The sequence below is a fragment of the Olea europaea genome, unplaced genomic scaffold (assembly GCF_002742605.1).
Source record: "Olea europaea var. sylvestris unplaced genomic scaffold, O_europaea_v1 scaffold1527, whole genome shotgun sequence".
In the NCBI taxonomy this organism is placed as follows: Eukaryota; Viridiplantae; Streptophyta; class Magnoliopsida; order Lamiales; family Oleaceae; genus Olea; species Olea europaea.
This window is the reverse complement of record NW_019232857.1, coordinates 14,580-86,668: the sequence shown is the minus strand read 5'-3', so window position 1 is coordinate 86,668 and position 72,089 is coordinate 14,580. Positions and strand designations below refer to the sequence as shown.

Below are 72,089 nucleotides of genomic sequence, written 5' to 3'. Positions count from 1 at the left end.
CATTGTTGCGTTTCCAATCAATTTGACTAAAATTGCACCGGGGTTTAGTTCATTAGTGTGTTACTAATCAAATTTGACTAAATTTTACCAGAATTTTGTTCGTTCGTGCGTTTCAAATCTAATTTGACTAAAATTTCATCTAAATTTTGTTCATGGCGCATTTCCAATCAAATTTGAATAAAATTTCAACTGACTTTAGTTCATTGGCGCATTTCGAATCAAATTTGACCAAAATTTCATGCGGCTTTTCATTGGTACAATTCCAATCAAATTTGACTAAAATTTCACCAGGGTTTCGTTCATTGGCATGTATCAAATCAAATTTGATTAAAATTTCATCTGAATTTGATTCGTTGGCGCATTTCTCATCAAATTTGACTAAAATTTCACATGGGTTTGGTTCATTAGCGCATTTTCAATCAAATTTGACTAAAATTTCACCGGGATTTACTTCAATGGTGTGTTTCTAATCAAATTTGACTAAAATTTCAATGACTTTGGTTCATTGGTTCGATTCCAATCAAATTTGACTAAAATTTTACTAGGATTTTGTTAATTGGTGTGTTTCTAATCAAATTTGACTAAAATTTCACCAGGATTTTATTCGTTAGTGCGTTTCCAATCAAATTTGACTAGAATTTCATCTGAATTTTGTTCATTGGCGTGTTTTCAATCAGATTTGACTAAATTTCACCGAGTTTGGTTCATTGGTACGTTTACATTTGAAGTTGACTAAAATTTCACATGACTTTGGTTGATTGGCATATTTCGAATCAAATTTGACTAAATTTCACGCCGATTTCTTAGTTGGCATGTTTCCAATCAAATTTGACTAAAATTGGTTCATTGGTGCGTTTCCAATCAAATTTGACTAAAATTTCCCAAGGGATTGGTTCATTAGTGCGTTTCCAATCAAATTTGACTAAAATTTCACCAAGATTTTGTTCGTTCGTGCGTTTCAAATCGAATTTGACTAAAATTTCATCTAAATTTTGTTCATTGGCACGTTTTCAATCAAATTTGACTAAAATTTTACATGACTTTAGTTCATTGGCGCATTTCGAATCAAATTTGACAAAATATCATGCAGCTTTTCATTGGCACAATTCCAATCAAATTTAACTAAAATTTCACTTGGGTTTCGTTCATAAGCATGTATCAAAACAAAGTTGACTAAAATTTCGCCAGGGTTTCATTCATTGGCGTGTATCAAATCAAATTTGACTAAAATTTCATCTAAATTTTGTTTGTTGGCGTGTTTTCCAACAAATCTGACTAAAAATTCACATGGGTTAGGTTCATTGGCACATTTTCTATCAAATTTGACTAAAATTTCACAGGAATTTAGTTCATTGGCATGTTTCTAATAAAATTTGACTAAAATTTGACCAAAATTTTGTTCGTTGGTGCGTTTTCAATCAAATTTGACTAAAATTTCACCTAAATATTGTTCATTGGCGCGTTTTCAATAAAATTTGACTAAAATTTCCCGTGACTTTGGTTCATTAGCACATTTCAAATCACATTTAACTGAAATTTCAAGCGAAATTTTTGGTTGGCACGTTTCAATCAAATTTGACTAAAATTTCACAGGAATTTTGTTCATTCGCGCGTTTTCAATATAATTTGACTAGAATATTTCACCTGAATTTTTTTCATTGGCGTGTTTTTAATCAAATTTGACTAAAATTTCATAAGGATTTTGTTCGTTCATGCGTTTTAAATCGAATTTGACTAAAATTTCATCTGAATTTTGTTCATTGGTGCGTTTTCAATCAAATTTGACTAGAATTTCACACGACTTTTGGTTCATTGGTACATTTCGAATCAAATTTGACTAAACTTTCAAGAGAATTATTTCGTCAGCGCGTTTTCATTCAAATTCAACTAAAATTACAAATGAGATTTGTTCACTAGAGCGTTTCCAATCAAATATGACTAAAATTTCATCTGAATTTCGTTTATTGGCTTGTATCAAATCAAAATTGACTAAAATTTCACCTGAATTTTGTTTGTTAGCGCATTTCCCATCAAATTTGACTAAAATTTCACATAGTTTTGGTTCATTGGCACGATTCCAATCAAATTTGATTAAAATTTCATCGAGATTTTGTTCGTTGGCATTTTTCAATCAAATTTGACCCAAATTTCACTAGAATTTGTTGCTTACAGCATTTGCAATCAAATTCGGCTAAAATTTCATCGAAATTTTGTTCATTAGTGCGTTTCAAATCAAATTTGACTAGAATTACATCTTAATTTTGCTCATTGGCGTGTTTTCAGTTAAATTTGACTAAAATTTCACATGACTTTGGTTCATTAGCACATTTCGAATCAAATTCAACTAAAATTTCATGCGGGTTTTTTCGTTGGTACGTTTCCAATCAAATTTGACTAAAATTTCACACGGATTTAGTTCATTGGCGCGTTTCTAATCAAATTTAATTAAATTTAACCGGGATTTAGTTCATTAGCATATTTCTAATCAAATTTGACTCAAATTTCACCAGAATTTTGTTCGTCAGAGTATTTGCAATCAAATTTGGCTAAAATTTCATCTGAATTGGTGCATTTCCAATCAGATTTGACTAAAATTTCACCTGACTTTAGTTCATTGGCACATTTCGAATAAAATTTAACTAAAATTTTAAGCGGGTTTTTTCGTTGGCACATTTCCAATCAAATTTGACTAAAATTTCACATGACTTTTGTTCATTGACGTGTTTCCAATCAAATTTGACTAAACTTTAACCTAGATTTCGTTAATTGGCATGTTTGTAATCAAATTTGACCAAAATTTCACTAAGATTTTGTTCGTTCCTGTGTTTCAAATCAAATTTGACTAAAATTTAATCTGGATTTTGTTCTTTGGCACTTTTCCAATCAAATTTGGCAAAAATTTCATATTAATTTGGTTCATTGGCACATGTTGAATCAAATTTAACTAAAATTTAATGCTGATTTTTTCGTTTGCGCTTTTCAAATCAAATTTGACTAAATTTTCGCTTGGATTTCATTCATTGACGTTTATCAAATAAAATTTGGCTAAATTTTCATCTGACTTTTGTTCGTTGCCGAGTCTCCAATCAAATTTTACTAAAATTTTCCATGGGTTTGGTTCATTGGCACGACCAAAATTTCTCCAGTATTTAGTTTATTGGCGTGTTTTCAATCAAATTCGGCTAAAATTTCACTGAAATTTAGTTCATTAGCTTGTTTCTATTCAAATTTGACAAAAATTTCATCAAGATTTTATTCGTTACTGTTTTTACATCAAATTTAACTAATATTTCAACTTGATTTTGTTCATTGGCGCGTTTTCAGTCAAATTTGACTAAAATTTCACTTGACTTTGGTTTATGAGCACATTTCGAATCAAATTTGACTAAACTTCCAAGCAGATTTTGTCGTTGCCTCGTTTCCTTTCAAATTTGACTTAAATTTCACATGAGTTTTGTTCATTGAAGCATTTCATATCAAATTTTACTAAAATTTCACCTAGGTTTCGTTCATGGGCTTGTATCAAATCAAATTTGACTGAAATTTCATCTGAATTTTGTTCGTTGGTGCGATTTCAATCAAATTTGGGTAAAATTTCACATGGGTTTGGTTTATTGGCGTGATTCCAATCAAATTTGACTAAAATAATTGGCATGTTTCTAACTAAATTTGACTAAAATTTCACCATAATTTTATTCGTTAGTGCATTTCCAATCAAATTTGATTAGAATTTCACATGACTTTGGTTCATTGGCACATTTCAAATCAAATTTGACTAAAATATCATGCCGATTTTTTCGTTGGCACTTTTCAAATCAAATTTGACTAAATTTTCGCCTGGAGTTCTTTCTTTGATGTTTATCAAATAAAATTTGGCAAAATTTTCATCTGACCTTTGTTCATTTTCTAGTCTCCAATCAAATTTTACTAAAATTTTCCACGGGTTTGGTTCTTTGTCGCATTTCCAATAAAATTTAACTAAAATTTCACAAGGATTTAGTTCATTAGCGTGTTTTCAAACAAATTTGACCAAAATTTCATCGGCATTTAGTTCATTGGTGTGTTTCTAATCAAATTTGACTAAAATTTCATAAGGATTTTGTTCGTTACTATTTTTCAAATAAAATTTGACTAAGATTTCAACTGAATTTTGTTCATTAGCACGTTTTCAGTCAAATTTGACTAAAATTTCACGTGATTTGTTCATTGGAGCATTTCTAATCAAATTTTACTAAAATTTCACCCAAGTTTCGTTGATGGGCTTGTATCAAATCAAATTTGACTAAAATTTCGTATGAATTTTGTTCGTTGGCGCGTTTCCAATCAAACTTGACTAAAATTTCACATGGGTTTTGTTCATTGGCGCGGTTCCAATCAAATTTGACTAAAATTTCACTGAGATTTTGTTAATTGGAGTGTTTCCAATCAAATTTGACTATAAATTTACCAGAATTTTGTTTGTCAGTGCGTTTCCAATCAAATTTGACTAAAATTTCATCTGAATTTTGTTCATTGGCACGTTTTCATTTAGATTTGACTAAAATTTCACCCGAGTTTGGTTCATCGGTGCGTTTACATTCAAACTTGACTAAAATTTCACATGACTTTGGTTGATTGGCATATTTCGAATCAAATGTGACTACAATTTCAAGCAAGTTATTTTGTTGACACATTTCTAATCAAATTTGACTAAAATTTGTCAAGGGTTTGGTTCATTAGTGCGTTTCTAATCAAATTTGACAAAAATTTCACCGAGATTTAGTTCGTTGGCATGTTACTATTCAAATTTGACTAAAATTTCATCAGGATTTTGTTCGTTCATGTGTTTCAATTCAAATTTGACTAAAATTTCATTTGAATATTGTTCATTGGCGTGTTTCCAATCAAATTTGACTAAAATTTCTTGTTACTTTAGTTCATTGGTTCATTTCGAATCAAATTTGACCAAAATTTCATGCGACTTTTTATTGGCGCAATTCCAATCAAATTTGACTAAAATTTCACTTAGGGTTTGTTCATTAGCGTGTATCAAATGAAAATTGACTAAAATTTCACCAAGATTTCATTCATTGGTGTGTATCAAATCAAATTTGACTAAAATTTCATCTGAATTTTGGTCGTTGGCTCGTTTTCCATCAAATTTGACTGAAATTTCCCATGGGTTTGGTTCATTGGCACATTTCCAATCAAATTTGACTAAAATGTCATCGGGATTTAGTTCATTGGCATGTTTCTAATCAAATTTGACTAAAATTTCACCAGAATTTTGTTCGTTTGTGCATTTGAAATCAAGCTCGACTAAAATTTCATCTGCATTTTGTGCATTGGCGCATTGTCAATTAAATTTGAATAAAATTTCACATAGGTTTGGTTCATTGGTACGTTTCTAATCAAATTTGATTAAAATTTCACCGAAATTTAGTTCATTGACGCATTTCTAATCAAATTTGACTAAAATTTCACAAGGATTTTGTTCGTTAGAGCATTTCCAATCAAATTTGAGTAAAATTTCACCTGAATTTTGTTCATTGGCACGTTCTCAATCAAATTTGCCTAAAATTTCACCTGAACTAAAATTTCACCTGAGTTTGGTTCATTGGCGCGTTTTCAATCAAATTTGACAAAAATTTCCCCTGACTTTGGTTCATTGGCACATTTCGAATCAAATTTAACTAAAATTTCAAGCGAGCTTTTTCCTTGCCTCGTTTCCAGTCATATTTGACTAAAATTGAGTTTTGTAAATTGGCGTGATTTCAAAAAAAAAAAAAATTGACTAAAATTTCACAAGAATTTTGTTCGTTGGCGCTTTTCAAATCAAATTTGACTAAAATTTCACAAGAATTTTGTTCGTTGGCGCTTTTCAAATCAAATTTGACTAAAATTTCACATGAGTTTGGTTCGTTGGCGCGTTTCCTATCAAATTTGACTAAAATTTCATCGAGATTTAGTTCATTGATGTGTTTCTAATCAAATTTGATAAACATTTCACCAGGATTTTGTCCCTTAGTGCTTTTCAAATCAAACTCGACCAAAATTTTATCTGCATTTTGTTCATTGGCGTATTTTCAATAAAATTTGACTAAAATTTCACATGGGTCTGGTTCATTGGCGCATTTCCAATCAAATTTGATTAAAATTTCATCGAAATTTAGTTCATTGATGCGTTTCTAATCAAATTTGACTAAAATTTCACAATAATTTTGTTTGTTAGAGCATTTCCAATCAAATTTGACTAAAAATTCTCTAGGATTCTGTTCATTGGCACGTTTCCAATCAAATTTGACTGAAATTTCACCTAAGTTTGGTTCATTAGTGTGTTTCCAATCAAATTTGATTAAAATTTCCCGTGACTTTGGTTTATTGGCATATTTCGAATCAAATTTAATTAAAATTTCGAGCGAGTTTTTTCGTTGGTGCATTTCCAATCAAATTTGACTGAAATTTCACCTGAGTTTGGTTCATTAGCGTGTTTTTAATCAAATTTTATTAAAATTTCCCGTAACTTTGGTTCATTGACTCATTTCGAATCAAATTTAATTAAAATTTCGAGTGAGTTTTTTCGTTGGCGCGTTTCCAATCAAACTTGACTAAAATTTCACCTGAATTTCATTCATTTGCGTGTTTCTAATCAAATTTGACTAAAATTCTACCAGGATTTTGTTTGTTAGTGTGTTTCAAATCGAATTTGACTAAAATTTCATCTGAACTTTGTTCATTGGCGCGTTTTCAATCAAATTTGACAAGAATTTTCACACGACTTCGATTCTTTGGCCTACTTCGAATCAATTTTGACTAAACTTTCAAGTGGATTTTTTTGTTGGCAAGTTTCCATTCAAATTTGGCTAAAATTTCACATGAGTTTTGTTCATTGGAGCGTTTTCGATCAGACTTGACTAAAATTTCACTACACTATCTTTCATTAACATGTATCAAATCAAATTTGACTAAAATTTCATCTGAATTTTGTTTGTTGGAACGTTTCCTATCAAATTTGACTAAAATTTCATCTGAATTTTGTTTGTTGGAACGTTTCCTATCAAATTTGACTAAAATTTCACACAATTTTGGCTAATTGGCACATTTCCAGTAAAATTTCACTAAAATTTCCCATGACTTTGGTTCATTGGTTCATTTCGAATCAAATTTGACCAAAATTTCATGCGGGTTTTTTCGTTGGCGCATTTTCAATCAAATTGGACTAAAATTTCATATGAATCGTATTCTTTGGCACGTTTCCAATCAAATTTGATTAAAATTTCATCAAGATTTAGTTCATTAGCATGTTTCTTCACTAGGATTTTGTTCGTTAGAGTATTTGCAACCAAATTTGACTAAAATTTTACCTGCATTTTGTTCATTGACGCATTTTCAATCAAATTTGACTAAAATTTCACATGACTTTGGCTTATTGGCACATTTCAAATCAAATTTAACTACAATTTCAAACAAGTTTTTTCATTTGCACGTTTCCAATAAATTTTGATTCAAATTTCACAAGGGTTTGGTTCATTGGCGCATTTTTAATCAAATTTGACTATAACTTCATCGAGATTTCGTTCATTGTCGTGTTTCTAATCAAATTTGACTAAATTTTCGTCTGTATTTTGCTCATTGGCACCTTTCCAGTCAAATTTGACTAAAATTTCATATGACTTCAGTTCCTTGGCACATTCCGAATCAAATTTGACTGAAATTTCATGCGAATTTTTATTGGCACAATTCCAATCAAATTTGACTAAAATTTTTATTGGCGTGTATCAAATCAAAGTTGACTAAAATTTCACTAGTGTTTCGTTCATTGGCGTGTATCAATTCAAATTTCACAAAAATTTCATCTGAATTTTGTTCGTTGCCGTGTTTCCCATTAAATTTGACTAAAATTTCACACGGGTTTGGTTCATTGGAACGTTTCCAATCAAATTTGAATAAAATTTCACCAGATTTTAGTTCATTGGCGTGTTTCTAATCAAATTGGACAAAAATTTCACTAAGTTTTTGTTCATTTGTGCGTTTCAAATCAAACTAGACTAAAATTTCATCTGCATTTTGTTCATTGGCACGTTTTTAATCAAATTTGACTAAAATAGGTTTGGTTCATTAGCGTCCAATCAAATTTGATTAAAATTTCACCAGGATTTAGTTTATTGCCGCGTTTCTAATCAAATTTGACTAAAATAATACAAGGATTTTGCTCTTTAGAGCATTTTCAATCAAATTTGACTAAAATTTCGCATGAGTTTGGTTCGTTGGCGCGTTTCCAACCAAATTTGATGACAATTTCCCGTGACTTTGTTTCATTGGCACTTTTCGAATCAAATTTAACTAAAAATTCAAGCAGGTTTTTTCGTTGGCGTGTTTTCAATCAAATTTGACTAAAATTTCGCATGAGTTTTGTTCATTGGCTTGTTTTCAATCAAATTTGACTAAAATTTCACCTGAATTTCATTCATTGGCATGTTTCTAATCAAATTTGACTAAAATTTTACTGGAGTTTGGTTCATTGGTGCATTTCTAATAAAATTTTACTAAAATTTCACATGACTTTGGTTTATTGGCATATTTCGAATCAAATTTGACTAAAATTTCACGCAGATTTTTTCGTTGGCACGTTTTCAATCAAATTTGATTAAAATTTAACAAATATTTAGTTAATTGGCGTGTTTCTAATCAAATTTGAATAAAATTTCGCCAGTACTTTGTTCGTTAGAGCATATGCAATCAAATTTTACTAAAATTTCATCTGAATTTTATTCATTGGTGTGTTTTCAATCAAATTTGGCTAAAATTTCACCAGAGTTTGGTTCATTGGCGTTTTCAATCAAATTTGACAAAAATTTCACATGACTTTGATTGATTGGCACATTTCGAATCAAATTTGACCACAATTTCAAGCGAGTTTTTTCGTTTGCACGTTTCCAATCAAATTTGACTAAAATATCACAAAGGTTTGGTTCATTGGCGCGTTTCCAATCAAACTTGACTAAAATATCATCGAGATTTAGTTCATTAGCATGTTTTTAATCATATTTGACTAAAATTTTACTAGAATTTTGTTCGTTAGTGCGTTTCAAATCAAACTCGACTAAAATTTCATCTGCATTTCGTTCATTGGCGCGTTTTTAATCAAATTTGGCTAAAATTTCACATGAGTTTGGTTCATTGGAACATTTCCAATCAAATTTGATTAAAATTTTATTGGGATTTAGTTCATTAGCGCATTTCTAATCAAATTTGACTAAAATTTTACTAGGATTTTGTTCGTTAGAGCATTTCCAATCAAATTTAACTAAAATTTCACTAGAATTTTGTTCATTGGCGTGTTTTTGATTGACTGAAAGTGCACCAAAGTTGGATTCATTGGCACATTTCCAATCAAATTTGATTAAAATTTCTCGTGACTTTGGTTCCTTGGCACATTTCGAATCAAATTTAACTAAAATTTCAAGCGGGTTTTTTCGTTGGCGTGTTTCCAATCAAATTTAACTAAAATTTCTCATAAGTTTTGTTCATTAGTGCGTCTTCAATCAAATTTGACTAAATTTTCACCTGGATTTCATTCATTGGCGTGTTTCTAATCAAATTTGCCTAAAATTTTACCAGGATTTTTGTCGTTCGTGCGTTTCAAATTGAATTTGACTAAACTTTCATTTGAATTTTGTTCATTGGCACATTTTCAATCAAATTTGACTAGAATTTCAAATGACTTTGGTTCATTGGTACATTTCAAATCAATTTTGACTAAACTTTCCAGGGGATTTTTCTTGGCTCGTTTCCATTCAAATTTCACTAAAATTTCACATGAGTTTTTTGATTGAAGCGTTTACAATCAAACTTGACCAAAATTTCACTGGGGTATCATTTATTGGCGTGTATCAAATCAAATTTGACTAAAATTTTATCTGAATTTTGTTCGTTGGCACGTTTCCCATCAAATTTGACTAAAATTTCACGTGGTTTTGGTTCATTTGCACACTTCGAATCAAATTTAACCAAAATTTCATGCAGGTTTTTTCGTTGGCGCGTTTTCAATCAAATTTGACTAAAATTTCACATGATTTATGTTCTTTGACATGTTTCCAATCAAATTTGATCAGAATTTAGTTCATTAGCATGTTTCTTCACAAGGATTTTCTTCATTAGAGCATTTGCAATCAAATTTGACAAAAATTTCACCTGAATTTTGTTCATTAGCGCGTTTTCAATCAAATTTAACAAAAAATTCACCTAAATTTAGTTCATTGGCACATTTTCAATCTAATTTGACAAAAATTTCACATGACTTTGGTTCATTGGCACATTTCGAATCAAATTTGACTACAGTTTCAAGCAAGTTTTTTCATTTGCACGTTTTCAATCAAATTTGACTAAAGTTTTACAAGGGTTTGGTTCATTGGCGCGTTTCCAATCAAATTTGACTAAATTTTTACTGAAATTTAGTTCATTGGTGTGTTTCTAATCAAATTTGACTAAAATTTCACCAAGATTGGATTTTGTTCGTTCGCGCTTTTCAAATCAAATTTGACTTAAATTTCATCTGTATTTTGTTCATTGGCTCTTTTCCAATAAAATTTGACTAAAATGTCACATGACTTTGGTTCATTGGCACATTTCGAATCAAATTTGACCAAAATTTCATGCCGATTTTTATTGGCACAATTACAATCAAATTTGACTAAAATTTCACTTGGTTTTGTTCATTGGCGTGTATCAAATCAAAGTTGACTAAAATTTCACTAGGGTTTCATTCATTGGCACGTTTTTATTAAAATTTAACTAAAATTTCACCGAAATTTAGTTCATTTGCATTTTTCTACTCCAATTTAACTAAAATTTCATCAGGATTTTGTTCTTTAGTGTGTTTCACAACAAATTTGACAAAGATTTCATCTAAATTTTGCTCATTGGCGCTTTTTCAATCAAATTTGACTAAAATTTCACCTGAGTTTGGTTCATTGGCCCATATCCAATCAAATTTGACTAAAATTTCACCTGAGTTTGGTTCATTGGCACGTTTCTAATGAAATTTGACTAAAATTTCAAAAAGGGTTTGGTTCATTGGCACGTTTTCAAATCAAATTTGACTAAAATTTCATTTGTAATTTGGTCATTAGCACGTTTCCAATCAAATTTGACTAGAATTTCACACGACTTTGGTTCATTGGCACATTTCGAATCTAATTTGACTAAAACATCAAGCGAATTTTTTCGTTGCCGCGTTTCCATTCAAATTTGACTAAAATTTCGCTTAGCTTTCATTCATTAGCCTGTATCAAATCAAAGATGACTAAAATTTCACAAGGATTTTGTTCATTCGTGCGTTTCCAATCAAATTTGACTAAAATTTCACCTGAGTTTGGTTCATTAACACGTTTCTAATCAAATTTGACTAAAATTTCCTGTGACTTTGGTTCATTGGCAAATTTCAAATCAAATTGAACTAAAATTTCAATAGGGTTTTTTCGTTGGCACGTTTCCAATCAAATTCGACTAAAATTTCACATGAGTTTTGTTCATTAGCGCGTTTTCAATCAAATTTGATAAAAATTTCACCTGGATTTCATTCATTGGCATTTTTCTAATCAAATTTGACTAAAATTTCGCCAGGATTTTTTTTTCATTCATGAATTTCAAATCGAATTTCACTAAAATTTCATCTGGATTTTGTTCATTGGCGCATTTCCAATCAAATTTGACTAGAATTTCACACGACTTTGGCTCGTTGGCACATTTCGATTCAAATTTTACTAAACTTTCACACGACTTTTTTTGTCGGGGCTTTTTCATTCAAGTTTAACTAAAATTTCACATGAATTTCCTTCATTGGAGCGTTTCCAATCAAATTTGACTAAAATTTCAAGCAAATTTTTTCGTTGGTGTATTTCCATTCAAATTAGACTAAAATTTCATTGGGTTTTGTTTATTGGCTCGTATCAAATCAAATTAGATTGAAATTTCATCTGAATATTGTTCGTTGGCACATTTTCCGTCAAACTTGACTAAAATTTCACATGGTTTTGGTTCATTGATGTGATTCCAATCAAATTTGACTAAATTTTCGTCGGGATTTTGTTCATTTGTGTGTTTCTAATCAAAGTTGACTAAAATTTCACCAGAATTTTGTTCGTTAGAGAATTTACAATCAAATTTGACTAAAATTTCATCTGAATTTTGTTCATTGGTGTCTTTTCAATCAGATTTGAATAGAATTCACCTATGTTTGTGGTTTATTGGCGCGTTTGCATTCAAATTTGAATAAAATTTCCCAAGACTTTGATTCATTGGCACATTTCGAATCAAATTTGACTACAATTTCATGCGGGTTTTTTCATTGGCATGTTTTCGATCAAATTCGACTAAAATTTCAAAAGGATTTGGTTCTTTGGTGTCCTTTCAATCAAATTTGATAAAAATTTCACCGAAATTAAGTTCATTGGCAATTTTTTGATCAAATTTGACAAAAGTTTCTCCAAGATTTTGTTCATTTGTGATTACAAATCAAACTCGACTAAAATTTTGTCTGCATTTTGTTCATTGACGCGTTTTCAATCAAATTTGACTAAAATTTCACATGGATTTGGTTCATTGTTAAAAGTTCACCGGAATTTAGTTCATTGATGTATTTCTAATCAAATTTGACTAAAATTTCACAAGGATTGTGCTCGTTAGAGCATTTTCAATCAAATTTGACTAAAATTTCACTAGAATTTAGTTCGATGGCGCGTGTCCAATCAAATTTGATGAAAATTTCACCTGAGTTTGGTTCATTAGCACATTACCAATCAAAGTTGACTAAAATTTCTGGTGACTTTAGTTTATTAGGACATTTCACCAGGATTTTGTTTGTTCATGGGTTTCAAGTCGAATTTAACTAAAATTTCATCTGAATTTTGTTCCTTGGCTTGATTCCAATCAAATATGACTAGAATTTCACACGACTTTGGTTCATTGGCACATTTCGAATCAAATTTGACTAAATTTTCAAGCCTATTTTTTCGTTGGAGCATTTCCATTCAAATTTGACTAAAATTTCACATGAGTTTTATTCATTGGAGCGTTTCCAATCAAATTTAACTAAAATTTCACCTGGGCTTGTATCAAATCAAAATTGACTAAGATTTCATGCAGATTTTCTCTTTGGCGCGTTTTAAATCAAATTTGACTAAAATTTCGCCTGGATTTCGTTCATTGACTTGTATCAAATACAATTTGACTAAAATTTCATCTGAATTTTGTTCATTTGCGAGTCTCCAATCAAATTTTACTAAAATTTCTTGTGGATTTGGTTAATTGGCGCGTTTCATTAAAATTTAACAAAAATTTCACCGGGATTTAGTTCATTAGCGTGTTTCTAATCAAATTTGACTAAAATTTCACCAGGATTTTGTTTGTTCGGGCATTTCAAATCAAATTTGACTAAAATTTCATCTGACTTTTGTTCATTGGCGTATTTCCAATCAAATTTGACCAAAATTTCACTCGACTTTGGAGCATTGGCACATTTTGAATCAAATTTGACTAAACTTTCAAACGGATTTTTTCATTGGCGCGTTTCCATTCAAATTTATCTAAAATTTCACATGAGTTTTGTTCATTGGAGCGTTTAAAATAAATTTGACTAAAATTAGTTTCGTTCATGGGCTTGTATCAAATCAAATTTAACTAAAATTTTATACTGATTTTTTTTGGGCCCATTTCATATCAAGTTAGACTAAAATTTCGCTTGAATTTCGTTCATCCACATGTATCAAATAAAATTTGACTAAAACTTTATCTGAATTTTGTTCGTTGGCAAGTCTCCAATCAAATTTTGCTAAAATTTCATTGGCATGTTTCCATTAAAATTTAACTAAAATTTCATCAAGATTTAGTTCCTTGGCATTTTTTAATCAAATTTGACTAAAATTTAGTCAGAATTTTGTTCGTTAGTGTGTTTCACAACAAATTTGACTAAGATTTCATCTGAATTTTGTTCATTAGTGAGTTTTCAGTTAGATTTGACTAAAATTTCATCTGAATTTGGTTCATTGGCCAGTATCCAATCAAATTTGACTAAAATTTCGCACGACTTTGGTTCATTGACACATTTCGAATCAAATTTGACTAAACTTTCAAGAGGATTTTTTCGTTGGCACGTCACCATTCAAACTTGACTAAAATTTCACATGAGTTTTGTTCATTGGAGCGTTTTCAATCAAAGTTGACCAAAATTTTACCAGGATTTCATTAATTGGCGTGCATCAAATTAAATTTGACTCAAATTTCATTTGAATTTTGTTCATTGGTGCGTTTTCAATCAAATTTGACTAAAATTTCATCTATGTTCGATTCATTAGCGAGTTTACATTCACATTTGACCAAAATTTCACGTGACTTTGGTGCATTGGCACATTTTGAATCAAATTTAACTACAATTTCATGCGGGGTTTTTCATTGGTACATTTCCAATCAAATTTGACTAAAATTTCGAAAGGATTTGGTTCATTGGCGCGTTTTCAATCAAATTTAACTAAAATTTCATCGAAATTTAGTTCATTAGCGAGTTTCTAATCAAATTTGATTAAAATATCATCGAGATTTTGTTCAGTGCGTTTCAAGTCAAACTCGACTAAAATTTCATCTGCATTTTGTTCATTGGCACGTTTTCAATCAAATTTGACTAAAATTTTACCGGAATTTAGTTCATTGGCATGTTTCTAATCAAACTTGACTAAAATTTCACAAGGATTTTTTTCGTTCGTGCGTTTCAGATCGAATATGACTAAAATTTCATCTGGATTTTGTTCATCGGTATGTTTCCAATCAAATTTGACTAGAATTTTACTTGAATTTGTTGCATTGGCACATTTCGAATCAAATTTGACTAAACTTTCAAATAGATTTTTACATTGACGCATTTCCATTCAAATTTGTCTAAAATTTCACATGAGCCTTTTTCATTGGAGCGTTTCCAATCAAGTTTGTCTAAAATTTCTTTCGGTCATGGGCCTGTATCAAATCAAATTTGGGTGAAATTTCGTGTTGATGTTTTCGTTGGCGCGTTTCAAATCAAATTTGACTAAAATTTCGCCTGAATTTCGTTCATTGACATGTATCAAATAAAATTCGACAAAAATTTCATCTGAATTTTGTTCGTTGGCAAGTCTCCAATCAAATTTTACTAAAATTTTCCATGGGTTTGGTTCATTGGCGCATTTCCATTAAACTTTAAATAAAATTTCACCAAAATTTAGTTCATTGGCCTGTTTCTAATCAATTTTGACTAAAATTTCACTACGATTTTGTTCGTTCGTTTATTTCAAATCAAATTTGACTAAAATTTCATTTGAATTTTGTTCATTGGCGCGTTTGCAATCAAATTTGACTGGAATTTCACTCGACTTTGGAGCATTGGCACATTTCGAATCAAATTTGACTAAACTTTCAAACGGATTTTTTCATTGGCGCGTTTCCATTCAAATTTGTCTAAAATTTCACATGAGTTTTGTTCTTTGGAGTGTTTCCAATCAAATTTGACTAAAATTTCACCTGGGTTTCGTTCATAGGCTTGTATCAAGTCAAATTTAATTAAAATTTCATGCTAATTTTTTTGTTGGTGTGTTTCAAAATCAAATTTGACTAAAATTTCGCCTGAATTTTGGGCATTGACGTGTATCGAATAAAATTCGACTAAAATTTCATTTGAATTTTGTTCGTTAGCGAGTCTTCAATCAAATTTTACTAAAATTACCCATGGGGTTAGTTCATTGGCGCGTTTCGGGATTTTGTTCATTGGCATTTTTTTAATCAAATTTGACTAAAATTTCACCAGAATTTTGTTCGTTAGTGTGTTTCACAACAAATTTGACTAACAGCTTGTTTGGGAGTGATTTTTTGCCCCAAAAAATTGATTTTTGACTGTTATTTTACTATTTCAGTCGTCATATTTGACTTCTTCTCTCACAAGTGGACCCCAATTTTCTCCTAACGGTCAAAAAATCAATTCTCAAAATCACTCCCAAACAGGCTCTAAGATTTCATCTAGATTTTGTTCATTGACGCTTTTTCAGTCAAATTTGACTAAAATTTCACCTGAGTTTGGTTCATTGGCCCGTTTCCAATCAAATTTGACTAAAATTTCACACGACCTTGGTTCATTGGCACATTTTGAATCAAATTTGATTAAACTTTCAAGCGGATTTTTTCGTTGGCGCGTTTCGATTCAAATTTAACTAAAATTTCACATGAGTTTTGTTCATTGGAGCATTTTCAATCAAAGTTAACTAAAATTTCACTAGGGTTTCATTCATTGACGTGTATCAAATCAAATTTGACTAAAATTTTATTTGGATTTTTGTTCATTGGTGCGTTTTCAATCAGATTTGACTAAAATTTCACCTATGTTTGGTTCATTGGCGCGTTTACATTCAAGTTTGACTAAAATTTCACATGACTTTGGTTCATTGGGACATTTCGAATCAAATTTGACTACAATTTCTTGCGAATTTTTTCATTAGCAGGTTTCCAATCAAATTTGACTAAAATTTCACATGGGCTTGGTTCGTTAGCGCGTTTCCAATCAATTTCAATTAAAATTTCACCGGGGTTCACTTCATTGGTGCATTTCTAATCAAATTTGACTAAAATGTAACAAGGATTTTCTTTGTTAGAGCATTTTCAATCAAATTTGACTAAAATTTCACCTAGATTTAGTTCATTGGCATGTTTCCAATCAAATTTAACGAAAATCTCACCTGAGTTTGGTTTATTGGCACGTTTCCAATCAAATTTGACTAAAATTTCCCGTGATCTTGGTTCACTGGCACATTTCAGAATCAAATTTAAATAAAATTTCATTGGCGCATTTTCGATAAATTTTGACTAAAATTTCACTTGAATTTTGTTTGTTGGTGCATTTTCAATCAAATTTGACTAAAATTTCACTTGGATTTTCTTCGTTGAGGTGTTTCAAATCAAATTTTACTAAAATTTCACCATGATTTTGTTCGTTCGTTAATTTCAAATCGAATTTGACTAAAATTTCGTCTGGATTTTGATCATTGGCATGTTTCCAATCAAATTTGACTAGAATTTCACACGACTTTGGTTCATTGACACATTTCAAATCTAATTTGACTAAACTTTCAAGCGAATTTTTTCGTTGGCACGTTTTCATTCAAATTTGACTAAAAATTCACCAGGATCTTGTTCCTTAGTGTATTTCACAACAAATTTGACTAAGATTTCATTTGGACTTTGTTCATTGGCGCTTTTTCAATCAAATTTGACTAAAACTTCACCTGAGTTTGGTTCATTAGCCAGTATCCAATCAAATTTGACTAAAATTTCACGCGACTTTGGTTCATTGGCACGTTTCGAATTAAATTTGACGAAACTTTGAAGCGGATTTTTTCGTTGGTGCATTTCTATTCAAATTTGACTAAATTTCACATGAATTTTGTTCAGTGGAGCGTTTCCAATCAAAGTTGACTAAAATTTCACCAGGATTTCATTCATTGGCGTGCATCAAATCAAATTTGACTAAAATTTCATCTGGATTTCGTTCATTGGTGCGTTTTCAATCAGATTTGGCTAAAATTTCACCTACGTTAGTTTCATTAGCACGTTTATATTCAAATTTGACTAAAATTTCACATGACTTTGATTCATTAGCACATTTCGAATCAAATTTGACTAAACTTTCAAGCGAATTTTTTCGTTGGCACGTTTCTATTCTAATTTGACTAAAATTTCTCATGAGTTTTGTTAATTGGCGTGTTTCTAATCAAATTTGACTAAAATTTCACCTAGATTTCATTCACGGGCTTGTATCAAATCAAATTTGACTAAAAGTTCATGCTGATTTTTTTGTTGGCACGTTTCAAATCAAATTTGACTAAAAATTTGCATGGATCTCATTCATTAACATGTATCAAATAAAATTTGACCAAAATTTCATCTGAATTTTGTTCGTTTTACTAAAATTTTCCATGGATTTGGTTCATTGGCCCATTTCCATTAAAATTTAACTAAAATTTCACCGGAATTTTGTTCATTGGCGTGTTTGTAATCAAATTTTACTAAAATTTCAACTGAATTTTGTTCATTGGCGCATTTTCAATCATATTTGACTAGAATTTTACTCGACTTTCTTGTATTGGCATATTTTGAATCAAATTTGACTAAACTTTCAAACAGATTTTTTCATTGGCACGTTTCCATTTAAATTTGTCTAAAATTTCACATGAGATTTGTTCATTGGAGCGTTTCCAGTCAAATTTAACTAAAATATCTTTTGGTCGTGGGCTTGTATCAAATGAAATTTGACTAAAATTTCATGCTGATTTTTCGTTGGCGAGTTTCAAATCAAATTTGATTAAAATTTTGCCTGGATTTCGTTCATTGACCTGTATCAAATAAAATTTGACTCAAATTTCATCTGAATTTTGATCGTTTGCGAGTCTTCAATCAAATTTTACTAAAATTTCCCATGGGTTTGGTTTATTGGCGCGTTTTCATTAAAATTTAACTAAAATTTCACCGAAATTTAGTTCATTGTTGTGTTTCTAACCAAATTTGACTAAAATTTCACCGAAATTTTGGTCGTTAGTGTGTTTCACATCAAATTTGACTAAGATTTCCTCTAAATTTTTTTCATTGGCACTTTTTCGATCAAATTTAACCTAAATTTGGTTCATTGGCCCATTTCCAAACAAATTGGACTAAACTTTCAAGCAAATTTTTTTGATAGCACGTTTCCATTCAAATTTGATTAAAATTGCACATGGGTTTGTTCATTGGAGCGTTTCCAATCAAATTTGACTAAAATTTCACCTGGGTTCATGAATGGGCTGGTATCAAATAAAATTTGACTAAACTTTCATCTGAATTTTGTTCGTTGGCACGTTTTCCATCAAATTTGACTAAAATTTCACACGGGTTTGGTTCATTCAAGCGTTTCCAAACAAATTTGACTAAAATTTCACCTGGTTTTGTGAATGGGCTTGTATCAAATCAAATTTGACTAAAATTGGCACGTTCTCCATCAAATTTGACTAAATTTCACATGAGTTTGGTTCATTAGCGCGATTCCAATCAAATTTGATTAAAATTTCTTGGGGATTTTGTTAATTACCATATTTCTAATCAAATTTGATCGAAATTTCATTGGGATTTTGCTTGTTAGTGCGTTTCCAATCGAATTGAACTAAAATTTCATCTGAATTTTGTTCATTGGCGCGTTTCCAATCAAATTTGGCTAGAATTTCACACGACTTTGGTTCATTTGCACATTTCGAATTAAAGTTGACTAAACTTTTAGGCAAATTTTTTCGTTGGTGCGCTTCCATTCTAATTTGATCAAAATTTCTCATGAGTTTTGTTAATTGGCCTGTTTCCAATCAAATTTCACTTGGGTTTCATTCATGGGCTTGTATCAAATCAGATTTGACTAATATTTCATGCTGATTTTTTCGATGGCACGTTTCAAATCAAATTTGACTAAAATTTTGCCTGGATTTCGTTCATTGACGTGTATCAAATAAAAATTGAGTAAAATTTCATTTGAATTTTGTTCGTTGGTGAGTCTCCAATCAAATTTTACTAAAATCTCCCATGGACTTGGTTCATTGGCGCGTTCCCATGAAAATTTAACTAAAATTTCATTGGTATTTAGTTCATTGGCGTGTTTTTAATCAAATTTGACTAAAATTTCACCAGGATTTTGTTTGTTAGTGTGTTTCACAACAAATTTGACTAAGATTTTATCTGAATTTTTTCATTGACGATTTTTTAGTCAAATTTGACTAAAATTTCACCTAAATTTGGTTCATTGGCCCGATTTCAATCAAATTTGACTAAAATTTCACACGAATTTGGTTCATTGGCACATTTCGAATCAAATTTGACAAAACTTTCAAGCGAATTTTTACGTTGGCGCGTTTTCATTCAAATTTGACTAAAATTTCACATGAGTTTTGTTCATTGGAGCATTTTCCAAACGAAAAAGTTGACTAAAATCTCACTAGGGTTTCATTCATTGGTTGTATCAAATCAAATTTGACTAAAATTTCATCTGAATTTTGCTCATTGGAGTCTTTTCAATCAAATTTGACTAAAATTTCACCTATGTTTAGTTCATTGGCGCGTTTACACTCAAATTTGACTAAAATTTCATATGACTTTGATTCATTGGCACATTTCGAATCAAATTTGACTACAATTTCTTGCGGGTTTTTTCATTGGCACGTTTCCAATCAAATTTGACCAAAATTTTAAAAGGGTTTGGTTCATTGGCACGTTTTCAATTAGATTTGACTAAAATTTCACCGAAATTTAGTTCATTGGGGAGTTTCTAGTCAAATTTGACTAAAATTTTGCCAAGATTTTGTTCGTTAGTACGTTTCAAATCAAACTCGACTAAAATGTTGTCTTCATTTTGTTCATTGGCGTGTTTTCAATCAAATTTGACTAAAATTTCATATGGGTTTGGTTCATTGGTGCGTTTCCAATAAAATTTGACTAAAATTTCACTTGAATTTAGTTCATTGGGGGAGTTTCTAATCAAATTTGACTAAAATTTCGTCAAGATTTAGTTCGTTAGTGTGTTTCAAATCAAACTCGACAAAAATTTTGTCTTCATTTTTTCATTTGTGTGTTTTCAATCAAATCTGACCAAAATTTCACATGAATTTGGTGCATTGGCCCATTTCCAATCAAATTTGATTAAAATTTCATTGAGATTTAGTTCATTGGTGCGTTTCTAATCAAATTTGACTAAAACGTCACAAGGATTTTGTTTGTTAGAGCATTTTCAATCAAATTTAACTAAAATTTCACTTGGATTTAGTTCATTGGCGCGTTTACAATGAAATTTGACGATAATTTCACCTGAGTTTGGTTCAGTGGTTGGTTTCCAATCAAATTTGACTAAAAATTCCCGCGACATTGGTTCATTAGCACATTTCAGAATCAAATTTAAATAAAATTCCATTGGCGCATTTTCGATCAAATTTGACTAAAACTTAACATGAGCCTTGGCTTTTGGTGCGTTTTTAATCAAATTTGACTAAAATTTCAGCTGAATTTCTTTCATTGGGGTGTTTCCAATCAAATTTTACTAAAATTTCACCAAGATTTTATTCGTTCGTTCGTGCGTTTCAAGTCAAATTTGACTAAAATTTCATCTGGATTTTGTTCACTGGCGTGTTTCTAATCAAATTGGACTAAAATTTCACACGACTTTGGTTCATTGGCACATTTCAAACCAAATTTGACTAAACGTTCAAGTGTATTTTTTCGTTGGTGCGTTTCCATTCAAATTTGACTAAAATTTCACATGAGTTTTGTTTATTGGAGCTTTTCCAATCAAATTTGACTTAAATTTCATCTGGGTTTTGTTCGTGGGCTTGTATCGAATTAAAGTTGGCTAGAATTTCGCGTTGATTTTTTCATTAGTGCATTTGAAATCAAATTTGACTAAAATTTTGCTTGGATTTCGTTCATTGACGTGTATCAAATAAAATTTGACTAAAATTTCATCTGAATTTTGTTCGTTGGCAAGTCTCTAATCAATTTTTTCTAAAATCTCCCATGGGTTTGCTTCATTGGCACGTTTTTATTAAAATTTAACTAAAATTTCACCGAAATTTAGTTCATTTGCATTTTTCTACTCCAATTTAACTAAAATTTCATCAGGATTTTGTTCTTTAGTGTGTTTCACAACAAATTTGACAAAGATTTCATCTGAATTTTGCTCATTGGCGCTTTTTCAATCAAATTTGACTAAAATTTCACCTGAGTTTGGTTCATTGGCCCATATCCAATCAAATTTGACTACAATTTCATGGGAGTTTTTTCATTGGCACGTTTCTAATGAAATTTGACTAAAATTTCAAAAAGGGTTTGGTTCATTGGCACGTTTTCAATCAGATTTGACGAAAATTTCACTGAAATTTAGGTCATTGGGGTGTTTCTAATCAAATTTAACCAAGATTTTGTTCGTTAGTGCCTTTCAAATCAAACTTGACTAAAATTTCGTCTGCATTTTGTTATTTGGAGCGTTTTCAATCAAATTCGACTAAAATGTCATATGGTTTTGGTTCATTAGTGTGTTTCCAATCAAATTTGATTAAAATTTCACTTGGATTTAGTTCATTGACGTGTTTCCAATCAAAATTTACTAAAATTTCGCCAGGATTTTGTTGTTCATGCGTGTCAAATTGAATTTCACTAAAATTTCTTCTGAATTTTTTTCATTGGCTTATTTCCAATCAAATTTGACTAGAATTTCACACGATTTTGGTTCATTCGTACATTTGGAATCAAATCTGACTAAACTTTCTAGCGTATTTTTTCGTTGGACCGTTTTCATTCAAATTTGTCTAAAATTTCACATGAGTTTTGTTCATTGGAGTGTTTCCAAACAAATTTGACTAAAATTTCTTTCGATCATGGGCTTGTATCAAATTAGATTTGACAAAAATTTCATGCTGATTTTTTCGTTGGCGCGTTAATCAAATTTGACTAAAATTTCACATGGATTCATTCATTAACGTGTATCAAATAAAATTTGACTAAAATTTCATTTGATTTGTTCGTTAGCGAGTCTCCAATCAAATTTTACTAATATTTCCCATGGATTTTGTTCATTGGCACGTTTCCATTAAAATTTAACTAAAATTTCTACGGGATTCAGTTCATTGGCGTGTTTCTAATCAAATTTGACTAAAATTTCACCAGGATTTTGTTCTTTAGTACTTTTCAAATCGAATTTGACTAAAATTTTATCTGAATTTTGTTCATTGGCGCGTTTCCAATTGAATTTGACCAGAATTTTACTCGACTTTGTTGCATTGGCACGTTTCGAATTAAATTTGACTAAACTTTCAAATGGAATTTTTCATTGGCGCGTTTCCATTCAAATTTGTCTAAAATTTCAAATTAGTTTTGCTCATTGGAGCGTTTCCAATCAAATTTGACTAAAATTTCTTTTGGTCAAGGGCTTGTATCAAGTCAAATTTGAATAAAATTTCATGCTGATTTTTTCGTTCGCGCGTTTCAAAATAAATTTGAGTAAAATTTCACCTGAATTTCGTTCATTGATGCGTATCAAATAAAATTTGACTAAAATTTCATCTGAATTTTGTTTCGTTGTCGAGTCTCCAATCAAGTTTTACTAAAATTTCCTATGAATTTGGTTTATTGGCGCATTTTCATTAAAATTTAACTAAAATTTCATCGGGAGTTAGTTCATTGGCATGTTTCTAATCAAATTTGACTAAAATTTTATCAGGATTTTGTTTGTTAGTGCGTTATACATCAAATTTAACTAAGATTTCCTCTAAATTTTGTTCATTGACGCTTTTTCAATCAAATTTGACTAAAATTGAACCTGAATTTGGTTCATTGGCCCGTTTCCAATCAAATTTGACTAAAATTTCACATGAATTTGGCTCATTGGCACGTTTCAAACTAAATTTGACTATCAAGCGGATTTTTTCGTTGGCACGTTTCCATTCAAATTTGACTAAAATTTCATATGAGTTTTGTTCATTGGGGTGTTTCCAATCAAATTTGACCAAAATTTCACCTGGGTTCGTGAATGAGCTTGTAGAAAATTAAATTTGATTAAAACTTCATCTGAATTTTTTTCGTTGGCGCATTTCCCATCAAATTTGACTAAAATTTCACATGGGTTTGGTTCATTGACGTAATTCCAATCAAAGTTGACTAAAATTTCATGGGAATTTTTTTAATTGGTGTGTTTCTAATCAAATTTGATCAAAATTTCACAAGGATTTTGTTCGTTAATGCGTTTCCAATCGAATTAGACTAAAATTTCGTCTGAATTTTGTTTGTTAGCTCATTTCCAATCAAATTTATCTAGAATTTCACATGACTTTAGTTCGCTAGCATATTTCGAATCAAATTTGACTAAACTTTGAAGCGAATTTTTTTATTGGCGCATTTCCATTCTAATTTGACTAAAATTTCTCATGAGTTTTGTTAATTGGCATTTTTTCAATCAAATTTGACTAAAATTTCACCTGGGTTTCATTCATGGGCTTGTATCAAATCAAATTCGACTAAAATTTCGCCTGAATTTCATTCATTGACGTGTATCAAATAACATTTGGCTGTAATTTCATCTGAATTTTGTTTGTTGGTGAGTCTCCAATCATATTTTACTAAAATTTCCCATGGGTTTGGTTCATTGATTCATTTCCATTAAAATTTAACTAAAATTTCACCGGGATTTAGTTCATTGGCGTGTCTCAAATCAAATTTGACTAAAATTTCACTAGAATTTTGTTCGCTCGTGCATTTCAAATCGAATTTGACAAAAATTTCGTCTGAATTTTTTTCATTGGCGTGTTTCCAATCAAATTTGATTTGAATTTCACTCGACTTTGGAGCATTGGCACATTCGAATCAAATTTGACTGAACTTTCATACGGATTTTTCATAAGCGCGTTTACATTCAAATTTGTCTAAAATTTCACATAAGTTTTGTTCATTGGAGCGTTTCGAATCAAATTTGACTAAAATTTCACCTAGGTTTCGTTCATGAACTTCTATCAAATCAAATTTGACTAAATTTCATGCTGATTTTTTTGTTGACCCGTTTCAAATCAAATTTCACTAATATTTTGCCTGGATTTCATTTATTGACATGTATCAAATAAAATTTGACTAAAATTTCATCTGAATTTTGTTCGTTGGCAAGTCACCATTCAAATTTTACTAAAATTTTCCATGGGTTTGGTTTATTGGTGCATTTCCATTAAAATTTAACTAAGATTTTACCGAGATTTAGCTCATTGACGTTTTTCTAATCAAATTTGACTAAAATGTCATGAGGATTTTGTTCGTTAATGTGTTTCACAACAAATCTGACTAAGATTTCATCTGAATTTTGTTCATTGGCGCTTTTTCAGTCAAATTTGGCTAAAATTTCACATGAGTTTGGATCATTGGCTCGTTTCCAATCAAATTTGACTAAAATTTCACACGACATTGATTCATTGGCACATTTCCAATCAAATTTGACTAAACTTTCACGCTGATTTTTTTGTTGGCACGTTGCCATTCAAATTTTACTAAAATCTCACATGATTTTTGTTCATTGGAGCGTTTCCAATCAAAAAGTTGACTAAAATTTCATTAGAGTTTCATTCATTGGCGTGTATCAAATCAAATTTGACTAAATTTTCATCTAAATTTTGTTCGTTGGCACTTTTTCAATCAGATTTGACTAAAATTTCACTAATATTTGGTTCATTGGCGCGTTTACATTCAAATTTGACTAAAATTTAACATAACTTTGGTAAATTGGCACATTTCGAATTAAATTTGACTATAATTTCAAAAGGGTTTGATTCACTGGCGCGTTTTCAATCAGATTTGACTAAAATTTCATCGAAATTTAGTTCATTGGCAAGTTTCTAATCAAAATTGACTAAAATTTTGCAAGATTTTGTTCGTCAGTGCATTTCAAATCAAACGCGACTAAAATTTTGTTTGCATTTTGTTCATTAGCGTGTCTTCAATCAAATTTGACAAAAATTTCAAATGGGTTTGGTTCATTTGCGTGCTTCCAATCAAATTTGATTAAAATTTCACTGGGATTTAGTTCATTGGCGTGTGTCTAATCAAATTTGACTAAAATGTCAAAAAGATTTTGTTTATTAGAGCATTTTCAATCAAATTTGATGAAAATTTCACCCGAATTTGGTTCATTGGCAAGTTTCCAATCAAAATTTACTAAAATTTCTCATGACCTTGGTTCATTGGCACATTTCGGAATCAAATTTAAATAAAATTTCATTGGCGTGTTTCCGATCAAATTTGACTAAAATTTCACATAAGTTTTGTTCGTTTGTGCGTTTTCAATCAAATTTGACTAAAATTTCACCAGGATTTCGTTCATTGGGGGTGTTTGCAAACAAACTTTACTAAAATTTCACTAGAATTTTGTTCGTTCGTGTGTTTCAAGTCAAATTTGACTAAAATTTCATCTGAGTTTTGTTCATTGGCCTGTTTCCAATCAAATATGACTAGAATTTCACACGACTTTAGTTCATTGGCACATTTCGAATCAAATTTGACTAAACTTTCAAGTGTATTTTTTCATTGGCACGTTTCCATTCAAATTTGACTAAAATTTCACGTGAGTTTTGTTCGTTGGAGCGTTTCCAATCAAATTTGACTAAAATTTCACCTGGGTTTCGTTCATGGGCTTGTATCAAATCAAATTTGACTAAAACTTCATGCTGATTTTTTCGATGGCGCGTTTCAAATCAAATTTGACTAAAATTTCGCTTCAATTTCGTTCATTGAAGTGTATCAAATAAAATTTGACTAAGTTTTCATCTGAATTTTCTTCGTTAGCGGGTATCCAATCAAATTTTACTTAAATTTCTCATGGATTTGGTTCATTGGCGCGTTTCTATTAAAATTTAACTAAAATTTCACCGGGATTTAGTTCATTGGTGTGTTTCTAATCAAATTTGACTAAAATTTCACCAGAATTTTATTCGTTCGGGCATTTCAAATCGAATTTGACTAAAATTTCATCTCACTTTTGTTCATTGGTACGTTTTCGTTCAAATTTGACCAAAATTTCACTCGACTTTGGTGCATTGGCACATTTTGAATCAAATTTGACTAAACTTTCAAATGAATTTTTTCATTGGCGCGTTTCCATTCAAATTTGTCTAAAATTTTATATGAATTTTGTCCATTGGAGCGTTTTCAATGAAGTTTGACTAAAGTTGGTTTCATTCATGGGCTTGTATCAAATCCAATTTGACTAAAATTTCATGCTGATTTTTTTGTTGGCGCGTTTCAAATCAAATTTGAATCAAATTTTGCTTGAATTTCGTTCATTGATGTGTATCAAATAAAATTTGACTAAAATTTCATCTGAATTTGGTTCATTGGCGAGTCTCCAACCAAATTTTGCTAAAATTTCTCATGGGTTTGGTTCATTGGCGCGTTTCTATTAAAATTTAACTAAAATTTCATCGGGATTTATTTCATTGACGTTTTTCTAATCAAATTTAACTAGGTTTTGTTCGTTAGTGTATTTAACAAAAAATTCATCTGGATTTTTTTCATTGGCACTTTTTCAGTCAAATTTGACTAAAATTTAACCAATCAAATTTGACTAAAATTTCACACGACTTTGGTTCATTGACACATTTCGAATCAAATTTGACTAAACTTTCAAGCTAATTTTTTCTTTAGCGCATTTCTGTTCAGATTTGACTAAAATTTCACATGAGTTTTGTTCATTGGAGCGTTTCCAATCAAAGTTGACTAAAATTTCATTTGGGTTTCATTCATTGACGTGTATCAAATAAAATAAGACTAAAATTTCATCTAAATTTTGTTCATTAGTACGTTTTCAATCAGATTTGACTAAAATTTCACCTATGTTTAGTTAATTAGCGCGTTTACATTCAAATTTGACAAAAATTTCGCATGACTTTGGTTTATTGGCACATTTCGAATCGAATTTGACTACAATTTCAAGTGTGTTTTTTCATTGGCACGTTTTCAATCAAATTTGACTAAAATTTCAAAAGGGTTTGGTTCATTGGCGTGTTTTCAATTAGAATTGACTAAAATAACACCGAAATTTAGTTCATTGGCGAGTTTCTAATCAAACTCGTGTGAAATTTTAGTCAAATTTGAATGAAAGCGTGCCAAGGAAAAATTCTCTTGAAAGTTTAGTCAAATTTGATTCGAAATGTTCCAATGAACCAAAGTCGTGTGAAATTTTAGTCAAATTTGACTGAAAACGCGCCAATTAACAAAATCTAGTTGAAATCTTAGTCAAATTTGACGTGAAATACACTAACGAACTAAATCTTGGTAAAATTTTAGTCCAATTTGATTAGAAACACGCCAATGAACTAAATCTCAGTGAAATTTTAGTCAAATATGATTAGAAATACGCCAATGAACTAACTTCTGGTGAAATTTTAGTTAAATTTTATTGAAAACGCGCTAATGAACCAAACCCATGGAAAATTTTAGAAAATTTTAATTGGAGACTCGCCAACGAACAAAATTCAGATGAAATTTTAGCTAAATTTTATTTCATACACGTCAACGAATGAAATTTTAGTAAATTTGAATTGAAACACCCAACGAAAATATCTGCAGGCAATTTTAGTCAAATTCTATTTGAAATGTGCCAATGAACCAAGTCATGTAAAATTTTAATCAAATTTTATTGGAAACGCGCCAAAGAACGAAATCCTGATGAAATTTTAGTCAAATTTGATTTGAAATGCTCAAATGAACAAAACTGATGTGAAATTTTAGTCAAATTTGATGGGAAACACGCCAACAAAAAAATCCACTTGAAAGTTTAGTCAAATTTGATTCAAAATGTGCCAATGAACCAAAGTCGTGTGAAATTCTAGTCAAATTTGATTGGAAAAGCGCCATTGAACAAAATCCAAATGAAATTTTAGTTAAATTCGATTTGAAATGCACAAACGAACAAAATCCTGGTGAAATTTTAGTCAAATTTGATTAGAAACACGCTAATGACAGAAATCCTAGTGATCCTAGTGAAATTTTAGTCAAGTTTGAATGAAAATGCGTCTATGAACAAAATTCATGTGAAATATTAGTTCAAATTTGGTTTGAAATGTGCCAACGAAAAGACCCACTTGAAATTTTAGTGAAATTTGATTTGAAATGTGCCAATAAACCAAAGTCACGGGAAATTTTAGTCAAATTTGATTGAAAATGCGCCAATGAACCTAACTAAGGTGAAATTTTTGTCAAATTTGATTGAAAACGCGCCAATGATCAAAATCCACGTGAAATTTTTAGTCAAATTTGATTGAAAATGCTCTAGCGAACAAAATCCTTGTGAAATTTCAGCCAAATTTGATTAGAAACGCGCCAATGAACTAAACCCGTTGAAATTTAAATCAAATTTGATTGGAAATGCGCCAAAATGCAGACGAAATTGATTGAAAACATGCTAATGAACAAAATGCAGACGAAATTTTAGTCGAGTTTGATTTGTAACGCATTAACGAATAAAATCCTGGTGAAATTTTAGTCAAATTTGATTACACGCCAATGAACTAAATCTTGATGAAATTTTAGTAAAATTTGATTGGAAATTCACCAATGAACCAAACCCTTGTGAAATTTTAGTCAAATTTGATTCGAAATGTGCAAATGAACCAAAATCAAGTGAAATTTTAGTCAAATTTGAATGTAAACATGCCAATGAACCAAATTTAGGTGAAATTTTAGTCAAATCTGATTGAAAATGGGCCAATGAACAAAATCCAGATGAAATTTTAATCAAATTTGATTTGATACATGCGAATGAATGAAACCCTGGTGAGATTTTAGTCAACTTCGATTGGAAACGCTCCAATGACCAAAACTCATGTGAAATTTTAGTCAAATTTGAATGGAAAAGCACCAACAAAAAAATTTTGCTTGAGAGTTTAGTCAAATTTGATTCGAAATGTGCCATTGAACTAAAGTCATGTGAAATTCTAGTCAAATATGATTGGAAACATGCCAATGAACAAAATTCAGAAGAAATTTTAGTCAAATTCGATTGGAAATGCACTAAGGAACAAAATCCTAGTGAAATTTTAATCAAATTTGATTAGAAACACGCCAATTAACAAAATTCGATGAAATTTTAGTCAAATTTCAATCGAAATGCGCCAACAAAAAAATTAGCTTGAAGTTTAGTCAGATTTGATTCAAAATGTGCCAATGAATCAAAGTCGTGTGAAATTCTAGGCAAATTTGATTGGAAACGCGTCAAAGAACAAAATTCAAATGAAATTTTAATGTTTCGGGTTTCGAGAATTCAGGGCGTTACAGTTTTGTTCTAGTTGTTCGAAAAAAGACATCCTCAAGCTACTGACATTCAATTCTCGGGCAGAAGGATCACTAGGAGTCAGTCACATGATACCTCATCACATTCTCTATCCCTATGAGTGCAATCATTTGGAATGTGACAGGCGCTTGAAGAAACTTATTCAGCTTCATCATGTTTATCTTCTAATTTTACTAGAGCCTTTTGTTCTTCACCACAGTTTTGCATACATTCGATGATATCTGTACTTTGACATGGGAACTCAGAATGAATCAAATAAGATTTGGTTTTTCCAGAATTCGGGGACTAATGTGACTGTTATTGTTGATCATCCCCAGTTCCTCCAGTCCATACATCATGCAATGCTGCTATCAGGAGGGATTTGTAGGAGGGGGTCTTCACCACATCTCCATCGATATGGACGATCTTTGGCTAGTTAGGGGAGACTTTAATGTTGTTACACATGATGGAAAGCGCATTGGTCGTAATACTCATGATTGAGGTACTACTGATTTTTCTGATATGATGTTAGACTGAGGTTTAGAGGATGTGGGTTTCCTTGGAAATAGATATACTGAGACCAATGGTTGGGCGAAAAAGAGACTGGATAGGGTATTTATTAATTCTACAGCTACAGCCTTTTGTCAATAGCTTATAGTGACCCACTTGAATTGAACCTCTTCTGATCACTCTCCTTTACTGCTTCAGTGGGTTTCTGATGATGATTTAGGGCCTATACCATTCAGATTCCTCAATTTTTGGACCAAGTATCATGATTTTTTAGCCTTTGTCTCCTAGAATTGGTCGCTCTCTACTTATCTCAGAAGGATGACCGCTCTTTGGGAGAAGTTTTTAAGGTTAAAACAAGGATTGCGTTGGTGGAATCGACATGTATTTGGAGATATTTTCCAACTGGTGCGAGATTCTGAGGTAGGGATTGATGAGGCTGAGATATTATATATAGAGACTCTATACCAAAGCATCGCGACTTACTATATCATGCTCAGGTAGTTTTAAATCAGACCTTATCTATTGAGGAGGGTTTTAGGAAGCAAAAGGCTAGTTCACGTTGGGTATGTAAAGGAGATCACAATACTCGATATTTCCATGCGATGGTTCAGGGTCACAGGATCAAATCACGTATTAGGTCTATCAAAACATAGACGGGAGAAGTTCTACCTACTTCGACTGATATTCAAACTTCAACTATAGCATTCTACCAAAACCTTCTATCTGTTCCACCACAGTCTTTGGACCCCATTCGTTCAGATATCATTCTCAGACTTTTGACGGCGAATGATAATATGGAACTAAATTGCCCCCTTTAGATTCATGAGGTACGGGAGCCGGTCTATAGAATGGATGCTGACATTGTAGCGGACCCAAATGGCTTCTCAGCCTTATTTTTCCAACTTTCTTGGGATATTATTCAGGAGGATGTTTACAGGGCAGTATTGGATTTCTTTGATAGTGGTCATTTTCTTCGGGGTTTTTCTACTAGTACTATTGTCTTGCTCCCAAAGAAGGATGATGCTTGTAGATGGACCAATTTCAGACCCATCAGTTTATGTACGGTGTTCAACAAGCCTATTACTAAGCTTTTGAACACTCGATTAAGTACATTTCTCACCCAGAGATTTCAGGAGTATCCCAGTATGTGTTATAGGCATAGAGGTAGCACTCTTATCTTTCATTTGCTGACGATATTATCATATTTGCCAATGGCCAAAAACAATCTATTAAGAGAGTCCTTGATTGTCTGGAGCATTATGATCAGGTATTTGATCAGTTGGTGAATCGGGACAAAAGCGGACTTATCTTACCTAGACGAGCATCTACTAGTCAAATCAGACGATTGGAGATTTTGACTATATTTTGACACTAGTGACAGCATTTTACTTACCTGGGGGTCCTCTTATTTAAGCGGATCAAGAGGAGCTTCATTTATGATGATCTTATTCAGAAGGGTAGGGATAGAATCTCAAGTTAGGCCTTAGGATTACTATCACATGGGGGTCGCATTACCTTGCTGAGGTCAGTGCTTTCTTCAATATCACTACATCTTCTCCAGATCATGCAGCCCCCTAAGGCTGTCTCAAATAAACTTGAGAGCATCTTTGCGAGATTCTTGTGGGGTTCTTAAGACCTAGCACGACGGTTACATTAGAGGAGTTGGAAGAAGATTTGTCTTCCTATTGATGAGATTGGTCTAGGCTCCAGGAGATTATAGGATGTGATGGTTACCTTCTCCATGAAGCTATGGTGGTTGTTCCACTCTCGGAGATCACTATGGGCCTAGTTTCTATTGGGCAAGTATTGTATAGGGACAAACCCTTCGCTTACAGCAATTCTTCGGGCAGCATCTCCTATTTGGAATAGGCTGAAATCAGTAGGACCATGGACAGAGCCACACATTGCTTGGTATCTTGGAGCTAGTCAGATTCTCTTCTAGCATGATTGTTGGATAGAAAAGTCCACGTTGGCATCCCTATTCCCACATAGGTAGCACACATCTAACAGGGTGCGGGACTTTTTTGATCTTACTAGATTAGATTTTGGACAATTATTATAGACCCTTCCACTTCACATGGAAGAATAGATAGGGACGATACGTTTATGTGCTGATATCCCAGACCGTATTGTTTGGATGGTTACATCAGATGGCAGCTTTGCTACCAAATCAGCACGGCATCTAGTTTGTTCGGCTCGCCAATCTCAGGACTCTTTTCGATTATTGTGGAGCTCCATATTTCGTACCACTATTTCATTCTTCTATTGAAAATTATGGCAGGATCTCATTCTGATAGATATGATTATTCAGAGAAAGATTGAATGTCAGTTGGCTTCTAGATGTCAATGCTACACTCAGATTGAGACCATCAGTCATATCTTCACTGGTAGCAGCATCTCTGACCAGGTATCTCACCACTTTGGGGATATTTTTTAGATACCTATGAGCTCAGTAGAGGGGATCAGACAGAGGCTCTAGAGATGGAGGTATTCTAGAAAGTACATTCATAGTGGACACATTCACACTATCATTCCTCTACTGATTTTTTGGTTTTTATGGGCTCAGAGGAATAATGCGAAGTATAAGGGGATCGGCATGGTGGCCAGACGCATCATTTAGAAGGTTTACCGCATCATTTCCTTTCTTCATATGGGAAGATTGTTTAGAGTTGTGCATTGGTGAGGAGACTTAGCACTTGCACCACTCTTTGGCATCTCTATGACTTTCTCTACCCCATCACCACCCATGATGGTTGTTTGATGGACTCCATCAATAGGATCGTTCAAGATCAACACTAATGGCTACATTAAGAATGGATTTGTGAGTGATGAAGACATAATTAAGGATCACACTGGATGCTGCATCATGGTATTCTCAGCATCGTACGACCCATGCTTGATTCTGGAGGCTGAGATCAGAGCTGTGCTAGATGGGATTCTATTGGCTAGAGGACTTGGACTTTCAGCCATCTGGATTGAGTCAGATTCTACCACGACCATCCACTGCATCACCAAAGGAGAAGGACCATGGGCTATTTAGGGCGTACTCAGACAGATCAGAGACTCATATCTTTCAATAGTGACACTGTTTTGCATATCTACAGAGAGGAGAACTAGGCTGCAGATGCTCTTCCTTCAGAAAGCTGGGATCATCGATGATATCAGGTATATAGACCAATTGACCTACCCCGACACATTAGGGCACTCATACAAATTGACAGACATGGTTTGCACAACGTTAGAATTTAGTTTTTTAATCTTTAGTTGCTTTAGTTCATTTTGCAAGAAAAGTAGTACTTAATTGTTTACATCTCTAAATTTATATTTTATCATTTGCTTTCTTTGTAAAGGGAATAGTACTTCCTTATTTATTGCTTTAAATAACTCTATATGTAACCACGGTATTTCTTCGCCACAAGTGCGGGTATATCAATAAAACTAACGGAGGTACCGCCCTCCTTCAACTAAAAAAAAAAAAAAAAGAAACCTAAACCTTAAATAGAACCAGTCAGATTTTCTTCTAGCATGATTGTTAGATAGGCAAGTCTATGTTGGCATATCTATTTCCACACGGGCAGCACACATCTACCAGGGTGCATGATTTTTTTATAACACTAGGTGAAACTTTCAACAATTATTACAGGCTCTTACCCTCACATGGCAGAGTATATAAGGGCGATACCTTTATGTGCAGATGTCCCTAACAGCATTGTTTAGAGGCCCACATTCGATGTTTACTTTGCTACCAAATCAGCATGCCAAGTAGTTTGTTCAGCTCGTCAATCTTAGGACTCGTATCAATTATTGTGGAGCTTCATCATGCCTACCACTGTCTCATTCTTCTACTGGAGATTATGGTAGGATCTCATTCTAGTAGATGTGGTTATTTAGAGAAGGATTAGGTATCAGTTGGCTTCTCGTTGCCAGTGTTGCTCTGAGATTGACAACATTAGTCATATCTTCACTAGTAGCGACATCTCCGTTCAGGTACGGCAGTACTTTGTGGATATTTTAGTTACCTATGAGATCAGGAGAGGAGGTCAAATAGAGGTTCCAGAGATGGATGTATTCTAGACAGTATGTTAGTAGATGATATATTTGAACTATCAATCCTTTACTAATATTCTGATTTTTTTGGATCGAGATAAATGATACGAAGCATAGAGAAATTCACATGGTGGCCAGACGTATCATTTGGAGGCTCTACCGCATTATTTCTTTTCTTCATATGGAAGGACTTTTTAGAGCTGTGCATTGGCGAGGGGACTTGACACTTGCATCATTCTTTGGCATTTCTATAACTCTTTCTTCCCCACCACCACCTATTATAGTCATTTGGCGCACTTCATCAGTGGGATCATATAAGATCAACACTGATGAATGTGTCGAGGATTGATTTACGAGTGGTAGAGGCATCATTAGGGATTACACTGGACGATGCATTAAGGCATTCTCAGCATCGTACTGCCCATGTTTGATTCGGAGGTCAAGATCAAAGCCGTACTGGATGGGATTCCATTGGCTAGGGAACTTGGACTCTCCGACATTTGGATAAAATTAGACTCTACTACGGCCATCCACTATATCACTAGAAGCAGAAGACCATGGGTTATTCAGGACATAATTAGATAGATCACAGACATCATAACCTTTGATAGAGACACAGTCTCGTACATCTACAGAGAAGGGAACCAAGTTATAGATTCTTTTGCTGCAGAGGGCTGGGATTATCGACGATATCAGTATTTTAGACTAGTTGACCTACCTCAACATATTAGGGCACTCGTATAGATTAACATACATAGATTGCCCAACATTAGATTTTCATTTTTTATACTTTAGTTGTTTTTATGCATATTATAAGGGAAGTAGTACTTCCTTATTTACTGATTTACATTTATTCTTTATCATTTACTTTCTTTGCAAAGTAAGTAGTACTTCCTCATTTATTGCTTTCTATGCTCCACATGTAATTATGGTATTTCTCCACCACAAGGAAGGGCATATTGATAAAACTAATGGATGTGTTGCCCCCCTTTTAACTATTTAAAAAAAAAAAGCTGACCTCTAAACCCTAACCCCTCAACTCTAAAAACCTAAGGCCTAAATCGTTAAACCAAAACCATAAACACAAACCCTAAACCAAAACTCTCCCCTTTCTCTCTAAAATGGGAGAAGAACTTCATAACAGCAATATTCTTTGTAACACCCCAACCCCTAGTGGACCGGAACGCTACTTACTTTACTTAGCTTAACCGGTGGTATAGTAACAAGTGTATACGTTTTAGCGGAAGCTTACATCTTCGGATAATAATTTAAATAACAATACTTCAAATACTTTAAACAAAAACACTGGATCATTTTTTAAAACAACAAAATGTAATTTATTTGAAGAAAACATAACTTGTTCTCGCATTCTGCGTTATTCAAAACTTTAAAGAAATAACATTGGAAAATATTTCATAAAAATAAATTCAAATCACTTATTCACCGAATTTCCATGGGCTCATTGCATCACTCTCCATCTTCTCCTCCATCCATGCTCGAGGTAGAATTTCTTCAATCTGTAGAGATGGGATAAAACTCGTGAGTTGAAAAACTCAATAGGTGTCATAGGTGCATTAGTGATCAAGCTATACATTTCAAAATATTAACTTTATAACTTTTCATACATGTCGTACCCAGAGGCACCATTTGACATGAAGGGGTATGCCGTACCCGAGGGCACCATTTGACATACGAACATTTCTTCAACATAGAGGGGTATGCCGTACCGGAGTACCATTTGACATATAACCATTAACATAGAGGGATATGCCGTACCGGAGTACCATTTGACATACAAGCATTAACATGAATCAAAACTTATAACTTAACACGATTAAATACATTGCACCTCTACCTACCTTGATTGATGCTTTTGAAACTTTGAAAACTTGAATTGAAAACTTCGATGAAACTTGGACGTTGAAAGAAATGCACTCCTTGGATGTTTGAAAATAGTAGAGAATTGATGCTTGAAAACACTTCTTAAACTTCTAGGAAAAATAGTTTTCCTCCCTCTCTTTTTCTCTCTTGGAAACTCTTTCTTTAGTATGTAAAAGCTCTTGCTTTTGTTGTGAGAAAAAATGAGTGAAATGAGGTCTCTATTTATAGGTAAATATTCCATAACTTAAAGCAAATGAAGGGTCAAATTTCATTTAAGAGAGAAAACATGGGTGCCATTTAAGTTTGAGGTTAAATGCTTCAATTTAGTGGGGTTTTTATTGCCAAAAACGTGGGTGGCCCTTTGAGAAAATAATTGATGAAAATAAATATTTAAATTCTAGAGAAAAACGAGAATTTTCACTTCAGGCAGTTTCGGTCGACCGGTTGTAGTCCGGTTGACACTGCACTGTCTTCAGTGTTTCTATCATGACTTCTTCTCCCAATATCCGATTGAGATAATTCAAAGTGCATTGGAAAGCTAACTCAAAGAGCTACATCTTTTATTTAGATATCATTTTGCAAATCGAATGTTTCCTATGTCGAAAATGGGTCTCAAATGAGACTAAAAATCTGAAGTATACTTTAGTCATCCAATATTCATGTCTTAGTGCCACTAAGGTGTCTAGAATTATTTGGGGCTCTACATTCTTGTCCCACCACTGTTAAACGTCACCCAAATTGATGATAAGGCACTTCCAAAAACATCCAAAACTGATTTTTAGAAACAAACAATAGTTTCGGCAGCTTTTGGATTGGATTAAACACAAAAAATATGGGCACACATCCCAATGCATCCATCTCGAGCACTTTCAGTCAAATGTTGGCGACAAGACCACCACCAATGAACTCGGAAGGCCCAAAAATCCCTGGTATGGTGTCTCCGACGTCGAATTTGGTCGAAATCACAACCTCGATTCTCGTGCAGTCAAATATTGAGATTTCAATTAATCCCTATGCAGACCTCCAACAACTTCATACACTAGATATTTATCTTTCCCATCAAACTTACTACCATTCTTCAAAAAATCATCAAAATCAGAATACGGATGCGCCTAATTTAGGTCCAAATGTAAATAGAGAGATTATCAAAAAATTTCAATTTTGACCAGTGCAAACCTCACCTCGAGATACTTGCCTGACTGTGTTAATCAGGACATATTTTCTTTTCAAACTAGGAAATTTCATAATTTTCTAACTTCAAATGATTTTGGTCAGAAAACGGGACTTCTGGTGACCGGTCGATGGACTTTCAGTAGGCCTCCAACAACTTTTGATCAAAATATTCATTTAGTTAATCTAAGTTCATTTTCACCCTTAGTTTTCCCATATGAGGCTTAGACAATGCTTAATCAGGGTTAAAAAAACCTATGCTACTGTAGTTTCTGGCCATCCGGGCCTATCTCATGCTGAAAATGAGCTCACGAAACTCATTTGCATCCGTCCTATAGGCCACAAATGACTCGTCGAATGCTGGGTTTGCTATCAAGGAATAGTTTAAACATATGGGTGAACCGACGGTTGATTTGACTAACTCGAAGGAGGCTACTTAGTTGATCCCTAAAAGTACTCGCTTGTAGGGAAATTTTCCCATCGTAAGCCGACCATGAGGAAGGTACATGAGATTTTTTCTAAGTTTGGATTCCATGGTAGCTTTAAGGTGGGATTGATTGATACTGCATATATACTTATCTACCTTACAAATGAGGAGGACTATAACAGGCTATTTCTCAAGCCATCCTTGTATATCGATGGGTATCCAATGAGAATCCTTAAGAGGACATGTGATTTTGGACCAGAGCAGGAGACCCCAATAGTTCTCGTATGGGTTTCATTCTCTTTGCTTCCGGCACACTTCCATGCCAAAAGGTTCATTTTTGCTTTATCTAGGACAATGGAAATACTAATAAGGATCGATGAAGCCACCTCAGACTTGAGACGACCTAGTGAGGCTATAGTATGCATTGAGGTAAATTTGGAGCTTAGATTGCCTAATAGGTTTTGGATTAAGTAAAGCGGTAATCGTGGATTATGGAGATAGTCATTTATGAGAAGTGGCTAGTTTTTTGCTTCAGTTGTAGACATATAGACCACTTTTATGATAAGTGCACTTCTAAGAAACCTCATTCCCCCTTAATTGTTGTGCCTCTCCCTGTTCAACCCCCTCCTCTTGTTATGACCACTACTAGTAAGGTCAAAAAGGTTAAAGATAATGTGATGGTTGTGAAGCCAAGGAAGCAATTTTAGCATTGCCTACTATGTTCTCCACTACTCCAGCCACAGTTAGGATAAAATCAGTATCTACATCGGTAGTTCCTACTATGACCCCCATGATATTTTCTCCAGAGGTACCACTAGTTACTCTTTTAGCTACACAGCCTACGCTAAAGGGGTCTATCGAGGTTCTCCTCCCCCCTGCTATCACTACTATGGTTGTTACTCCTCTCACATTATTGAGGCACCAACTCAGCCAACAATATCAATTTTCCTTGTTTGGGGATACATACAAAGGGTACTCAATCATCACAAGGATCAGGATCCACCTTACCAATTAGTACAGGGACAGTAGACCCAACACCACCACCATTTATTCATTTAGTTACTAAGCCTACTCCAGAGGCTCCTTTTGAGGTACCTACTTCTCCTATTATCACTACCATATCTCTTATTCACACCCCTACTACTGAGGCACCTCCTGAGCAGACATAGATCAGTTCTCCACTAGTGAAGACAAACACAAATAGTACTCAGTCAGCATAGGGATCAGGTACAATGACAGTTCTTCATACCACTATTGCACAAGCACTATTGGCTGAGATTGGCTCCGAGCGGTACGGTGACAAGTATATGTTGATTGATCATTTTATGAAAGACAACGGAATAAAAGTCAGATCTACCATTTGATTTGCCATTGAAGACTTAGTTTTCAAGTGCTTTAGTAAGGGATCTTCTGTGAGTAAGACTCATATTCATACACTGTTGCCTAGTCCTTCTATCATGGCTCCTACACAAAATAAGTTGAAAGAACATATACAAAGAGACATGGATGGCATGGGCCTTGAAGACTATGTGCAAAATGTAGAGGACAATATACCTACAGTCAACAGATCACTCTCCCATGTTTTAGATGTTTTAGCATAGAGCACCATGAGATCAGATGCACCTGCGATTAACACCAAGGGATCGGATGCACATGTTTTTCACCTAACATGTGTACCATCATCTAGACAACATTTTTCACCTAGAGAGGCCCCTTTACGCAAACGAGACCCCTTTCCAACAAGCGAGCCAGACTACACAGACCACTATGATCCCAAAATGTTTTAGACCGAGCATGACCCGATCGATGTCTATGTACTATCACCTGAAGATTTACCCTCGAGAATACCCTTGAGTAGTTTTGGTGCGTGCTATCGTCGGCACTCCAAATTAAAACCTATACTTCTTAAAATTAATATAGTAGTGGAAGTAAGGGTCGATCCCATGAAGAGTGATTAATTTACTTTTTGATGCAATATTAACTAGGAAAAAGCTATTGGTACATAATCTAGTGTACCTAACAGTGTACCACCTCTCACATGAGGGTGGGACCCACATGAATAAAATATTCGAGTGGGTCCCCTCATGTGAGAGGTGGTATACCCTTAGGTACAAATGATTATGTACCAATAGCAAATCCCTATTAACTAATGGAGGGTTTTGGTTTTCTTGAAATAATCCAAATCACCAAATTAAATAGAAGCAATAAAACAAACATTGATCTAAGTCAACATCCACCGTTGGAAATTAATAACCGGTCATTAATCCACAAATTATCATCAATTCATAATTGTAGCATTCATTGTGAAAAATAAATTTCTCATTCAAAACAATTTTCCTATTCCTTCTTAGTTTTAATTAATTAGAAACAAACAATTTAATTAATCCCCATTATCAAACAATCCTAGATAAGCTCGAGAATTTAATTTAATAATGGCTTTTCGAATTAGATAAATCAATGAACTAGATAACACAAGCCAAGCATTTGCATTTAACCTAGATAAATCTTCTCCCTAAGATTTAATAATTTCCAATCAGCAAACTATCAATCTTAGTTGCTTTATAAGTTAAACTAATCGACAATTACAATTAGCTGTAGATTGTTGAGATTAATAAACTAGCGTGCACTCTAGAAATTAAACACAAAAATCATAAAAATAATTGCAGAAGAAGATTTAATACTAAACATATGAATTAATCAATAAAAATAAGGTGAATCTCACAGTTATAATTGTTCCAAGGCTTCCATCTCCTTAGATCAAGCAAAAGAAATTAGTTGCACATCATATATCTTGAGCACAAAGAAAGAAAAATAGGGTCGGGGGCGTTCTCCTGTTTTGAACGAGATTTGGGGCTTATAAATGGTGTACAAGATTTGTTTCCATAAGTATTTGATTCAAATTAAGAAACTAAAAATCGCGTGTCGAAAGTGAACTATGCGACCGTATAGTTATAAGTGTTCGATCACATAGAACAATGATTTGCAGTCCAAAAGTTCTCTGAAGGTCAGAGTGCGGCCGCATTGGTTCTGAACTATGCGACCGCATAGAACAACCTTTTTTCCGCCGGATAGCTTTCAGTATTTTGATTGTAACTTTCATTCTCGATGTTTGATTGAGGTGATTCAAAGTGAGTTGGAAAGATAACTCAAAGGAATACAACTTTTCTTCAGATGTCATCTTCTAAATCGATTGTTTACCATGTCAAAAAGGGGTCCCAATATGATGCTGAAAATCGATGCATAACCTTTTCGATTGAAAATTGATGTGTGATTGTACTTTAACTATATTTTATCCCTTTGACTTCTTTCCTCATCCACTTGACCTCTCGCACTCTTGAACCTTCATTACATTGCTCGTCTCATCTAGGGATTATTTATAACTTGATCCTTGAGCTTTCATCTTCTCTTTTCTTAGTCTATTTTTCTTGTTTTCCCTCTTCTGACACTTTAAGTCTTCCATCAATTGACTTTAAAATCTTTCACTCCTTTATTTCTGGTTCAACTTTTGGATATTTGCATTTTAGTCCTTGAACTTTTGATTTCTTTCATTGAGGTCCTTTTTCGTTCTTTCCTTCTATCTTATGCCATGATCATCCAAATGCAACCTAAATCACAATATAAGGGTACTTAGCATATTTAGGTATTAATTATTCATAAAAATGCAAGAATTAATGGATGTAAATCACGATATTTCATGTCTTATCAAGTTTTCACTAGTTTTTGGTCATGTCTCGTTTATTGTTGATTGCAATTTATTTGGAGATATTTGTTGCAATTTACATTTATTGGAGGTCATGTCTATGCCCTACTTTATTTGTACTTTTTATGACATAAAATAAGCCACACTAATGGTATTTGCTTAAAAAAATCCTAAACCATAAACTCGCAATCCTCTACATCACCAAAGGTGGAGGACCATGGGCTATTTAGGGCATACTCAAACAAATTATAGACATCATATTCTTCGACAAAGAGGAAAACTAGGTTGCAGATATTCTTACTGCAGAGGCCTGGGATTATCGATAATATCAAGTTTTTGGACCAATTGACATACCTCGACATATTAAGGCACTCATACAAATTGACAGACATGGGCCGCCCAACATTAGAATTTGATTTTTTATTCTTTAGTGGCATTTGTTCGTATTGTAAAGGAAGTAGTAGTTCCTTGTTTATTGCTTTACATTTGTTCTTTATCATTTGCTTTCTTTGTAAAGGAAATAATACTTCCTTATTTATTGCTTTCAATGTTTCCACATGTAAAAATGGTATTTCTACGCCATAAGTGAGAGTATATTAATAAAACTAATGGAGATACTGCCCTCCTTGAACTAAAAAAAGAAAAAAAAAACCCTGAACTCCATACCCTAAACCCTATGGTCAATGATTATCTACTTAAATGAGGATGGTGATGAAGAGTTTATTATGGGGTTTGATTGGAATCTTTGACCGCAGTAGCAGTGGTGATGGTGATGGTGGTAGTGGTGGAGAATGGTAGTTATGACGGTCGTAGAAGACATTTGGCAATGGTATAATTCCTTGTAGTAGTTGCAATAATGGTGCAAGAACGTTTGGTTGTAACACAATGATGGTGATAGTTATGTTAGTGTAAGATGGTATGTTATCATTGGCGAGAAGATGTATGTGTTGGTAATGAATGTTACAGTTATTCATGGTAGTGATGGTGTATCAATAAATATAAGTGGTGTTGAGGATGGCGATTGTGGTTATGGTTGCGGTAACGGTGAGGTGGAGATGATTGTGCAACACTTAATGTTATAAGTAATGGTGATGATAGAAATAAACAAAAATATGCTTGTAACACACTGTTATAAGTTGTGATAGTGTTGATGGTGGTAGCAACTGTGGAAACAAAATTGTGTAACATAACACAGCATAATGTATCTCACGATGTCATAAAATGTAATGTAAAAAATTAAAATAAAAGCTAAATTTGATCTAGTGATTTCTGACGATGGTCAATGGTAGCTACTTAAATGAGGATGGTGACGATGAGTTTATTATGGATTTTGGGTGGATTCTTTGACTGTAGTAGCAGTGATGATGGTGACGATAGTCGTGGTGGAGGATGGTGGTTGTAACGGTTGTGTGGACATTTTGGCTACGGTTAGGTAAGAGGTGATGATAAAATTCCTTGTAGTGGTTGCAATGATGGTGTAAGAACCTTTTGGTTGTATCGTGATGATGGTGATAGTAACATTAGTATAACATGGTATTTAACATTGGTGAGAAGATGTATGTGATGGTAGTGTAGTATAATAGTGAATGTTACAATTACTCGTGTTAGTGATGGTGTATCAATGAATATAAGTGGTGGTGTGGGTGGCGATTGTGATTGTGGTTGTGGTTGCAATGATGGTAAGGTGGCGATGAGGTTGTATCACTAAATATTTTAAGTAATGGTGATGATAGAAATAAGCAAAAATATGTAACACAATGTTATAAGTTGTGATAGTGACGATGGTGGTTAGCAGTTGTGGAAACAAAATTGTGTAACATAATACAGCATAATGTAGCTCACCATGTCAGAAAATGAAATGTAAAAAAGTTATTTGGACAAAAAAGGGGGGAATTCATACACACCTCTTGTGATTTCGAACTGCATTTAATGTAAGCGGGCGAGCTGATCAATTTTCTCAGATCCTCCCCCTGGAAGTTTTAAAATGCAAGTACAACTTTGACTTGGGAGATTGAAAACCAATAAAAATAAACCATACTCAAAATGAACAAATTCTGCAGTATTCACCTAAGCTGTAGTGATTGATACAGCACCTGGATGGTCGATGAAGAACTGTTTGTCATCCCGAATATCTAAATAAAAGATTATTATAAATTATGGATAACTAGATCCTTCTTATTAACAAATTATGAACAATATGCACATCTAAACTTTAATAACTAGGGATAGGTAATATAAAAGGTTGCTGCGAAGTTAATCTACTTGTCTCACACGACTTCTTTCAGCCTTTAAAGTAAGTTTTGTGAGCCAGCATATTCAATCAGGGGTGGATCCAGCACCTGACGAGCCGGTGCGGTTGCCCGTGCTAGATCCGCCAGGGAGAAATTTAGTGAAGGTTTATGTTAAATATTTATCTATATATGTTTTGTGTAGTAGATTCAACAAAACTGGCATGTAGATGGTGTGGTTGCTTCCTCTCTTTACATTAAAGAGATACACGAGTTCGATTCCCTTCGCCGACACTATGCTGTTTAATTTTTAAACACGATAATTAAATATTAATAAATGATTGTACCAACCTCCATGAAACTGTGGGTAGCTCATTGGTAGAGGGGTTATTCTTTGTATGTAAAACGTATGGGGTTCAATCCATATCCATCCACTTTTTTGTTTACCTTTTTGTTACAATAAATAATAACTAAACAACTATAGTTTTCATTTTCAAAATAATTTCTTTAAAAAATTTATTCACTCAAATTATTACTTCATAATATCGATACATTTATCATTATGTTTAATCAATTTATTTTATAAAATTCAAATTTGGACAATCTAAGAATTGCTCTTTGAGAAGCAAATGAAAGGCTTTCATAAAAATTCTCGTAGAATCGAGAATGAAATTTTCATTCTGTACATGCCAGATCATGAATTAGCCATCGACATTCTTTTGGTCAACGGCCCCCATTTCTTCCCAATGATCTTCCCTTTCTGTTGGGCACTTACATCAATCAGTCGATACTATTCTTTTAAGAGTTCGAAAAATAAATTTATTTTGGGGTAAAAAATAATTATAGCTCTAAAAATCATTGTTTTCAAAATTTGGTTTTGGTGTTATTTTTTATTTATGACTTATAACTCATGAATAATGATTTATGTTCGATGAGTTAATTGGCAATTTGGCATTAAAATGAGAATTGTGGATATATGGTTGGGATAAATAATGTATATAGTATGAGTCATTGAGTTAAGAATTATAATTTATCATTTATGAGTTTTGATTTGTCATTTGGGAATTAGTGTTTAGGAATTTAGGATAAGTGAAAAAAAAATCAATTGAGAAGATGTTGGGCTAAATTCAACCATGTATGCTTTGTTTTTTAATCAATTCCAATTGGGAAAAACAAAATTGAGACAATTTTGCAGGTTATTGAACGATTTTTTCAACCAAAACAAAAGTCCATATCTATTTATTCTAATTCTAGTAGTCCTTCTACTTCTTTTAATTATAGTCCATACGATTTTTTGAATATTATTTAATTAAATTTTAATAAACGACCTTGTTTCACTATCACGGATGTTGACAGTGAACGTTCAACATTCTTGGTCCGCTCTAGCTGAACTCAGGGGCGGAGCCATTCACAGTCCAGTGCGGGCAAATGCCCGCACTGGACTTTTGAACTTCGCCCCAGCTCTCAAAGCCTTGGAAGAAGATAAACCAGATGAGGCATATGTAGGGCGAAGCCACTTAAGGACCAGCACCAGACCCGCACTGGAATTTTCGGTACTGAAATCTTCAGCTGGAGTTGAAGACAGGATTTTGGCCAGCGAAGTGTCGCTGCCTCGCCTGCTACCAGAATAAGGTTGGATGTAGCCAGTAGCCTAAAACAACCATTGTTGCAGTCTCCATAAACACGAACGCAGAGTGGAAGCCTGGAAGAAGAAGGTAGATGAATTTTTTGGCCAGTTTTTAAATTGTTTTTCTAGCTTGTAGGCCTTTTTTGTTGGGTTTTTTTTTTTTTTTTTCAAATGAGCCCATATTCATAGCACATCCTTGTTTGGCCGTGAAATTATTACCCAGAAACCAAATCAACCCTATCCCTATGTCTCTCTCCCGCTGCTGCCCTTGAGGCCATCGATTCGGCAACACCAAGCTTTCTTCAACCTTGTGAGTTGTATTTGCTGCAGCTGAGTCGTCGAAGCCGATCCTCCGCCCTTCGCCACTGCTGCTGTAAGCCTCTCTCTCTTTATTTTTTTTTTAGTTCATTTTTTATGCCATTTTTATTGGGGAATAATTTATGATTTTGATTTATGCTTTATGATTGCGACCTTGCTGAGGTTTATAATTTATGATTTCTTGTAGTCATTGTAGAATATGGAGATTTAAGTCACTAGACATTGATTCTGTGAAATTTTTCGGATGATTTTCTTATTTGTAAATTTTTGGAGGCTTGGTATTTTAATATTTACGGATGATTCTTGCTGAAATTGTGGCCTCGTATTATGAATTTCTAATAATTGATGACTCTTTCGGGTGCTTTGTTTGGCACTATCATTAGCAGAAGTGGGAACTAGAGTGAGAAACAGTAGCAACAGCCAGAGAAGTAGGGACTAAAAAGCGGACTAAAAAAATTCCTGTAGGCTATAGTTGATATATAAAATTGTGCCCGCACTGGATGTAAACCCTGGCTCCGCCCCTGGCTGAACTCAAAGCCTAGATTCGTCCCTGTATGCAATCGCCATGCACAAAGCATCTTGAGGCTACGTATAGATGTTTGAGTCATTAGAAAGGCATTCCAGATAAAAGGTTTATTATTTAGATTGTAGTCTACAAGAATGATGATTGGGCATTCAATCTACAGGAATGCTGAATGGGCAGGTTAATTTCTAACAGATGGTCTACATCAGTGTATTGTGCCTTCAAGGGGGCAACATGGTTACATTAAGAGAGAGAGATATCTGCGACTTTTCCTGAAGTAGAAGCTATTCCTATAGCTTGTAAAATTGTGAGCTTATGTGGGTAGAAAGTTGCTAAAGATAAAGCCACCATTGTATTGCTCATAACCCTTCTCAGTATGACCAAAGTAAGCACACTGGGGGTAATGAATATTTTATTAAAGAAAAGCAAGGAGGTATTATTTGCACCTTGAGACTTAAGTAGAGAGAATGAGAAGATTATTTTTTATTATATTCATTCAAATTTCTTACTATTAATTTTGTTTTCTTTTTCATCAATTGATATGTTCAGTGTATTTGATTTTCACCATATAAAAACATGTACTTGAGTATGGTATAATATGATATACAGAAGCGGTCTCGTAATCACATCATGCAGAGATAAGAATCTGTTTCATTGTCTATATGAAAAGGAATTCAATTACCAAGTTTTGTGCCAACAAGAATTATAGGAACGCCAGAGGTACAATGCTTCAATCCAGGGATCCACTGGGAAAATAAGCCAAAGCAGAAATAATCTATTAAGCATAAAGAAACAGTTGTAGGTAATCCTAGAAAGTCCAATCGTGTACAAAGAAAAATAAAATCTTATAAAAGTCTATCAAAGTCGTACCTTCTTGGAAACATTTTCATAGATGACCTTACTAATGAGAGAAAATACCAAAATGAAGACATCAGCTCCGCGATAGCTCAAAGGTCTTAATCTATTATAGTCCTCCTGCCCTGTTCTAAAAAAAAAATGCAGGTTAATAAAGAAATTCTTACACATCTGGGTATTCGTTTGTGTGTAAATCCCCGAAACTATCAGGAAAGATTTTGCTAGCGTTTACCAGCAGTATGCCACAGGCCTAGATTAACAGTGGCACCATTGACCACCACATTCGCACTGAAATTATCGAACAGAGTAGGCACATAGTCCTGATTCATTGATAAGGAAAAATGAAAGCAATAAAACAGGTGATCAATTTGAGAAAAAAGATACTGTATCCAAAATGAATCGAGTGCAAATCAAATAATAAATAAGAGATAAAAGCATGATAACATAGCATATATCAGAAACAACAATCTGCACCTAATTGTTACAAGGTCTGTGATAAACATTCATATCTTAAACGTACTAATGTAAACAAGATTTGCATGTGAAGAAAACTCTCTTCATTTGAATATGAATATCAAAAAGAGCATTTTCCCTGAATTTTCCTTATTCTGGTGATATAATTCAGAAACTAATCCAGGAAACAAAAACTCAAAACAAATGCATGCTGTAATAACCTCGAGCTAAAATTTATCCCTTGCAACCCTTAAATCATTCCTAAAAAAAACTTAACTTTACAATTTTTTTTGAATATAGTAATTATGAACAATGAGTATATGAATAGGGCAATAGAATCACAAGAAAGAAAGGTGACAAATCGTTGGAAAGGTATTACTGGTATAGGAAATCAAGAGACAGGTCTTGCCAACAGCACCATCGCCTACAGTGACACACTTTATAAATCTGGAAGCGCTCATTGTTTTCAAATTCCCCTCTCCCTCTCTCTACCCTTTCAGATCTTCTCCATAAGATCTGATGCGTCCTGACGTTATTACCTACTAATTCTATATTGACGTGTAAATACACGTACTTTTTGCTTTATCTACCTTCGATAAATCTGTTACCATTAGAAAATCCTTACCCAGATCGTAAAAAGGGTGTTTAAAGAATGGGAATGAAAAAATGGAGAATGGAGACTCAAAAGTTTGCAAGGGAAAACTGTGTTATTCACCCTGGAAATAATGCTAATTAGGGGTGGGCGCGGGTCAGTTCGGTTCTCTAGAACCGAACCGAATCAAAATTTTCGAGTATCTAGTAAATGGAACCGTTAGGTCCAAATATAAATATGAAACCGTTCGGATTCGGTTCCGTTCGGTTCTGTGCTATAATTAAATTTTTTAACATTTATAACAACATTATATAAATACAACTAATGATATATTCAATGATTTTGGAATGTCAGAGACTAATAGACTACCTTGTTCAAATGATCGCTACGGTCAAAGTTTCGATCGGCGGAGGTCACAACTTCAATCGGAGGTCACAGTATCGGCCGACGATTGTATAGGTTTTGGAATATTAGCGAGCTGGGAGAGTGAGTACGAGAGTCGAGACAACGTTATGCACTTTAGTGTAGGTGTTTAGGGTTATTTAGTTGATTGAATCTTGTTGGGCTAAGAAATGAAACCATAAAATGGATAATTGGGCCAAAAATTAAAAAATTAGAAATGAAACAAATTATTGGGCCAAAAATTTGGATTTAGAAATTGTTAATTTGTTAATTTGTTTAGAAAAAATTAAAACTAAAATATTTTGATTTACTCGATATAAAAAAAAAATAGAAAGATTCGGTTCTTCGATTCTTGGTCTAGAACTGAGAATCGAACCTTACCCGTCGGTTCTCAATTCAGATACCCGTCCGGGTATTTAATTTGATAAGAATCATCGGGTTCGATTCGGTTCGATTCGGGTTCGGTCGATTTGGTTCGAGAGATTTGCCCAACCCTAATGCTAATGAACCGTTCTCCATTCAAAAAAGTATTATACTATTTGTACAAAGTGTGTTTACAAATTTGATTGACAATATTAAGTGTCAGCAAAATTCAAGCTATTGATTTCTAATTATTAAAAAATCTGTTTTTAAAAGGATTGACGTAGATATTACTTTGTCAACTAAGTTTGTAACCAAACTTTCTACCTATAACATATATTATCTAAAAAATGGTACAGTTACTAATTTGTTGCTTTCTATTTGCCTATTTTTTTCTATGCTTTTCTCGTTCGTTATCTACAATATATTAAAAATGAGGATGGTGGAGAAACTTTTAAATACCAAATATACCCCTACATATTCAACTATATGCCCACTATACCCTCATAATTAGAATACTAATTTAATTAGTACTTATCATTTGGTTTAGAATTAATATAATATAAGGAGTGAAATATTTTGTCATTTTGAATTGGAATCAATATAAGAAGTGAAACTAATATTCAATTGTATTAAAAACGAAAAAAAATACAAAAAAATATTAAAAAAATCAGTGACTTATTATTCAATTGATCATTTTGTTCTTACAATTTTTATTTTCTACCAACAAATCAATTTTAATTTTTCATCAGCAAAACCCTTATTAATCTTCAAGATTTACATTATAATTCATGCAATGAGTTTTTATTTTTCATCAACAGAGCAATTTTTAATCTTCGTATTTTACATTATAATTCATCCATTGAGTTAATGTTTAATTGAGGTTATAAATATTTTAAAGGTTGCATTAATATATTAATAAGGACATTCAATGAATAAAAAAGAAATTACACACAGAAATTCAATGCCTAACAAAGCCCTTATTACCAATTTAATTAATATTTATCATTTGATTTAGAATTAATATTAATGGTGAAATATTTAATTGATATTTATCATTGGGTTGGAATTAATATAAGGAGTAAAATTGACATTCAATTATTTAAAAAAAAAATCAACAAAAATTTAGTGATTTATCATTCAATTCAGTATTTTGTTTTTACAATTTTTATTTTTCATCAACAAAGTAATTTCTTATTTTTCATCAACAAAACCCTTATTAATCTTCATAATTTACATTATAATCCATCCATTAGGTTATTTTTAAATTGAGGTTACAAAATTGAAAGGTTGCATTAATGTATTAATGAGGTAACAAATGTGCTAAGGGTTGCATTAATATATTAATTGGGACATTCGATTACTAAAAAAATATTGTGTACAAATAAGTATTATACTTACATGTGTATATGTATATATACACACACACATATACATACGCACACACAATTGTAATTTTCCCTTTAACAATATCAATTACCTCTGTTATTTTGAAAAATAGTATTAGTAATGCAAAAATAGTGCATATATCATTCATCAATACATAAAACGTGCAATGCACGTGCTTATTGCTAGTGAGGAAGAAAAGAAAATAAATAAAACAGGGATAATATCAGCATAGGTTCCCAATGTTGGACTAGTATAGCATAAAGCCATTCAATCTTTAACAAGGTTCAATCTTTCTATTTGGTAGTGCTTGAGTCCTCAATAAACAACTTGACCTATGTCTTTAATTTTACAAACAGATTTTAAAGCTAATACAATGGTCTAGATGTATTAAACCTTTTGGGATATGTTCGGATGTTGATATTATAAAATCAGCACTTGTACCACTCATAGACATGATATGGTTATGTACGATTTTCAATATAATGTTTTGAATTTGAAAAATAAGAATATTATAAAGCTTCATGTTAAACTCGAGAAATACCACAAAAATAGAAAGAATATCTAAAATCACGTGGAATAAAGGAAATAATATTTTCTCGATAAAAACGCGTGGACAGAAAGAAAAAAATATTGTTTCAAAAATCCAATCTAATTTGAATCAAGAAACCCAACAATCTCCACTTTAACACAAATTACGATGCAACGCACAAAGCTCCAATGATTTTCCACTTGGAAAAATAAATTTGTCCGTAACAAAATCTTTAAGCTCTTTAACAAGGACCAAACTCTCTCCAACAAAAAAAATACTTCTTTTCTTCCACAGTATCTGAAACTGATACATGAACCCAAACATCGGATTCTCCAAAATTCACAAAAAATATAGAAACCAGTTACCAAACAATGTCAAAACACACCCTATAGTAGAATGAACTCCTAATACTTCATAGAAAGCCCCTTGCTGGTTTCAACACCTTCAAAAATGCTAATATTATGTGTAACCGAATCAACATCCAAGTACCTATCTCCAATGGGTCTATTCCTAGCAGTTGAATATGATTGAACCGCAGGCAATGGTTGCAAAAGGGAATTATCCATATTCTCCAAACTTGACTAAGTAGTATTCTTCAATATGGATCTTCAACCAAATCTCAAAGGTATAGTACCAAACTAAATCTTCACCATAGTACTAGATCTATACTGATATTTATTAACAACTTCTGCATGACCTTACAATATGTATAACTGGGACCTTCTCCACTCCTCCAATACGACACTAACACCCTTCAAACCATAAAGACTCCACCTCTTCTAGAAAACGTCTACCCCTCTGAATCAAGTGCACTCAACACAATGAGATTCTTCTTCAAGTCTGGAATATGTTGAACATGATCAAGTGTTCTACATATTCCATTCAGTAGTTTCAATCTGACTTTACCAATACTAGCTACCCAACAAAGTTCGTTGTTACCTATGACAATGAAACTTTTAGTCATCGTTCCATATGTTTCAAACAAATCCTGATTGAAATAGGTATGCAGCATACAAGCTATATCCAAAATCCACTCATCATCAAGTTTGGATTTCATGTCAAAAATCGTCAAAATATTTCCATCGTTATAATAGTTCTCGACTATGTAGGTCTCATTTGAAGTACTTGATTACTTCAATAATTTGTAGTCAAATTACCTTTATTCTGCAATTTGTTGCAATTCTTCCAAATGTTTCCTTTTTTCTTGCAATAATAACAAAATTGATTACTAAAAAATGACCTCAACTTACCCCTTCTCCGATAGCCATGAATAACAAGGTCTTCTCCATCTCTGGGCTCAAATCCAACCCAATGCTTCATCTTCTCTTTTGAAAACAAAGAATTATACGCATCTTCAATGGTGAGGGTATCACGACTATACAAGATCGTGTCTTTAAACGAAGTAAACGAAGCAGGTAGCAAACACAAAAGGATTAAGGTCAAATTTTCTTCATTGCACTTTTCCTCTAAAGTCTCCAAATCAGTGACGATCTCCTTGAACACAGTCAAATGATCTTCCAAAGATTCACCAATTACCATGCGATGAGAATATAACCTCTACTTCAAATGCAGTTTGCTTGTCAGACTTTTAGTCATGCACAATTGTTCCAAATTCAACCACAATATAACTGTCGTTTTCTCCTTCAAAACACCCCGAATACTATTGTTAAAGTGATAAAGATGGATCCATAAAAGTACCTCTCAATTCCTCCATTGTTTCTCTTCCATCATCCAAGTTTTGGGCATTTTGTCAAATCCCAACAACGTACTATCCAAATCCTTCTACGTGAGTACAACTCGTATCTTCACTTGTTACAATCAAAATCTCATATTGCGATCAATAGTGAAATTTTATACTTCATGGCTACCATCAATAACAAAGACCTAGTACAAACTACAACCAATAGCTCTAATACCACTTTGTGAAATAAAGCAGATCAAGATAATATATATGACACAATATGAAGAGATGATTGCATACAAATAGCAAGATAAAAAATAAAGAATTAATTGACAGAGGAATGAAGTATTTTGTTCAATTGATTGATATGGAGAAAACAAGTACAATAACTGTGCCTATATAATTATTCTATTTTATTTTAGTAGTGTAGAACTCGTGAAAAGAGTCTAGCATCTTTAAAGGTGCATGTTAAACCTAAGAAATACTATAAAGATGAAAACAAGATAAAAAAATCAATTGGAATAAATGAAACAATATTTTTCCAGTTAAAACACGTGGAAAGAAAGGAAAAAATATTTTCTCCAAAATTCAATTCAATTTGTGTCAAAAACCCAACAAAAACATAGCCCAAAACTTTACACAAGTATAGAATTAAATGTGTAGCACGTCTGAAGTTTGGAAATTTTGGGTCAATTTGTAGTTTTAAAAATGTTTTAGGGCCCAAAGGATAAATAATAAACATATTTGAAACGGCAAAGTAATGATTCAAGATTATTTAGAATGCATTTGACTTGTCATTTTGATGCCATTTTTCAATTTTTAGTTTTGTAAAACACACAAAACTTACCCAAATACAAATACCCATCTCCATCTCTCTCTCTTTCTTTCTTTCTTTCTTTCCATGCTCCTCCAAATGTCATAAAACTATTTATAAAGTTTTTAAACCAAATGCATTTTCTCATTTTTTATTTTTTTTAAAAATAGCTTTTCAGACTAACGAACCAAACGCTTTTTCTACAATCTTAAAATAATCTCTCAAAACAAAAAATAGAAAATGAATTCAAAATTGAAAACAAAAATGCAAATCAAATGCATCCTATTGATTATAAGAATGAAGGATCATTAGATGCTAAATAACCAAATTTGGCATCATTTAAAACTTTTGGAGAAGTTAATTAGCTCAAATGGAAAATATTAAAAAAATATTGTTGAGAACCATAATTTCGGTAATTAGAATAGTAAAATGATTACTTGTAATGAGAAGAATGAGTTTCACAAGCCTAAAATCAGAATTGGGTCCCGAAATGCATTAGTTGCAACATTTAGGAGCTAAGTTATAAATATTGGAAATTAACTCGTTTGAGCACTTTTTAAATCTGTAAATTTATTTCAGACATCTTGCAAACACGTTAGGTCAATTAGAGAGTTACATGAGAGTTAATTATTAAATAAAGATGCTTTGAAATTTCAAGTAATGCGTGAAATTTCTGCTAAGTGATGACACTAAGATGCATCATCCAAATAGCCTTTCTAACATAGAATAATTTTGTAACAAAGAACTTAGGCGAAGAACATAAAAATTATTAGAAATAGGCAGAATAAACAACTTAAACTTTTATTCACCAAATCAAAAGATATATGTAAAGGCACGCATGTCACAAAAACTTTGATTTGTACAACTCAACATAAAAGCATAAATATACAAAGTTAGATTTCGTTTACGACCCCCAACTACTAGTCTTCCATTTTTAAGTTTCCGGTCAAGTAAAAAGTTAAAAATCCGCCAATTAATTCCAGACAGCCGCCTAATCATGCAAAAACCATATGAACATGGCCAATTGCCTACCATATGTACATAATTTGGTGTAATCAAGGGTGGACACCCTCTCACGTGAGAGTGGGACCCACATGAATAAAATATTCTAGTAGACCCCACCATGTGAGAGGACGTACACCCTTCGGTACACTAAATTATGTACCCCTAGCAAAACTCTTCCAAGAAATTCCAAAGATAAAAGGAAACAGGTTACTAGGTTAGTCATGGTCAATTAAAATGAAAGGGGCAGAATATATGTTGCATATGGAAAGACTCATTATATATGAAAGTGAATAGAAAATGTTAGCCTCATATTCAAAGCTTTCAGTGGAGTCCACGTCGAAGCCACATAAAGCCACTGCATGCAGACAATTGACAGTCAACAAGATCAAAAATAAATAAATTGTAAAAGCTGTTCTTTGACCAAAGCATCATCTTCATCTAAAGCCCTCTTTATTCGAAATTCTTTGGCCGAAGCACTTCCTCTACTGGCTTAACCTGTTCACATCTGATGTTCCCTCTTAATGTCGAAGCACTTCTTGACTTTAAAGTGGGTCTAAAGAGTATCTTTAAGAATGATTGTTGTAACGTATGCTATCAAAAGTTTCAGCATAGACTATAGCGTTAATGTATTACAGAGAGTGATGTGAGGCACCGATAGTGGGATGAGTCCATGTAATTCTAATTCAACAGTGATCACATCGGTCTAACCTCTATAAATAGCAACACTTGTAATAGTTGAAGGGATTGAAAAAAATATATATACCTAAACTTTACCTACCTAAAATTAGAACTCTCTCACTCGTCTATTGGTGTTTGAGTTTGGATTCATTCTATTTTGACAGAGTCACTTGCGATTGATTTTTTTGTTTAGCTACTATCCTTAATCACATTGTTGGTGTCCAAACGTTTTCGTCTTCTCTTAGAGAACATCTTCTAGGTTAATTATTAACGTGACTCTTTGACCGCATCTCTAGTCTAAACGTGTCAAAATGTGCTCACATGGACACAAATCGGTCAGACATCTGTTGTCCATCTTGCTATTGCAAAAAAGAGGTCAATATATTAGTGTCCTCTGTGGGAACTTTCATACATTTAACTACGAAATCGTTTAGGAGAAAGCCATCTAGCGAACACGGGTTTGGGAGGATCTTTTGCTTCTAGACAAAAGGATGTATTCTTGAAGAAACAATCACCATGATGAATCATTTTTCTAAAACACCATCATATCCCTTGAAAAAGAGAACGTTAGTTGAAATTAACAACACAAAATGCTATCATGAGTACTACTAATGAAGTATCTGCACCTCGAAGGGCAAAGGATCACCCTGAAGAAAGAGAACCATCACAAGCTGCCTCAATAACTAACCATTGATTCCAACAGCCACATAGGAGAGGTAGATCAAGAGTTAGGTCTAGGATTGCTAGTAGACCCACTAGAGAAGAGGCAATCATGTAGCAAACATGATAAACATGGCCATGAATGAGATGTTAAGGAGCATGCAAGGCCAGGAAGGATATCCACTTCCTCTCTATGTAACTCAAGGAAATGTATTCTACGACCTCTCGCAATAAAAATACTACCTAGGTAGATGAGAGGTCCAAAGTCAAAATGGTCGAATACCGGCAAAACACTAGGGATAAAGTCCTTCAGGTAATGGAAGTCGGGATGGACACATCCACTAACTACACTATAAATTGTCCACACGAGGTCCCATTCAATTTTTCTCTAAACTATAATTCGGAAGACATGTCCCGAAGGTCAATAAATGTTTTCGATAGGCTAAACCTAGGGCTACCTAGAAATAGGCAGTCTCAATCTTCTAAATCTAGAAATAGGCAACAGAGACCACTTCAGTTTGAAAGATAAAACGAATCGACGAATGATGAGCTTTCAAGCCTTCCACCTAGAAATAGGCATGAAAAGAGAGTAGTATAGGCATGGAATCAAGCAAGACCATCTCAACCACCTCGAGAAACACAAGTCAGAAAAGATGAAGATTCTGATGAACCGCAAAGGTCCTACAATCTTGATAATGAAAATATCATATTTTCACAAGATATTAGGAACAGCCATGTCCTAAATCACTGCATGCTCCCCCAAACTTCCCAAAAACAATGGGAGAGGTGATCCTGCAAAATACCTCAATGACTTCGAAACTCACACAAGCCTAAGAAGAGCCACCTCCGCCATGAAGTACAAAGCCTGCCATTTAACTTTAAGTGGAGCAGCTGAAGTATGGTATACCAAGCTCCCAGAATGAAGCATTAGAAATTGGCCAGACTTTAAGAAAGCTATTTTTAAATGCTTCGTCATAAGTAAAAAGGATAAAGGGCCAATCTAACACCTTCAGGACATAAAGCATCAACAAGGGGAGTTACTGAAAAATTTTCAGTGTCGTTTTATCAATTAGGTGATTTACTACGTGCAAGTCAAAGACAGAGACATTAACAGCTCTAAGGGAAGAATTGGATATGAACTCTATCTTCTGGAGGGTTTTGCAAAATAAAGACCTTACAAGTTATGATACTTTACAGAAAATAATAAGACGTGAGAATATCAATGAAGAATTGAAAGATCACCATAATAGGGCAAATCAAAGCCTTTTACCTCCATAAATGCAAAGGAAAAGAACTCCCATCGCCCACTTGAGGGACCATCAGGTCAGACAGTCGGCTTTCCTCAATCTAGGACAAGTATTGGCTACATCAATGTTAAGTATAGTGGCTACTTTAGCTTATAAAAAAGTAAACCCCAATACGAAAGTTTACCAAAGTAAACCTTATCAACATTTTCCCCACATGGGGAGAGAAATGGGACTAGGTGCTAAATATAGAGATAGGGATGAAGTACCCATCTACTACATATATTACCACTCCTATAGTCACAATACTTCTGGTTTTAGAAATATTGCTAAGCACCCCAACAATCAAAGAAGAAATAGTCACCCATAGAGAGATAAGTCTCCTAGGCGAGAGGAACAATGAGGCAAGGCACCCTAATAGAGGTAATACCTTGCGAAGGTGAGACAACGATGAGGAAAGACCCATAGAGGGTCAAAGATAGAGAAGATACCCTTTAGCCAATGCTAGTCACAAGAAATTGATACCATTTTTGAAGGTCGTTATGTCGGGAGAGAATACAAGAATGCCCAAAGAAACTATGCCTGAAAGGCCAAAAACTCCCTAAGGTCAAGTTTCCTAGTCAGTAACAACTGATTCACCATTGAAAGAAAGGTTCAACCTATTACATTCACCGAAGATGATATCGTGGGAGTTCATCATCAGCATTGTGATGCCCTAATGGTAAGAGTTGTTGTGGCTTGAATGGTCTCAAAAGAATGTTAGTAAACAATGGAAGCTTAGTTAACATCATATTTGGAGCTACATTTGATAAAATGGAAGTTGATAATGAGTTAATTCCTATGAGTCTCCTTTACAGGTTTACAAGCAATAGCATTATCCCGAAAGGAAAAATCACTTTAGCAATGGAGATGAGAATGGCACAATTTATGGCTCACCATTTGATGGAATTTTTTGTGGCAAACAATCTCTCCACTTACTATGAAGTACTTGGAAGGCAAGTGTTAAAAAAACTAGGAGTCGTCACATCCATCCATCATCTGTGCATAAAGTCCCAATGGAACATGGTATCACCACAGTCAGGGGTGATCAAAGAGGTGCTAAGGAGTGCTACTCCAATTCTTTTAGAAAAGTTGAACCTAAGGATGTTCGTGTCATCTTAATGGACATTGACGAAAGTGATCACCTAGGGTAAAGGTAAAACCCTGAACAAGAGGACGACGTCGAAATGATAGATGTTTTCTAAAAAAGAGGTTGTTTTCAAAGAACAGACCATCCCCAAAGCTTTCTACATACTTCCAAGGTATAGAATGAGGTCGAACCCTCTCAAATGTGCCTTTGGATTCAAAAAGGAATTGAGGCCAACCCAAAAAAGATCAAAGTGTTGATCGAAATGAGGTCATTCCAGAAACCCAAGGAAGTACAAAGCCTAACGAGATGTATAATAGTTTTAAGTCATTTCGTCTTGATAAGTGCATTTTTACACACTTATTTTGCCACAAAACATGACAAATTGTCGATAATAGTGTTTGAATATGGCTTAATTCTATACAACTTTATTTTGTAGGATAATGTTAATGAATGTAGCGGAATTCAAGAGAAAGAAACGAAAAAGGACCGAAATGGAGGAAAACTATAGTTTAGGGATCATAGTATAAATAGCCAAAAGATGAACCGAGTGCATAAACGAAGATGTTTAAGGATCAATGACCAATTTGTTGAAGACTTGAAGTGTTGGGAGAAGAAAAAGGAGAAAAGTGGTCAAAAAGCAAGAATTTAAAGTTCGGGGGGACCAAACGCCACTTTTGGAAGAAAAATTATACCATGAGGTCGCATGGTGGCAATCAAAAAAGAGCCAAGGAAGCTATACATAACTATGAGATTGCATGGCACAAATTCGACGCTGGAATTCTAGTTTCCTTCTTCGAGTGAAATTCTTATGGAAACAAGTCACTTGACTTATATGAAAACCCTAAGGCCGTTAAAATACCGGGGGGAAGGGGGACATATTGAGAACATAGAGAATGCACTTTGAAGGAGATTTTAAGCCACAAACACAAGGACAAACACGAAGATCGACAGGATTACACGAAGATTCAAGTAAAATATTAAATCGATGATGTTGTTTCTTAAAATTTCTTTGTGCTTTACTACTTTTCCTATGCTAGGCTAGATGATTCTGTACTAGGAGAACGATGAACTATGTAATGTAATCTTTTGATTTCTAGTTTTACTCTATTGGCATTAAAACACATTATATGGATTTGAATGGTTTATATGCGATTATTTTCATCCATAAATATGTGCATGTGATTGTGTGAGTTTGGTGGCTTATTTTATGCATTCAAAAGAAGGAAAATAGGCTTAATGGGGTATAAACCATCGTAAGGTCGGATAGAGGATAGGGATATATCGTTATGCCCTGCATGAATCTCTAAGTGTTCAAAAATATCCTACATTCTTGTATATTTGCATCCGTCATAGAGATATAGTCGGGTCGTATATAAGAGTAGGTTCAACATTACACGAGAGAGACTATTGGATAAAATAGGAACATTGATTCTTTAAAACTTAGACTTGTGGTCAATTTATAGAACTAGGCTTAAAAGAGATCATTGCATTGGGATTCGCAATCTTAATGCACCATTTATTCATTAAATTTATCAACTTGCACTCATACATCACTTGCACTATAGTTTCACTTAATTCATTCACATTTGCATACATAATCTAGTTTAGGTGTAGTCAAGTTATAAATATCACATTTGACAATTTGGTTTCAGTTAAAGTCGAGATAGGTAAAATTAAGCTAACTCAATATCTGTAGGATGATATTCAGAACTCTTCATTCCACTTTATTACTTCTTACAAACCATACACTTACGGAGTTTAAATCGAAATAATATTTTCGTGAACACATCTCAAAGTTAGCGGACAAATGTCTTTCCTTCCTCAAAGTTTTGAAAGGAAGAAACAGATTCCAATGGACGAAGGAATGTGGAATAGGCTTACAAGTGCTAAAGAAGCACTTGGGACAGACTTTCCTCCTATCAAAACCCAAAGTTCAAAAACCTCTACAGCTATACTTGGCACTAATCACCGAGTCTATCAGTTCAGTATTTCTAAGGGAATAAGAAAGTCACCAATTGCCTCGGTATTATGTGAGTAAAGCACTCTTTGTAGCAGAAACCCGCTATCCAGATATGGAGAAGTTAGCCCTCTTTCTCGTAACTGCTTCTCAAAAATTAATGCCATATTTCTAAGCACGTGCCATACATGTGATAAGTAACTTCCCACTCAAGCAGGTGCTGTAGAAGCCTGATGCTTTAGGAACATTACTGAAGTGGGCCATGGAGTTTAGTGAATTTGACATCGTCTTCAAAACAAGGATTGTTGTTAAAAGATAGGACTTGACAGATTTTGTGACCAATGGATGAAGCCAATTATAGCATACCTCAAAGACTAGGCCTTGCCATCTAATAACGAAGAAGCATGGAGGCTCAAAATATGAGTCACTTACTTCGCTTTCCAAGACGACAAGCTATACAAGTGAGGTTTTTCCTTGCCCTTACTCCGATTTATTGGTGGTGAGAAAGCCACTTATGTACTTCAAAAGATTCATGAGTGGGTATGTAGCAACCAAATAGAAGGATGGTCTCTAGCATAAAAAGTGTTAAATTAGGGATATTATTGGCCCATACTGAAAAGGATGCACAACAATTTGCAAGGAAGTGCCACAAATGTAAACGATTTGCAACAATTCAGAGGCAACATTCTTAAGAGCTAAATGAATTGGTAGTGCCAGCTTTGTAATTGTAACTATTGATTATTTCACAAAATGAGTTTAAGCCGAACCCCAAGCCAAAATTATTGAAGCTAATGTTTCAAAGTTTTTATGGAAAAATATTATATCCAGGTTTGAAATTTCCCATTCAATTGTCTCAGATAATGGATGACATTTTGATAATAAGAAAGTCAGAAACTTATGCGAAGAGTTAGGAATCAAAAAGTACTGATCTTCACCACATCATCCTCATGCTAATGGACAAGTAAAAGGTGTAAATAAGACTATCGAATACAAGCTCAAAAGAGAGTTAGATGCATCAAAAGGAGTTTAGGTTGATGAACTACCTCAGATCTAATGGGCTTTCCGGACTACTAGCAGGACAGCTATAAGAGGAACTCATTTTTCTATGACTCACGAAGCCGAGACTATGAGACCAGTTGAGATGGGGGGTCTGCCATCTCCGCATCGCATACATTTTAACAAAATATCCAATGATGAGTTGAAAAGATGTTAATTCGATTTCCTTGAAGAAATGAGGAATGATTCCTAAGCAAAATGGGCTATACCAACGAAAGACGACTAGATTCTAAAATTCCAAAGTTAAGAAGAGGTCATTTTGTTTACATAACCATGTGCTACAGAATGTGTTTCTACTTCTCAAGAACCAGAGTGAGAGCCCTTGGCCCTAATTGGGAAGGTCTTTATAGTATCAAGGAAGAAGCTCGACAAGAGACTTATAAATCAAAAACATGGATGGAAGACACTGCCTCATTCATAGAAAGCAAAATGTCTACGAAAGTACTACTGATAAATGTAAATGAATTCCACGAATTATTTGTTTCAACTAAATAAAAGTTTATCTTCTTAAAAATCTTTGTTGTGAAGAAAAATAACCTCACATTAACTGAAGTTAAAGGAAAAGCCTCTGCATAGACGAATTGTCTAAATGTAGTAAAGTATGGGTACTTCAATGACGAGGTAGACCTCCAAAATCGCGAAGTAGACAGGACATCCCCTTAGCAACAAAAGGTCTTAAGGCCTCAACCTGGACAAACCGCATACTCAGGAAAATTAATAAAAGGCACGAACTACCAACACTTGTACAAATAGCGAGTATAAATAAGTCTCAAATAACGAAATAAAATGCTACAAAGAAATGAAGTAAAAAGTGCAGTAAAGATAGTAAGTCATAAAAATCTTTTTCATTCATTATGAGAACTTTTATAATTGAGGGCTTCAAAGCCATTTACAAAATGGAACAGAAAATTATTACAAAAGTCCTATATGCTAAGTAAGAGGGAAAATGAGAGAAATGAAGGACACTATAGCATTGAGAGCCATGGCTTCTAAGCCTCTTCCTCTTTGACAGCCTCACCTTTAATTTCGATCACGTGGATAAACTCAGTAGGAGTCTGAAGCTCTTCACTCCCCTCTTCCAAGAATTTGGACATCAACTCATAGGTATCAAAGTTTGGTAGTTTACCTCAATCCACTCCGTAACCTTAGTGTAGGCATATCTTCGCCAGTATTTAGTAAATCTTTGATACGTCTTTGTTAGATGGAAGTCGGCAATGTAATGCTTTTTATCTTCACTACCAGGAGATTGAGCTTCCATCTTCACCATCTCCACCTTTTATGTCAAGCCAAAAGCCCTTAATCTCAACTCCCCCATCTTATGCTTCAATGCAGCATTTTCTTTATTAGCCTTCTCCAGGGTCTAAGCAACCAACATTTGGTGGCATCAAAAGTCTCTACCTTCTTCATCATGGAGGCTGCCTCACTCTGAGACAATTGAACCTCTTTTTTCAAATTCTCAATTTTTGCCAAGGTAAAAGCGAACTTCACAGACCTTTAATTTGTAGCTTCTCCGAAGCCTCCACATCAGCCGTCGCGTTCTTTGCTGCCTCCTCGACCCGAGTAGCCCTACTAGCCTAGTCTTTTTTTTCACTTTGAAGGTTTTTAAAGAGGGCCTTCGCCTCTACGACAAAGGTAAATTCCCTACTCGCTTGGAGACTCCATGGCAGCGACGATTTCCACCGCATTTCTAGACTCCACAAAAGATAGCTAACGGTTTGTCCAGAATTTGTAAAAGGTAGTCATCGCAGTTTAGATCTTTGGAAGGAGTATTAAGAGAACCTTCGGAGCCAACTCATCATTCCGTTGAGAAATGGAGAGCTTAGGACGGGACCTGCATTAGACATAGTAGACCTACTTGACGTCCTCATTCTCTTGGAAGAATCCTGATGGTAAATTTTGCGAATGCACTAAACAAGCCTCAAGTAGATCCTGAGGGTGATCTAGTTTGAATGTCTCTGACACCGCTTCTTTTATTATATCAATCTGCATACAAGAATTCGGTTCGCTCTAAAATCTGAAAGCCCGAAACACATTGATTATCAGTTCTTCTTCATTTAACCTCAATATCAACTGACCCTTTTGCACATCTATCAGAACTCTTCTCATGGCCAAAAATGGACGACCCAATATGAGGGGGACGTCTCTATCTTCTTCCATATCCAGAATAATGAAGTCTGCTGGGAAGATAAACTTGCCAACCTTATCTATATACAAATTACCAATGTGACAAGGAATAGTAAAACTCCTTGGGTCTTTTAGTTTCGGTGGTAATTTGTACTGGAGAATTGCGCTACACTCCTCAGTAATCATGACTATTTCATTGTCTTCCAGCTTCCTCTTATTTGATAGAATATCCTTCATGAACTTGGCATAGTTGGGCATTTGGGCTAAAGCTTCAGCAAATGGTATGTTAATATGCAGCTTCTTAAACACATCCAAAAATTTCTGGAATTGCTTGTCGAGCTTATGTTTTTGCAATCTCTGTGGAAATGGGATAGGAGGAACATATGCTTTGACAGGAGCAGTTGCCTTCACCTGTGGACTATCTGATGATTCAACTTGATTTTCCTCTGAGGCTTTGTCTGATTCATCTACTTGCTCCTCGCCCATGATAGGTGCCTTTTCTATAACAGTTGCTGGCCTCTTTACATGTATTTCTGGTAACTGGATGCCACTACATGTAGTGATTGCTTTGATCTGCTCCTTAGGATTTGTTTCAGTATTACTAGGCAATGTCCCTTGAGCTCTACCTGATAGTGCGGCTGCAATTTGTCCAACCTGTTGTTCCAAATTATTGATCGAGGCTTGTTGGTTTTGAAAGTTGGTCTCAGTTCTAGTAATGTATTAAGCCAGAAAATCTTCCAACGATGGCCTTCTCCCTTGCTGTTGTTGCTGTTGGAACCCTGGTGGTTTATTCTGATTGCTTCCTCCCTGTTCTTGTCCTTGATTATTGGACCATGAAAAATTTGGATGGTTCTTCCAACCCGGATTAAATATGTTGGAGAAAAGATTATTTTGCCGTCTCTGAAAGTTCTGTGCGTAGCTTACTTCTTCGGATTGATTAACATGTGTAGATGCCAAAGGGTAGCGTGTACTAGCATGATCCGCTCCACAGCCTTCGCAAACAGGTGGCGATTGGTGTACCATGTTGACTGACTTAGATAGATTGTCCATTTTCATGGTAAGAACTTCTATTTGCGCGGCCAGTGCTGTCACCACATCTACGTTGTGTAACCCTGATGTTTTCCGTGGAGCTTCCCTATCAGTTGGCCACATTGATTGGTTTTCAGCTATTTTTTCATACAGGTCATATGCCTCATCCACATCAAGTTTCATCACTGAACCTCCTGCCGAAGCATCTATCATATTTCTAAACTCTTGTTTTAGATCGTAGTAGAAAAGATATTGCTGAGCCTGCTTGGGAATGTCGATGTTGGGGCATTTTCTGCAAAGATTCTTGAACCTCTCCCATGCCTCAGGATAGCTCTAGAGATCTTTTTTCTTAAAGGTGTGGACGTCATTCCTAATTTGGTGAACTCGAGAAGGTGGAAAGAATTTCATCGTGAATTTTTGAATCATATTGTTCCAAGATTGAATGCTCCCTGGTGGTAAACAGAGAAACCATTCTCTAGCAGCGTCTTTCAAGGTATGAGGGAATAATCTCATTCGAAATGCATCTGTTGATATCCCTTCGTGGCTGATCACTTCATATAACATGAGAAAAGTAGAAATATGCTCATGAGGGTTTTCCGTGGCTTTTCCAAAGAACCTGATGTCTTGGTGATTTTGAAACAAATTGATGACATCTGGTCGAAGGTGGAAATTAGGTTGTCTAATAGGGGGTATACCACAGCAGGTTGCACTGGTGCGGGAATTGGATTGATGTAATCTCCAACTAAGACAGGAGCTTCGTTCTAGTTAGCTCTCGGTTGATTTAGCTGTGGTATTTGCTCGTGAAGTTGAACCTGATGCTGTGATTGATTTTGGTTGTCAGTCATTCTCCTTGCTTGAAGTTGAACTCTTCTGCGATTTCTAAATGTTCTTTCGATTTGGTGGTCTATCGGAAAGAGATCTGGCTCGTTAGGATTTTTCATAAACGAAAGTTGCCTAAAAACTGTAATGGTAGCCTAAAAACTAAAAATTAAATGAAAATAAAAATGATAAATAAAAAAAATAAAAACGAATCTAAAATATCTAATAACTAAAATTAACACCGTAATTCCCGGCAACGGTGCCAAAAAACTTGTTTGTCAGATTCTCGCAAGCGTATGGGTTCGTTGTACAAGTAATAATCGTGGCCCAGAGGGAATAAGGATCAATTTCAGTATATTCGATATATTTAAATTCGAATTTGTAACTGAAAGATGATCGAATGAATAGCTAACTAATTTTTATAACTAAAACTTATTAAATCAATGACAAATTGGTTTAAAAATCAAATGTGCGAAGGTACTGGATTTCCAACGCCACTGATCAATTCTTAGTTCTAATTCTCAACCAATAATAATTATTTCAATTTATGTAGTTGCGACGATCGATAATTTCACTATTATTTATTATTCTTTTCCAAGATATAATAAACATATAATTACCACGAGACGATCATATTCCTAGTCCGACTTCATATAGCAAACATGCATTGATATTTAGGATTATCACATAAGATCGCACATGCCACAAATATTATTCCTAATATTTATTGCCCGTATGTCCCAATAATAGTATTATACTTATCGTGAGTTTTTCAACACAACGAATAAGTAACTTATTGTCCTAATGGTGCGCAAACATTAAAACAATCTAATTATGTATACTAATGAAATCACAACACAATAATTAAAATAAACACATGTCTCGAATTAAAATTAAGAATTAAACAATTTTGTCATCCATCCAATACATGAGAAAAATTAGCCTAGCATACTGTTGGAATTAAATACATAAAAGTGGAAGGAAGTCACCGAAAATCGACGGGAGGTGATTAAATTCCAAAATTATTCCCAGCCTTTGCACGTGTATGTGTCAACTCCCAGTTAGCGAGTAAATCTCGAAGTTGGCCTTCCTTTTATGTTTATAACATCCACACAGTTGGCTCCAATACAAAGCAAATGTTTTGTCACACTTGCAGCCACCAATTTAATGCATAAACTAATCAATTCATCCCAAGCAGCCAGCTTCCACGTTTTCTGCTCTAATTCGGCTTCTCTAATTGATGTATATATTAATTCCAGCCACAATATTTGACTGCCAAAACAATGCCCAATGTTGCTCAATTTCTTACTACAAGCAGCCGGTTTTGTTTCCTTCCAATTTCCCCCAGCACCTCTGCCGTGTATATATAATTATATAATTCACCAATAGCCTCCAGCCTTCCTTCAATGAAATTCAGCCAGCAATTTTATTTCTCAAAACCAGATTTTTTTTCTTCTCTCCACTTTTCTGCAGCAGCTGGACTCTTTGTTTCACAAAAGAACTCCACTTCCCCCAGTAATTGTCATGTGTGTGTATATATAACTAAAGCAGTAAGAACCTTTGTTTTTATTTGGCATAATTAGACTCCAAAGTGGCCAAAATTCATAAGAACCTTTGTTTTTATTTGGCATAATTAGACTCCAAAGTGGCCAAAATTCCTTGTTCTCTGACTTTTCCTTGCTGCCATCCACCTTCAATTCCCTCTGCCGCTTTTTTTTTTTTTTTTTCCTTTAGGTTTTTCTTTTTCTCCCCTCTTCTTTTTTTCTCCTCTTTCTGTAAACGGGATATAAATGTATTTATATTAGTGGTAACATAGCCCACAATGTTTGACTTTCAAAAGGCTTCCAATTGCTCTCCAATTTTCTTTCAATGGCCACTTTAATCCACGTACTTCAAATATTGCCATTTTCGCCCAATTTTCTCTTCTTTCCTTCACTTCCTTTTAATCCATGAAAATTCACCTATTAAACGTAAGACACAACAATTTAGAATATATTTTGCTAAAAGACTATCAAATATCGTTAATTTAGAGCCCCGAATAAGTGTATAAAATACACTTATCAGTAGCAATAGAGACTATCATCATCTTCTCCTTAGCTGGGACTTTGAAATGGGACAGTGGATTGGTAGTCGTTGACGCACCCTCTCTAGTGACGAAAAACCTTTGTTTTTTTCTTGGGGACCTCCTCAACTTTATCTTTTCCCTTATCCTTAATGGAAGACCGCTAATCTCCTTCACGACCAGCAGCCTTTCTGCTGATCCTCTCTACTTCGTCTCTCACCTATTTGGCAGCAACAAATAAGGGCTTCAACCCCTTCTTCCCAGCAGTGAAGGTAGCTGCTAGGATAGTAGCCATATCGAGGATAGAGTGCCTCCTCTTCTCAAAGTTTTCTGAAAAGTATATATAGAAGTCAGAAAGTATGTAAACCAACAAGAAAATCTCAACTAATGAGCAAATCTACCTCTCCGAGCTATTAAGCAAATGTTTTCAAATAATCACTTGGAGTTGAGCAAGCGATCGTACTCTCTCGCAGAAAGGTGGAAAAAGTAGATGTCCTCTACTATGCTAGCTTTGCTTTGGATAGCTCAAAGTGACCAACCTACCCTGAACAATATGGAAGAGGGTCAAAATTAGATATAAATCAGTTAACCACAAATTAAAATCCATAACAAAAAATGCAACTCATCAGCTTCTGAGTACGAGGTAGGAACTGTCAAATGGGAAAAGGTGTCACCCTCATACACTCACAACTTACTCCTTACCCAGAACTACGTCTCCTTTCACCCTTTGATGGAGGAGAGAAGCCATGTGATGAAAGGGAAATGTGATCCCTTTGGACACCGGGGGTACCAACCCTCAGAGTCTCCTTTCCTCAAAACCCTGGGTTGAAAGATGACTGGAAAATATGGAGGGGCATGTCCTCGCCTAGAAAGTCTTCTTCCAAAGGAAACAAGTTCCCACTAACTGGACCCAAGTAGCATATTCCTTTTTTGTTTTGTTTTCAATTTATGTGTTTTTCTTAATTAAAGATAAAGTAAAAACTGTCTTATTACAAAAACTTGAATCGTTATTTAATGTGGTGACTATATTGCCACCTGAAAAAAAAAAGGTTTGTTGCACCTATCTCTAAATGATTAATTATATTCACATCATTGTTTTTGCACCACATTTTTATTGAAATTAATGTCCTTCAATTTTGTTCATATTTGTACTTATATCTCCAAGTTATTTTCGTATCACTTTTATCTTTAACTTTTAGTCATTAACATATCTTGCATTTGATAATGATTTTTGTCCAAATATTATGTTAACATGGAGAAAATACTTTGTGAATTTATGTATTTAATGTTTATCTTTTTTATTTGAAAATACGAAAACAAGTCTTCTTACTCCCACTATAATGGATTTTCTAATAGTCAATTAGAACAAGATGTGCTAATTAAATAGAATTATTCTAGATGTACATTGTGCTTTACAACTTTGTTGACATTCTCCCTTTTGTGAAAGAAATCTGTATAGTGATTTGATAGATGGGTTCAAAATCAATGGCTTTGATGGATCCATGTGGAAGAGTATCAACTAAGATGTAAAGGAGAGTGTACAGGTAGCATGGTTGAATTAAATAAGGTTGAGATTGAAAAAAAAAAAAGAAAAAAAAAAAAGAAGAGTTGGAAATATGTGAAAAAATGAGCGAAAGTTAAAGACATTCATTGTAATTAAAATATGATATAGTTAACAAAAATTGTGGTGTAAATATATTTATCATTTTTAAATATAATGAATGTTGACCTCTAAATTCGACGGGCTCCAGCAGTCAACGGATCATAGTTTCTCTTCGATTTTCATATATGTTACTTGTACACTTGGACATTGACATTAGATTGCACATTATCATAGCTTTGGTGAGGGGTGTAATAGTCGCTAATACTATAATGCTCAAGTCAAAAAAATGTGAAAATGATGGTTGGGTATGGGAGAGATACAATGAAAAAAAAACATGTCACAAATTTACAAGAGAATTATGAATATCCAATTCTAAATTTCAATTACATTTGAATGTCATTGAGTAAGTATCTATAGCCAAGATAGATGAACAGAGGTTAGTTGGATGCTTAACACGTGGCCTTGTCCTAGCGGCTCACTGATCAAGTTTAATTATATCAATCATTAGCTTTGTTGTGTGAACCCCTTGCCGTCATAGACATCAGACCACCCCAATTTGTGCACAAGTTGAAGAGTTATTTGATCAAACATCAATATGTAGAGCTATCACATAAATTAATTGATTAGGTATACAGTCTAGCTATGATATAGTCCAGACGAGGCATATGGAAGAGTCCCATCATAGGCAATGTCATTCGCCTCAAAATTATACTGCATCAGAGAGCTGATGCCTTGCCTCCCTCACTTTGGATAATAGCATTCTTGGTAAACCTTCTACAAGTATATCTTAATTTTTTCAATGGGCACATGGGGGAAGATGTGATGTCGAAGCAAAGTGAAGATATTGCCTGATCTCTTACTTTGCTTCTTGCTTAGCTAGCTGCACGTGACCTGTTCGTAAGTTGATGCATAATAGTGAACTTTGGTCGCTCCTGGTAATGCTCATTAAGTGACATACATAACCATTTAATTCTCTATCTTCTGTTGAAAGTAATTCTCCCTATTTGATTCCTATGTACACTACAAGTATCCTAACATATCGATAATCTTCTTTGCACCAATATTTCCTTTCGTTCTCTCGTTTTTAGCATTTTTAACTCATATTTCATTAATGGTTTAACCCGTTGTACTAGGACTTCACCATACATCAAACTCTTCACGTATTTAATTCTCCTAGTACGTTAGGGATTCTTGCATTATAAATATGTAATGTCCTACACATTTATTTGATCAACTTAGATAGTCATCCAAGTAGATCCAAATTAATGGAGAACTCACAGATAGAGATATAAAAGACAAAGTATTGTGAGATCCAGTCTGACATATTCTGATTCTCCACCTTTGCCCATGGTTTTTCCTGTCTTGGGTTAACATGTAAATCTTGTGTTCATGTGATTATTATTTTTATCTTCTCATTATCTCATCTTTAATATTCATAACAATTGGCTCAATTTCTAACAAATGGTATCAAAGCTATCATTATTTTTTCAACAAGTGGTTTTAGAGCTATCATCGATTTTATAACAGAAACACTTGACTCTGAATGTTTTAATATTTGAAAACATTAAAATTTGCATGCTCTCATAGGAAGGGGAGGCACAGGCCTGCCCCACAAGTCCATTAAATTTTTAAGGGAAAAAATTATTCAATATTATTTTTTTATGTATCAGTTTAGTTAAAAATATTTGTCTTCCTAACTTGTCTTAGCTAACAATTTACGCATTTATATTCTTGAATTAAATTGTTGTAAGTACATCTACTCATTTAAGATTTCTGAAAATTCAATTTCATTAGGTGTCATCTCAAGTTTTTGTGTAGACACTATTTTAGGAGATCTTGCTCGATAATATTGAATTTTTGTTAAAAGAAAAATAAGGAATTTAAAGAAAAAATGATGCTTATTATGTGATCATTTGATGATCAAGTAAAACCCCAAAGCACATGACCTCACCATTTGACAAAATAATTTCCTTTTATTATTTTAAGGATTTTTATATTTTTCATAAAAAAAAGCTTGTGAATTTACATTGTTCATCATCTTACATTTGATAAATAATGTCCATATTTTTTTATTCTTTTGATCAATTCTCTCGAACTGTCGAACAATATCCCTATTCCTTTAAAAATCTCAATAAACCTTTACTTTAGACTGGGAAACATATTTGTCAAAAAAGTTGAATATTTAGAAAACATTCCCTAAAATTGTAAAGAAAAAATAGACAAAAAGTACAAGGGGAATTTGCTTAAAAAGCCTAGTCAACAATGATGGTTGGTAAAATAGGCTATGGTCAATACTTTTTGGTTAACAGGCCTTTAGTCTATTTTATCATGTGTTAAAAGTCTTAAACACCCTTCATTTGAAATATCTAAAATATCCAATCTGAAATAAAAATTTACCAAATTCCGCAAATAGCATACTGCCTTTTAAATGATTGAATGTCATTTTAACTAATTTCATATTTGCTTCATTTTATATTTCTTTGCATCCACATAAAAATTAATTAAAACAAGTTTTAACTATATTTTAGTGCTTGTCTGTGATCCAAAACGACATGTTGTCATTATAAACAATTTAATAATGTTTTAACTAACATAAACAATTTTCACTAATTTATAGTGAAATCAAGACCTTATAATCCAAAATGTCATGCTGTCTTTTTATATGATTGGGTGTCATTTCAATTAATTTCATATCTACCTCACTCTATTTTCACTCGTATGCATGACAATGAATGAGTGGAAATTTTCATTACATTTGGACCCGAATTATGATATAAAGTTCACAAGATAATGATCAATACTATTTTTTCGTGAATAAATTGAATTAGACATAACTAAGAACAAAAGTAAGTAAGTTCCCATTATATTCTAATTATGAGATAAGATATTCAATAAATTGTCTTGTCTAACTTGTACAAGTCTTTTAAAATGTTCCAAGTCTGATCAACTCATTTTGTAGTGAAATCAAGGCCCCGTCATCCAAAACAACATGATATCTTTAAAAAGCTAAATAATTCAAATTCCAATTATGAGATAAGAAATTAACTCGTTTAAATTGTATAAGTCTTATATGATGTTACATGACATGATTGACTCGTTGTAGAGTGAAATCGAGACCCTATAATCCAAATGTCATGATGCCGTTTTAAATTATTGGGGCCCGTTTCTACTAATTTTGTATCCATTTCATTTTATTTTCACTTGCAGGCAGTCATTATATTTGTCCCGAGTATCAGCATAAAGTTCACACGATAATGACCAAAACTATTGTTCCATGAGTAAACTGCATTAGATTTAACGACGAACAAAAGTAAGTGAATTCCATTAAATTCTAATTATTAGATAAGATATTCAACAAGTTGGCTC

At 33.6% G+C, this 72,089-nt stretch overlaps 1 protein-coding gene, 1 long non-coding RNA gene and 1 pseudogene across 2 annotated transcripts; all 3 read right to left on the bottom strand.

Annotated features, from left to right (window-relative positions):
• Positions 1-38,941: 38,941 nt before the first annotated feature.
• On the bottom strand, positions 38,942-48,051 carry LOC111376591 (annotated as a pseudogene).
• A 15,042-nt stretch (positions 48,052-63,093) lies between these two features.
• LOC111376589 lies at positions 63,094-64,452 on the bottom strand. Its single transcript, XM_022999556.1, has 2 exons — positions 63,937-64,452; positions 63,094-63,864 (listed from the first exon to the last, which is right to left on the bottom strand). Exons 1-2 carry the CDS (start codon positions 64,450-64,452, stop codon positions 63,094-63,096), a joined length of 1,287 nt encoding a protein of 428 aa, XP_022855324.1.
• Positions 64,453-65,876: 1,424 nt separating this feature from the next.
• Positions 65,877-67,512, bottom strand: LOC111376592. Its single transcript, XR_002699506.1, has 2 exons — positions 67,201-67,512; positions 65,877-67,019 (listed from the first exon to the last, which is right to left on the bottom strand). It is a non-coding gene; the product is annotated as an uncharacterized LOC111376592 (long non-coding RNA).
• Positions 67,513-72,089: the final 4,577 nt, after the last annotated feature.

Coding starts and splice junctions, on each gene's coding strand:
- LOC111376589 (XM_022999556.1), bottom strand. CDS start 64,452: ATGATAGATGCTTCGGCAGGAGGTTCAGTGATGAAACTTGATGTGGAT. Junction 63,865..63,936: donor CATCGTTGGAAGATTTTCTG/GCTTAATACATT, acceptor TTGGAACAACAG/GTTGGACAAATTGCAGCCGC.